The sequence below is a fragment of the Coffea arabica genome, chromosome 3e, assembly GCF_036785885.1.
Source record: "Coffea arabica cultivar ET-39 chromosome 3e, Coffea Arabica ET-39 HiFi, whole genome shotgun sequence".
Classification (NCBI taxonomy): domain Eukaryota; kingdom Viridiplantae; phylum Streptophyta; class Magnoliopsida; order Gentianales; family Rubiaceae; genus Coffea; species Coffea arabica.
Genome location: NC_092315.1, coordinates 42,986,351 through 43,058,439, shown reverse-complemented (window position 1 = coordinate 43,058,439; position 72,089 = coordinate 42,986,351). Strand labels below are relative to the sequence as shown.

Below are 72,089 nucleotides of genomic sequence, written 5' to 3'. Positions count from 1 at the left end.
ACAGACAATAACAAAATCATTTTAACCTCACAGAGGCAGAGCCATAGTTCTGAAATGGAGCTTGCACTCTCTCATCGAGTGGAGGAGACCAGTTATTCAATGGCATGCTCTGCTTCACCGGCGGTTCTTGAAGTACTTGCTCCAGGTTAGAAAATTGGTCCGTCAACGGCACCTCCCTGGAATGCAAATGTGACAATCACTTACCTAGCAAAAACCTAATTATAAGCTTATGAGGGGTAGAAGGTTATAGGAAAATTACAAGGCAACGTTTTCTTCAAAATTATTTGCATTTGCTTCTAAAGGCTCCCCAGTCTGCAGAATAGCACTTTTATCCTTTAGAGTTTCAGTTCCCTTCCCTTTATCCTTCACGCTTGCCAGATAATTTGCACCAGATACCCCACCTCTATACCGGCCCTGAAAATATGGAAGTGCCTGAGCATCAACATTCTAATCATTACATATGTGTTGTAAAACAAACAACATGTTGGACCAGCCTCAAGCTGAACCGTCTCAAACAGAGGGGGAGAATGGGGAGTGGATACAGAGCGTTAGGCAAAGCAAAGATATTGCCAATGGATGATTTTCGGTTTCCGACAGTGACATAAAATTATGCTAATGATACGACATATGTCCTGACATGAATTTTCATCTTTTGCAAATTGCTACACACCTTCAATCGATAGAAAACATAATATGATTAGGTTTCTCTTCTTATAATTATTTTATAAAGGATGACGGTGCACAGGGTCGACTTCTTCAAACAATGTGGACGTCAAAATCATAAAGAACATTGAGATACACAATTTCATCTTGTCAGTGTTCTGCTTCTTCCATTAATGCTGATCATACAAATGTAGGATACTTAGAAGCACAAGGGGACCCACATGATTGTTTGGTATCTAACTGATTGATTAGTATTTACAAATATTTGATATTTTCAATTAATTAGTCAGTATATTAGATCACTTCCCCTCACAATTAATGTTCTCTGGCAATCTGGAAAGCCAGAAATGACATAGAATTGAATCACAAAAACAATGAGCCCCAGAAAATCATTGGGAAAACATGTACATAATGGATGGAGTTTGATGATGCAATCAAAGGAAGGAAAGAAAAGAGGAGCACTCAGGAAACAGCAACACAAAAGAGAACAAATCTAAATCACTAAGTGGATCACAGGTGTGTCAGTATTAAACTTCATGTACAGCAGCTAGAGAACTGTCAAATATCTGGAATGGGAATCATTGCAAGGGATCAATCAGGCCAAGTCAAAACAGGCTAGGCAATGAAGGAAAGGAAGCAAGGGAAGCTGGTGCAAGATCATGCAGAGGCAGTGAAGCTAGTAATCATTAAAACAGCTGAGCAAGGATGAAGAAGCATACGAATAGAAGTGAAGACATCAAGTCCCTCGGATTACTATTTTCACAGTGCTTTTGTTTGTTTTGTACGCAGATAAAAATGATATTATTACATCTCTTAGCAATTATGCTCTAAGCATATATCAGGATGAAGAATGGGTTATTCCTGCTTCTGTGCTAGTACAGGCACTTCTGTATAGTTTTTTGGACCTTTGTCCATTGCTCATTGGACCATTGTCCATATATTGTATATTTTGGCTTTACTAATGCAACTGCCGTTTCGACCACGAAAAAAAAGTCAATATACTAGACTTTTGAAGGGCATTTTGAACCTTAAAGACATAATTGCTCTGGTAAGTTATGCTCAATGTTCGGATGGGGCACACAACAATCGCCAGCCTTATTATCCTCACAGTTACTGGTCACAGAATAAGATTCGATTTTTAGCTTTTTACAACTAATGGAAAATAAAGACTTTAGGCCAAGTAAAATTATCGTGAAGGTTCCAAACTTTTACGCAAGATTCCAGTTAGACATCAAATTATTCTAAAGTTTTATCAAAATTTCAGTTTCTCTTAAACAAATATCTGATGTCAATCCAATATTTTCCAGTTTCTACTCTAAATATTTTATGTCAATTTAAGGTCAAATAGCAATCATTTCAACACGTATTTGAAACAAAATTCATGAATTTGTTGCTGATAGTTTGTCGTTACTAAATTAAGAGTTTGTTTATTATGTCATGTAGATTCTGTTTCTTTAAAAAGAGCCAAATATAATTGATAGCTTGTAGTTTATTGAATTAATCTTTCCTACACACTATTAGTTTTGGATGAATAATAGCTATATAAAATTTGAATTTGAAATTTAACTTTGCATATGTGTCACGAATTCAACTATGATAATATATACACTATTAGTGTATATAAGATTTACTCTAATTTGTTACCATTGTATTTGTCTTGTAACTTAGGTGCACTGGAATATTCTTTTGTTTCATACCATGATGTCTTTGTTTTTTAATAATGCTTGGTGAATGTGGTAAATGTATGAAAGTCAAGAATAGGATAACAGTCATGACTTTGCTAAAAGTGCCTACTTGATTTGTGAAAATTCAAAGAATAAATTTGGGTTGACAGTAAAAGATTAAGGATTAAATTGACGAAATAATAATTATCGGAAAATTATACAAAAGTAATATTAGGGTGCAAAACAATGTTCCTATCCATGCCTAAAGTGAATCTCTTATACCTACCCAAAAAACGGGGGAAACCATTAGTTTGAATATCATCAGCATTAGAAAAGGTGATTAATGAGTCCACCTATAAAAAACGATTATAAATCAACCACATTTTTAAGCAATAGACATAATTATAAGAATTTCTAAAATCAATAAAATGGGTCATATCTTAGTTTGATTCTATTATTTAAGTCATAAGTCGTTTAATATATGATTTTTTTGATTAATTTATATGAAAAAAAAAAGATCATGTGGACTCTATTCTAGTAGGTAAACAAAATGGTAAATAATAATAGCCTCGCTTTAGTTTTAAGAAACGTTAGATAGCACCCCTTAAGTTTCATAATAACAAAGACCTCCTTTCCTTGTGTTCTTTCTATCATTATCATTAGCAAGTGCATGTGAACAAATTTATTACTTTCCTTTTGCATTCCTCAGTTTTTTTTTTTTCCTTTGTCATCTTTCCGTTTTTTCTTTTTTGGTGTTTCCCAAAACATCCATGCTTCTTATGCACTTGTAATGCATTCTAGAATCCGACTGAAGTCATAGTTGATTATATCTGGAAAAAGCATGGCCAAACACGGGACAGAGTTGACCAAAATAGTTCTCAAGGCTAAAATATAATTCAAAAGGTAAATGAAATAATACAAAAGTTTTCTCTTACTAATTAAAGTAATTGTTTTCTTTAGATTGTAAAAAGACCTAACACCACTTTTCTACAATAAATAATATTAGAAGGAGGTGGCCTTGGGTAAGTTTAACATAGTACTTGCTCATCCATAAATCTTCAAGTATATGCATGAGCTTAGAATAATGGGTAATTTAAGACAAAATACATTGGTAATCCGATAAATACTTAAACATTAAATGCTAGTGTTTTAGGTTTTAACCAATTTAATCCCTTATCTATAATCACCACTATTTTAGTCCCTTATTTTAAAAATTAAAATCTTGAAGCTCTAATGAGAATATGAAAACTTCTAACGGCATTAGTTATATGCATGGCATGTATACCATAAAAATGACTGTTTTGATCCATTATCATTAGGGTAGTGTTCAATTTTGTCATTTTAGTAACTTAAACCCCCATTTTTCAAAATGATGTCAATGTAAGACTTTTACTGGGAAATAAGACAACTTTAATGGAGCCAAATCTGTACACTACAAGTCTATCTTTGAGAAAAAAAAAAAGAAAAGAAAAGGACAAAACATGCAAAGGTAAAACATGTAGTTGAAGGTAGGTCAGATGTTGTTAACTCCCATTGATGAAACGTTAGACAACCTCAATGTAGGACTTTTATTGGGAAATTATCAAATGTTGTTAGCTTCCATTGATAAATTTACACTAGGGAAGGTTGGTAAATTTGTCTAACTACAAATTACAAACCAGGATGGAGGTTTTTTATTATTTTTAAATCTTCAAGGGAGGTCTTCATTTTTTTTTTTTTAACAAACTAGAGGGGAGACTGTTGTGATTTACCCTATACAGAATTTAAGGAGGCATTTTCAACATGGAAGGACATAAACCTTTTTCAATAAACCATATCAAAATTGAAGAAACAATTTATAGTCATTTTTGTTTTGGGAAATAAGAAATAATTTAGTTAATTTAACATTGTACTATAAGATGGAATTAAACACTAAGTAAAAACTCATCTTTGAAAGGAATTAAGTTTTTAAAGAATATTTAGGGAGGGGGTAATATATAAGCAGGTTTTCAAATATGAAACCAATTTAAAAAATCAGAAAAAGAATCATAGTCAGACAAGCAATTTGCCTTCCCTTTTGGTTTTTGAAAAGGAGCAACTGATCAGGTAGTGAACGTTACCTCGTTGTCTGGTCGCGGCCACTCGATTCCTGTCATTGCATCATGACCATGAGTTACAGGAACAGTTGAATTCGAAAAGTTTACTTCCCCTCCCCGCGGTGGTTGATATTGCCTCTGAAGAAGTAACTCAATCCGATTATTTACATTCTCAAATTGAGTTACATTTTCAAATTTAGAGAACCCTGCTTTTATTCGATTAACAAAGTAGTCAATGCTTCCGTTGTTGATTTCTAAGACAATAGTCAACTCCTCGAGCTTGTTAAGGTGTTTAGCTGTGGAAAATGTCTCCGATGTTTGCCTTTCAAGAGAATCTCGGTCCGGACTGGGATTGCACGCTCCAGGGCCCAATGAAAACCTCAAGCAGATCAGATTAACCAAACTGCTAATTTCTTCTGGTAAACAGCGGATTAAAGTGCCTCGAATATCAAGAACTTCGAGCTTCCTGAGTTTCCGTATTCCAGGTGGGAGCTGTTGTAATTTACCACAATTGTTGAGGTATAAACTCTGAAGCGCTGTCAGGGAAGAGAGACAGGTGGGCAGCAATTTCATTCCCAAGCTATTCAGTGCCAAAACTCGAAGTGTCTTCATATATCTGAAGAATGATTCCTGAATGATTTCCAATTCTGGATTGAGTAGCAGAAATAGCGTTGACATGCGCTTAGATTCTGGGTTGACAGGTAACTTTACTGATTTACTTTGCATCAAAGAAACCCTTCTAGCCTTCTTCCATTCGGCCTCTTCTAGGTGTCCCGGGACTCCTGACTTGACAAATGATGTTTCACGTTCCTCCCCAGGGAAAGGTGTTTCAAGTGCAACTCTCCTGCAGTTTATTGGCATCTTGACATGCCGTTTAGAGCATTTCTGCAAGAGATGATGCATTGTCAGCTCGTTGAGTACAGTGCGTCCTTCGCTGCGTGCAGCAGCAAATGAAGAACCAGGACACCATAGAAATCCTTCAGCTTTCCAACATTCGACCAAAATATCTATGGGAATTGGGAACACTTTCGGAAACAATGCTGCATAAAGTACGCATTTTCGATCATTCTCTTTCAAGTTATCATAGGCTATATGAAAAGCCAGTTTTACTCCTCCTAATTCCGGAAGGTCAATGACATTAACATCTGCTTTCAATCTTTGATTCAAACCTTCCCAGCAATCTTCTTGTTCGCATTTCAGCGATCGTGCTATGGATATGATGACTCCTGGAAGCCCACCAAGCTCCTCAACGATCATGTCACCTAGATCTCTATTTTCTTCACAAAGTTTTTCATCAGCAATGATCTTATCAAACAATATCCTTGAATCTTGGGGTGATAGCTTCTCTAATTCGATTTTTTTGTGGCATTTAAAATTCTTCAGGAGATATGGGTCTTTAGCTTCAATGATGACTTTCCCGTGCTCGTGTTCTTCAGAGATTCCAATGTCCTCAAGCTCAATTGATGGAGAGAACCCGTCAAAAAGCAGCAAATATGATTTCTCACGTAGTGCTCTAGATATTGCTTCTTTTTTTCCACTTCCACCTTTCTGCCCAGCTAAGTCCAGACGCTGAAGAATTTTGTCTTGTATGTCAGTGGTGATGTCCTCTGGCTCGGGCAGACGAGTCGGAAAGGTCACCCAAATGACGCAGTCCAATTCCAGGCCGGGAGGGCATTGAACCAACCGGTTATTTAAGTTTCTCAAAATATTTGTTTTTCCAACTTGTGGTTCTCCGTGGATGATAATCCTCTTGCAGTCTGCGTCACATAAACAAACCACCAGGCTATCAAGGACCGCTTGATGTGAAGGCACATGAGTTAGTTCTTTAGCACTCTGTCTTACAACAATTTCTGGATTTATCCGACTAGTAACATGCTCAAGTGTAATCTTATTTTCGAGTTCAGTGACTTCAGTCATAAACTTGCGAACGTTTTTATCGAGCCTTGCAAGTCTGTAGAATGTTCGGATATAAAATCTGTTGTTCCAACGTTTGGAAGCGGCTGACAATTCACCAACCGGGATTTGGTTTCCAGCTTCTCCGTTTGCACCTGATTCAAGTCCAACTAGCTTTTTGTATCGGTTGACGATTCTCTCTTGGTAATGTTTCAATATCCGATCTTTCTCTTTAAGACAAGCTTCGTAGTTATCGTTTTTCTGTCTGGTCACCGATTGACGATTTATATCGTCATTGAGCACCTTCCAACTTGAACAGAGACTAACCACTCGATTATTTAGAATTTCAAAATTGTGGGGTAAATCTATGACATGCCTTCTTGCGCGCTTTGCGTACAGAAAGAAGCCTTTAGCATCATCGTGTGCAGCTGCAACGGCTTGCCCAACTGGCGGCGGAACTGACATCCTGCAAACTGCAAATTTATCTTGAGCAATCCTAGGCTGCAACTTTTCAATGATTCCAAACACGGCGCCAAGCACGGGTATATTGCTGTTATATACGTGCAGAACATATTTCGTTGTTGTAGATTGTTGGTATTTTTGTTTTGCCGGGTACTTATTTAAGTCGTTATTCCTAATTAAAGCTACATTTCTTATCTAATTTTGTTGGACAATACAGCATCGAAGTATTAACAAATCCATTGTTGTGTGGAAATTTGAAAATTTACCTATACACTAAGCTATTAGGGGGAGGGAATTCAGGTGACAATCAGAGTCTTATTCTTTTAAATAAATTTTAGAATTGGATGTTATTCGTCAATGAGTTTTTAAAATATGACACTCAAATGTGGATTTTAGAGAAGTTAGAATGTATTGAATCATTGAACTTGATAATCAAGTGACAATTTAATCCATTAATTCTTTTCAATTAGTTTACATGACCTTAGCTAGAAAATCTACTTCCACATATATAGATTTTACATATATGATTGCACATTGATTTTGCCAACAAATACATTTTTACGAGCACAAACACATACACTTGCTTTTGCCCTAGCATTCATGTCACTTTTCCTTTTATTGTTTATAAGAGAAATATTTTGTAGTGTCATTATTTTATCTTAAGCTCTTGAATTAGTTACTTGTACATTACCTTCTTGAATCCACTTTAGTTACATTTAGCCCCTAACCTATGTTTTTAAATTCGGACCGGACTGCCGTGCTGACCAGTCGAATCGGGAACCAGCCAACCATCCAATTCGACTCTCTTTAATAAACAGCTAATTAAAGACACGGTCAAAGATCGGATTTAACCAGAAACCAATAAAACCGGTTAAAATCAGGTTTTTTCAAATTTCCATTTTTTTTTTGAATAACAACCACCACCAAATAGCAAAGTAGAATCAAGTCAATAAGAAAGCATTGTGCTTTTGTCAGAATCTCATGCGACATCCTTTATACTAAATTGAGGAAATTTTTCTTAAAAAGGTCGTGTAACTTCAAAACATCCAAACTTTAAAAAAAAAAAAGAAAAGAAAAAAAGAAACCCGATTCACTACCATCCTGATGGCTTCTTCTTCTTCTTCCCTTTTTCCAAACTCCTTTGATCTTTGAATAGCACCAAGAATTAGTGTTGAACGAAGTTAGAAATTCAAATTAGGAGAGAATTTTCATTCTCTAAATTCACTAAACCCCATTTCATGCAACTAAGTTTTTAAAGATTTGAAATCAAATTGGAGAGAAAAAACGAAAAGAGCAAAGAAGGGAAGAGAACAAATAAGAGGGAAAAAGGAAAATAATGAAGAAAAAGAGAGTTTTCACGTGTGTTTGATGTGTTTGGTTTGTGTGGGATAAAATAAAAGGAGAGAACTACTGACCTTATGGTGAAGAGAAAAGAAGGAACAAAAAAGAAGAAACAAAGACAAGATGAAAAGGAAAGGAAGAAGGAAGAGGCGGCTGCTGACAAAAAGGAAGCATTAGGTTTAGCAGTTATTAGCTTTAGATACTCTCAAATGTTTATATAGGTTCATTTTGACCCCATATTGTTTTAGTAAAGTATAAAATCAACCTATTATATTTTTTAAATTACACTTTTTACCTATAACTTTTAAATTTTTTAAGTGAAATCCTTTTGGGTTAAATCTAAATTCATCAAATATGTATGTAAAGTTATAAAGCATCAATTTCAAGAAATTTTTTAAATATTATATTGATTATATATTATTTATATATATTTATGACGTATTTATGATATCATCCGATTTGACCTCCAGGCTAACCGATCGAATCCATCGACCCCTGATCCCCAAGATTTGTCGAGTCACTACCCAATTCGAGTTTTAAAACATAGCTCCTAATCAATATAATAGGCATTTTGACCAGGTAAAAATTTCTTTGAATACATATAAAAAACAAAAATGACATCGACACTTTTAGACATGAGATTTGTGAAATAAAACTACTCCCTTATTTCATTTCTAATGTCTTTATATACTCCTCTGAATTTTATTTTATTTTATTTTATTTTGGTTTGAGTCGATTAGAGTATTACAAAGATCATTCTATTTTCCTTAATCAAACTATACATCAACAATGTTGGTTTCTAGAACTACATTCCAATGAAAGGAAAGGAACGTTCCCAAAACCCAATATAGTTGGTAGAGATATTAGATAAGTGATCATTAAATCCCTAATTCGACTCTTAACTTCTCCTCTTTTCTTTTTTCATTTTGTAGACTTGAAGTCCTCGATGATTATGAAAAAAAAAAATTTAAAAGAAAAAATTAATGGGATACTTTCCAGTCCATGCTCCATATATATGCACCCTGCTGCTCCCTCTCCGATCCCCATCCATTTCAGCCTATGGTTGCTTCGCGGCTCCTTGCTTCCCTATTCAACTTATCTTCCAGTCTGAAATACTTTTGCTGTGTCTAAGTCTCGCGGCTTCGGATCCTCTGTCCAGTTTTCTGTGTCTAGGTCCCCGTCTAAGTACGATTTCATTTCTTATCAAACAACAGATAATGAAGCCCTCAAAGTATGCTACAAAGCTTTTCTACTTCAGAATCGATGATTATACGATACCATAAAGAACAATTTCACCATTGCTCTATAATTGCTGGTCTAAGATAAATCAAGGAGCAAAAGAAGTGAATTAGAAGCCATCATCAACCAGTCTCGACTTACTTATTCTACGGTGGGGATTCTCGTAGAATCAAACAGAAATTAATCCGACAACAAAAGAAAGGCAACATCTATATACCTTCACACCATATATTTTGATCTTTCCTCTCTACGATCCCCACTTTATACCCTACGTACTCGTTTGACTGGTCTTTCAACACTTACAGCTTTAATTACCAAACAAATTTTCAACCAAAAAACAATTGATTAGATGGAGAAACTTTTGTTTACCATTGAAGAAAGAGATTGCAAATTTGCCTCAATGGAAACGATCGATTTGCACTCCTTATCCATCCCGACCAGAACAGTACACTGACAAAAAGAAATTGAAACAATTGCTGTTCCACTTTACCGTCTCCTTAATTTCTGGATTTGAAGGCTTTGAGGTTTACCAATTTCCACCATAAGAAGGTAAGTATATGTACATGAACTGGACTGAGTACAGTCAGCGGTTCAACTGCAAATAGGACTGAGTACAGATCTGGCTGCTAGTAATAGGACTCAATCTAAACTGCTCCTTTCAAATTTTAGTATTTTCTTTTTATTTTGTAAGATAAATTTGAACAACTACTGATTAAGTCGATGCTACGATTAGATTTGTAACTACAATTAGAGTCCCGAATCCCTCATAATTGCTTAACCAGCAATCTGAGGTAGACCAAGAAGACAGGCAGTTGACTCCACAGCTAAAGATAATTAAAAGCTCCCAGCAGGAGTTAAAGCTACAATATATGAGATCTTTTAAAGTACTAATTATACTCTATGCTACGGAATCAAAGAATCAAGCAACAGTATTTGGAAAGATAGAAGGAAAAAATGCTAAGCTGAATCTCAAAAAGCTTGCACACACACCTGGACTTGAAGCAAATTGCCGGACTATTGTGCTGAACCAATATTGCGCAGCAGATTGCTCACCGAGGATTCCAATCCAAAATCCTTTGCAGAAAACTGCTAAGCGGCTAAGACTTGGTGAAATGATTTGAGTCTCGGAGTCAACGCTCTAAGGCTAGAGAGATTAAGGTCCATCATCGGCAATTCTGATTTAAAAAAGATTAGTGCTGCACAGGTTGGATAGTGACTTATTTGCTATTTTTTTATAGGCATACATCATTTAACATATTTTTTAATTATTTTTTTTATTTTACATACATCACATAAAAAAATATTTTAATATTTTTTTTAAAAAAATTATCTCAAATAATCTCCAAACACAAATGTTTTCATTCCTTTGGTGGACATATCATCTACTACAAGTATTTTGGCTTTCCCCCCTAATTGAGGATCACTTGTGTCCAAATCGGTAAGTTGCTACCCCCAAAAGGTTTCAATGTAGTTAAAACAATAGATTGTGGGGATTTGTGGCACTTTGCTCTTTCTTCGTAGGACACTACGGTAAAATGCATATATCTAAAGTATAAGAGATCAAATGTGACTATCAACAAATTACAAGGTATATAGTATAATTAACCCCTTTTTTCTTTAATTGGTCGGGTGTTAGTTGTCATTTGCTTTTCGTGGATAAGCTTCATATTCAATTTTGTCTGCATGACCATATTTTCTCCTTTACAAGAAATGCAACTTGATTTACTGATGCTTTTTTTTTTTTTTTTTAAATTTCCCCAATCACCATTGACTTCAAGTCGTTTTGTATCTACCCATTAGATTTTGTTGTTTTCTCTGACTTACTGCATGTGCGATTAATAGCTTTTTTATTTTAAAATATTGAAATTGATTTTACTTTGAAACGGACATCAATTTGATGCTGATGAGTCAAGAGATGCAATTTGTTCAAATTTTCAAAAACTCAAAATTTCAATTTTACCAATTGTTTTGTATCGTATTTTACTATACTCTGATCTATTCTTACCTCGACCCTAACGTATTTTGGTTTGGTTTATGTGATCTCTTTTGTTTAGTTACAAAGAACATGATTCTCGAAATTAAAGTTTTTTTGGTATTTATTAGACTTCATATTTAACTCTGACCTTGGGGGGTGGGGCGGTGCTACTACCTGCTGGTGGTGGCTATGGGAGGGGGTTGGATAGAGGGTTGCAGGAGGTTTGGGGTAGGGAGGGAAAAAAAAAAACCTGTGCAATAAACAGTACTGTTTCATTTCATTACCGTAATTGATTTTATTTTGAAGTAGTAAACAAGTGGACGTTGATGATTCCAGAATTGAATTTGTTTCAAATTTTCAAATCTCAAAATGTCAAATTTTACCAATCTCAATATGTAGAGTACTTTTCTTCGGGCTTATTATTTGTAAGATTGAACTATAGAATTATTGAATTCGTTAAGTCTATAAATTATAGTTCAGCATAGGCAACTTGTAAATAACACAAGGGTTAACTATTTTTCTCAAAATAATCTTTTGTTTAATTAGCATAAGCATGTTATTGGTTTAATTTGACAATTCACCAATGGTTGTTATAGCCTTTATAAATTTGATTAGAACGAACATCTCATTCTTGGCATGGACTAAATTATAGATTATCTCTCTTCCAGTTTATTATTAGTCAATAATTGAACTAAAAAAATCATTTAATACGTTAAGTCTATAGATGATGACCCACCTTTGGCAACCTGGGGAGAAAACAAAATGAGGGTTGATTATGTTTCCAATATAATGTCATTTTCACCGGTATAAAACTGTTAATTTCTTAGTTTGCATTTTAGTCCCTAACATTATTGTTTTGCCACTTTATCCCTTCGTTTTACACACGTTTATTGCTACTGCCAAACCAAATGGTTTACTTATATTGAACCCCTTGAAAGGTATTGCAAAACTCCCAAAAAGTAAGGACATTTCACTTTAATTTCTAAGCTTTAAGTTTGTGCACTTTTCATATAGTAATGAAGATAATTATGTTGCCGAAGCATTTGAAACGACAAAGATACTCCTTGCACTATCGTGGTTTCTATTTTCTTTTATACTTGTGTTGTTAAAACAATGTAAAAGAAAAACATGTCCTTATGCATCAATACTTTTTTATTGTTTTCTTTTTTCAATACCTTAGTTCATGCAAGAGCATATGATTGTGAAAGGAAAGAAAATCACATCAGACATGTTTTAGAGTTTATTTTAAATGAAAGAGACCCCTAGCTATTTATTATTCATCCATCTTTCCCTTTTTTTTTATTTTCTTTTCTTTTTTTCCTTTGTTTCTATATGTCTTCATCGTTGATCTTTCTTCTTTCTCCTTTTTTTTTTTTCAAATTTCTGACATAGTCATCACTTCAATGCTACATGTTAATAACTTCACAAATACAAACTTAAATTTAAAATTAAATAGCTTAAATGTGCTCGTGATAGTAACTTGTCAAAAATAGAAATTAGTTATTTCACTATGTTTCTTGAATCTCAGAAAGTTGAAGAATGTATAAACCGGGAACATAATGTTGCTTTTGGAGTATACTTTGCCTTTTAACAATATTGATAGCAGTGTTGTCTTTTATTGTCTATCCAAGGTATTAAATTGCACAAAATTTATTTCAAAAATAACCTTTTTTTTCGGGTAGAAAAAGAAAAATTACACAAACATTTACCCGAAAAAAAAAAAACATAAAGCCAAATTTGCGCACAAACTTCAAAACATAATCAAAGATGCCTTTTCATGACTAAATTAACCTGACATCAAGGAAACTTTCCTACCTCTTCTATAATCTTCTGAGCTTTCACGCATACTTTTTCTTCAGTAGAAAGAGGTGATTTTGTACACCACAACAATCAACAGTCTGCCCACATCCATCCTGTCCTTGGGCGTGCTCCATTCATATTTGGGCTAAAATAATTACATGCATTTGTTATTTTCCCTTTTTCAATAACTTGTGTTTCAGAAATGGACCTTTTTGTGTATGTGCTGTGAAAGGGTCACCTTTTAGATTTTACATTGACAGTGCAAAAGATTTTAAGAAGGACACAAGTTAGTGATGTCATAATTAGTGTTTAAATCTTTTTGTTATTCCTCTTGGTATACACTTAAAAAAATAAATATATCAGACTCTATATTAAAATCATAAAATTTTGGAAAAGGGATATTAAAAATGAAATATATCTTGCAAAATATGTCTTGTCACTACCTTCTTTTTTATAGAAAAAATCTTGGAGAAAAGGGTTTTTATGTTTCCAAGTGGTAAAATCATTCGTTTAGTGGGCGCAGAAAAAAGAAATAATGATTAACTGACTCATTAGTCAAGGATTAACCTAAATGATGAATTTATAAAACCACTATAGTTCACCTTATTTTAAAGTATATTTATTTAGTCTGTACTGAAATAAATTAAATTGTTCTTGATCAAAATGATGATAAGCGCACTAATATTGGGTTAAAGGTCCAACGTCCATCTGTGTTGTGGCAGCTAAAACAATTCATAATAACCCAATTTCGGTAGCCCATCTACGAGACTAGCTCTTTGAATAGCAATCAACCCAAGTTCCACGGGAGCTTGCGGAGTTTTTGTTTAAGCCCATAGAATCTAAACTAGTTGGTCATACCCTGCTCTTTGCGCAGGTTTACCATGATTTGTACATAATTAATTTTTTTAGTTTTTTTTTTTTGGGCATTTGCTTTGGGCTAATAAGTGTGAAGTGAGGAAATGAGTTAAATAATAGTAAAATTTACCAAAATCAATTATCAATAAAAAAATGAGCGAGTCTATGAAAAATTTAATTGCTAATGAAATTTTGTATTTAAAATAATGGAAACGACATCGTCATCAATATATGTATGCAAGGAAAAAAAATATGAAGAATAAAAATATCGAATATTTCTATAACCCATTGTTATACAAAAGTAGATAGGTATATATGTATACAAAGCACATCCAAATAGAAAAGCAAAACATTTTCCTGCTCTCAGTTTTGATTCCATGCAAAATAATATATTTTCTCATGTTATGTTCCACAAAATGTTAAAAAGATTTTTTATTTGTTTTTTCTATTGAATATCTTCTTACATCTTATAATAATTATAAATGGAAGATGATATGTAGAGCCCAGCAGTGTAAGAAAATATACAATGTGATATGTAAAAACATAGCAAAAAAATTGTAAATAAAGATCAAAAATAAATTTACAAGATCAAAATGGGAAACAGAAAGCAAGTAATTATCAATGAAACAATGAAGAAATTGTTGCAAGGTTTTGTAAGTCATTGTATATTAGCATGATGTAGAAGGAGAATAAAGATTTTCTAAGTCCTACAAGATTTTGTTGTGATAGAAGTAGTGATATTAGAGACATGAACGTAGAAATACTAATCATGATAAAAAAAAAAGGGAAATTAGTCAACCAGAGGTAATTGTAAATCAATCATATTTATTGCAAAAAGCATCTCTCTTTTTTAATCATATTCATCAATATAAAATGGAAACCAAAAAATAAATAAATGGTATACAAAAATAGCAAGACTAAACCTATACAAATACCCCCAAAGAAATTACAGACCAATATCTGTGCAAAACTTATAATGCGTGCAACAATTGGGACAAAAATTGAACGGACAGTAAAACCCACAGGATACCCAAACAATTGCCAAAGAAGCGACAAAAAATGCAACAAAAGCATTGGATAAAACTGAAATAAATGGTCCCTCAAAGGGTTACTATCATTGGGAACCAAAGACCAAAGTAAGAAAGGACAAACGCAAAAAGTCAAAGAAGAAAGAGTTTAGAAGCAAAAAAAAAAAAAAAAAAGAGTTTAGAAGCAATACAACTGAACCAAAACGGAACCCATATAAATTGATGAAACCACAAAAAAAAAAAAAAACAGCAAAACATGTGGAAGGGACGACACTTCTACTGTTCATAATGCCTTTGAGTCTTTTACACAGTAGAGATTTTGACTACAAATCAAACTCTGCCCTCGTAAATCAAGAGACATTTAAATTCTCAATATTTGAAAGATACTGTTGAACTAACTCAAGAGCTCTCTTAAATCCTTGAACTCAAGTTTAAATGAAAACAAGTTGATTTCAAGCTCAAGTCAAATCCAAATCTCCACATTTGCACTGAAGGCTTGAAACTTAAGTATTCATGTTTTCCAACAAAAAAAAAAAAATGGTCATAAGATCAATGTTTTTCACATGCCGAAATCGTAAATACACCCTTTTTTAATTGAAGAATAAGCCCTTTGGCCGTTCGGTGAAAATCATTTGAAGAGAACAATCAAAGGACTATTTTCTTTTAATAAGAAAATCATTCAGATATTAGTTTGTTTGGATAGGGTATTATTTGAAATATTATTTGGAATAATTACTGTAGCACTTTTTGTGATGTGATGTATGTGAGATAAAAAGATGATTGGGAATATAAAAATGTACGTTGGAAAATGTGTTTATGATGCAAGCGAAATATTATTTGGGAAAAGTTTTGTATCCAAATTGTAACTTTTTGTTCTTAAACTGATAAATTTAATATTTGTGCAATTTTTCTTAAGTTGTAGTTTTACGCTCACAATTAATGCATATGAAAATTTTGGCAGACCCACTAGGAGGATATTTGCCTCTCATCTCTTCTTTTCATACACAATTTCTGTTTCAAAAATTCAATCACAGATATCAAGAAAGTAAGTTATGGTAATGTTCAAAAGATTTCGCACATGAAGATTTACTGTTTGTTACTCCTGCAAATCAACAGGAAGGCGTAAAATGTTGGTCTCATAACGAGAAGCAAGACTTGGCCTCAAAAGGTGGAGAAAGGTATTACGACTCCATAGGCGGACTCAAAAGCTTTGCGAACAAGGAGGATGCCATGAAGCATCACTTGATGGTTGAAGTGATTCAACAAAACCTTTTGTGATGCCTATGATGACGACAAACACCACCTTATTTGGATTAGTTTAAGTTGTGTTTGGATTGCATTTTCCGTGATTTTTTATGAAAAAATTACTGTAGCGATTTGATGTATGCGAGGAAAAAAGCTAATAGGGAAATGTGATAACGGAAAACGACGTAATTTTTCGACGGAAACCGGCAATCCAAACAAAGTTCGTGAACTATTTTTATATGTGAAGCCTAAAATAATATGTTTGAAAAATATTCTCAAAAAACATCTAATCTATACAGAGTCAAAAGTTGTAGCTGTTGAAGGACTTGGGCCTAATCTGGATCATCTATAGCAAGTGGGAGTGTTGAGAGAGTTGAATATTTGTTATGCAGTCTAGACATCGAATGAAATTTTTTATTCTTTCAATGCCAATTCTTATATGCAATCTGGAGGCCTAGACAAGCTACGAGTATGTTGTTTATGGACTACCAATTTCATTGCAGATTACTCAAAATAAAGTGATGTGATAAATTTGTCCTAATTAAATGACCAACTATTCAAATTGCCCACATCTCTCCTCTTTCTTTCTCCTCTAAACTCACCAGTAACTCTCCTCGTCCTCCTTTTCTAAACTATACCACCAAGTTAGTATCCATCCCATCCTCCACATCAAACTTCCTAATATGATCTCTCTCCATCTTTCTTACTCATCAACCTCTTCAAACTCCTGAGCTCACAATCTCATTATTATCACCTGCCTCTCTTGAGTGTCTTCTCTTTGAATCTTCCTCATTACTCAAGTTATTAAATTACAACCCGTTTCAAATTTACCAACCCTCATTACTACTAGCCAATCCCCCAGCATTTTTTTAATTCAAGAGACCCAAATCTCATCATTTCCTATCCTTCTAATTTCTATAATTGTCCATGTTATTGGGTGTATTTATTTTCTTTGCTGCATATTGAAAGCCATAGTGTGTGAGTGGTTCTATATATGATAAGATTATGTTATGGGTTTTTCTATTTAAAAATATATTATAGATTTATGAGGCTTCAATTTTTTGCTTGGGTTGCTTCTATGTTTCTAGCCTTGATACAAAGCTTTGATTTTGCTCTAGTTTTATGTAATCTAGTCTTGACTTTTCTTCTTCTATTATGGTGATTCAATGCAAGGAATTTTAGTGTAGTGGTAATGGCGGAAGGTGTAAGATTGTTCATGATTGAAATAAATATGAACAAAAAAAGAAAAAATAAATTAAAGAAACGGGTATTCTAGGTAATACACTATTCATGTGGTTATTGTTGTCCTTTCAATAAAAAATTACCTGTCACATTAATTTAGTTGAAGCAATGTGCCGAAAATTCATAGTATAAGATAGTAAATTGCTATAATTAATATTGTAAGGGGCAAGTTGCTAATTGAACATAGTTTGAGGTGCATTTTGCATTTAACCCTTCTTTTTCCTTGTAATTGCTTTTGCTTTGTTATTTTTGCTAATGATCACATAACTTTTGCCTTTTACTTCGTTGAATTTTAGGGTTAATTATAGTTTTCCTCTCTGAACTTGAGCCATTGTAATACTTTGCCTCCCTAAACTTTATATATATATATATATATATACTTTACCCCTTCATTGATTACTCAGACATTAATGATGAATTCTCCATCCAAAATTTTAACAAAATGACATTAATGCCCTTACACAATAGTTCTAGAATTCTATATTTTTAATTGGAATATGAAACATCTTATTAGGAAAAAAACACAAAGTCACATGATTTAAAAAATTAAAAAATAAAAGATGGTATAATACCGAAGAATTGAAAAATTGTATTGTGGAGAAAAAAGAATTTAAAAAGTCTTAAAACATCTGCATAAGTTTTCTATCGCTTATCTTTTTTCCTCTAAATTGTAGATGGATTGATTTTAATAATTTTTATTTAGCTTGCACCTTTCACAAGATTTTTACGAGTCAATAAGATGCTATTCAGTAATTTTATACCGCATTCATACCTTGTTTTGTATTTTGTTTGAGTTGTAAAAAAATAAAAATTTTCTAAATATGTTTTTCAGTACATATTTATTTTTAATCATGTTTTTATCTTATAAAAAACACATTAAAAAGTGCTACAATAAAAAATATAACCGAATAACTTTTATCTCAAACGCACTAATTAATTTTATTTCATTTCAAATAAGCACTACTATCGGATTTGAAACAAATACATTGAATTGCTTATACATTTTTTTGTGAATTATCTAATTCATTTTAGGATTAAAAGTTTGAAATGCATAGAGTAATTGTCTTTAGATGCATTTAGCAACTATTAAAGAAATATGTATTTATTATGTTACAATTATTATGTGTGTTTGAGAATTAGTCAGGGATATTTTGGTCATGAAAAATTTAACTTCATTTTCACCCCATCAAAAAGTTGACCAAAAGGTGTAGAGTGCATATATTTGGAGTTTATGGGAGCAAAGTGTTACAAGGTCCCAAGTTCAAGGGGGCAAAGTGTAATTACCCTAAATTTTATCTAAAATCTGATATTTTAAGGGCTAACTAGAATTTTACCCATGCCTTAGCACGGTCTTTTTTTTATTTATTGTGAATTTATACAAATATCAATAATTTAAATGTAAAAATTGACAATAGTTCTACATGTTCATTCATATTAATTTTAAAAAATTAATATATTTTAAATATTCAATTATTTACTAAATTTTAAAAATTTGTTTACATACTTTCACTATAATATGATAGTATACATTAAATAATGTACCCCATATCCAAAACTTGGTAGATATTCTTATTTAAAAATATTCTTTTAAATAATTTAAATTTTTATAATGACCATAAATTTATAATTATATATTCATACTTAATTAAGTAGAAAATGATCCATTAATCCATTTTTCTTCATCAATAAATATTCAAATTTTAATAATATTGATAAATCTATCAGTGTAACAGTTAATTCTCTTTTTTACACTAAATTAATTCAAAAATAAGAAGAGATGATGGACAAATTGAATACTAATTAATCATATGGTAGTGAAAGGAAATAATTCATGAGATATGTAAGATTTCAATAAGATTTTAATAATTGTGATTTGAAAAGGTATTATTATACTTCTATGTAATAATTTGGTAGAAAGCAGATATCATTAAGATAAGATTAGTTAATTTTTAAAGTTATTTTAAAATTAAAGATAATTTTTAAACATATAATATAATTATTGTAATTATTTGATAGAAAACAGATATTGTTAAGATAAGATTAGTTATTTTTAAAATTATTTTAAAATTAGAGATAATTTTTAAACACATAATATAATCCAAATAGGATTCAGAATGGAAAAAATTCAAGTGATCCATAACCCGTTAATTCTCTTCAATTAAGCATACCACATAGGAGTGAGAAACACTGTGATTAAAATAGTTACTTTCATATATATATATATACTAGTATAAATACCCGTGCTAAACACAATAAATTACATTTTTAAAAAAATTACAATCTATGAAGGAATTTAAAAAGAGTAAAAAATTATAATCAATGGCACATGAAAGTATATTTAAAAAAATGAAACTTTGTAACAATAGTTCAATATATGATAAAAATATCTCTATTATTTATAAACTATCACTTTGATGAAGGTTGGATCCTGAAAAAAAAAAGTAGAAATCTTTATCATAAATTGACCGACATAAGGGTCCAATTAAATATAATTGAATATTTAATTTGTTAAGTAAATGAAATACTTACAAACATTTTGCCTTTGATTTGATAATCTTCTACGAAGGTGTGAACATTCTTCACACCAATCAACTTTGAATACAAATGCCAGTATTGGGGGTTTAATTAATTCTTTTAAATTTTGTGGAGTTCGTACTATAAATGAGAATGCACCATTTTTTCATGAATTAATGTGTTGGTCGAACAATGTACCTCCATTTTCCTGACAATTAAAAGCATACATAATTCAAAATTATCTTTTGTTTTAGAAAGTTTGTAAATAATATTGTATAATATATATATATATAAATAATATATACCTTCTTTTTTAAATCTCTAAGATAAGAAACATCACAACTAAACATGAATCATGCATGCCTGTCTTGAAGAGTGAGGTATAGGTTACCACTGGAATCTCTAATTTGTATGTTAACATTGTATCTGTTAAGAAAAAATTGTGATGTACGATACAAAAAATTATATTAAAATTAAAAATATATGAAAATAATAGGGGGGAGAGTTGGGTTGGGTTGGGTGGTACGGGGGGAGAAAGTGTAAGTGAGAGGTCTCGTGTTCGAGTCCTCCTGCTTGCACTAAAAAAATAGTAATAATAATTACCTGACAATAGTGTTGACTACGTCATTAAAATGGATACATACCATTTTTGCAAAAGGAGATTGGCATGGTTGTCCACAATTTTTGCATAATTCATGGAACATATTGTCTATGTTGATGCTCTGAATGCAAGCAAGTATCTGAAAATATTTAACCTAAAACCATCCAAAGAATGTATAGATTACAATTATTAATTGGAAACTACATGTAGATACTTGTTCATTACTTAATTAATTGAGAGGAATTGTATTGTAGGTGTAACTACATATTCGTATATCCGTATTCTCTTAGCATTTGATATCAACAATGCCTGGAACATTATAAAATTGCATGACTGCAACCACGCCACTAATTTCTGAGCACATTTATCATTCTCAAACCTGCAAATTTTTCAAATACATATTCGTAAGGGTATGAAATATCATTAATAATTTAATATTTTGGTATTTGTAAAACTTACCGACTGTGTAGGTATTGAGCAAAATCCAAGTAGTGATTGACATGAAATTTGCTTGCTCGAATAGTATAAAGTGACAGTCCTGCACAATGTGCTATATTTATTGATAAACTATAAAAATTAAATAAAATAAAGTGAAAAGAAATTGAATTACCTTTATAATTTCTCACACAAATACCACAGGCTAGTAAAACATTATTTTTTGTAACAGTTTGATGCAAGTGTTCACCATCATCAGTTGCAAATTTATCACATAAAGTCAACTGAACTACAATCAAGCTTCATTTAGAGAATTTTGGTAAGTATAAATCAAAATTTGTAGAATATAAAATGTTTTGAAGATATTGAATAACTAACCTTTTGTCAAGTAAAAGAATGTCACACCTAGTTTTATCATTGATAGATGTTTGATAGCGTGAACCTACAGATACAACTAAACCAATTATATCTACAAAAGATCAAAAAGTATAAGTAATACTAGTTCAAATATACAACTTAAATAGAAGTATGGTTAATTATGAATGAAATACCTATCAATTGCAAATCATTGTCCATGTACTGTTCTGTATCTCTTAGTTTGACTAGATTAAACTTGAAACGGAGTATGGTTCCACAATCATCTAAAATATTCACTATCTTCATATAGTTTCCAAATGATAATTGGTACTGATGTGGTGCAAGCCGATATTTAAGATCTGCCGAAATTACATGGATATTTTGAAACTAGTATACCTTGTCTTCATGAAGATGATCTGTGAAAATGTTTATCATATCACTACCTCTTATAACTCCCTGCATGACAAGTTTCTGATAGTTTTCAAGAGATTAGTAAATATTCAATATTCAATATAATAAATAACATACGCTCTTAATTATTACCTGATCATCTACAAAAAGCATCTTGATACATCCCGAACGTTGGAGCACTCCAGATATGGTCATATCTATTAATCGAAACAATCTAACCTTTACATTCCAACTGTATCCATAAGGGTCCAAATAGAGTAAAGGTGTATATCGGATATCTGTAAATTATTATGATATAGCATGAAAGTTAATTATTTAAACACTATAGTTGAGACAGTAAGTAACACAAATTGAAAGAAGTACAAAAAAAATGTCAAATTGTGTATAGTACATATACTTTATATATATATATATATTTTTTAAACAAAGTGATGTCCACAATTTATCAAAGGGAGTCAAAAATCTCATGATACACAATATTTTTTGTGTAATCCCATGGATCATTATCTCTATTAACAATGAGTATTTTCAATCCAACTGGTGAAGTAGCACAAGAAAGAGCAACATAAAGTTGACCATGTGAAAACACAGGTTTAGGAAGGTAAACGCCAACATTTTTCAATGTTTGGCCTTGACTTTTGTTGATAGTCATTGCAAATGCCACTTTCATAGGAAATTGTCTCCTTTTAATTGGAAAAGGAGTCCGTGCGCTCTGTGACATTAAAGAGATCCGAGGTATGAGCACTAAATCTCCACTATTAGATCCTGTTTTGACTTCTGCCTTGAGAACTTTATCCCCCATTCTGGTGACAACAAGTCGTGTTCCATTGCAATGACCTTCTGATTGATTGAGATTTCTGAAAAGAATAATAGGAGTTCCTTCTTTAAGTTCCAAAAAATGATTTGAAAGTTCAGGAAAATTCAAAGAGTGCAACATTTTAGGAGGATTCATATTTTCAACATTGTCACCTTCAGTATTGCAAAAAGTATCAACACTCATGTAAGCATGTGATTGATCAGGAAGCATTGATAGCATCTTATTATTCAATTTGTGAACATCACCCATTTTTGGAGCCAAAATAGCATGTTCCTTGAGGTAAGTACTATTTTTGTATGAATTTCTCAAATTTAGATAGACAGAATCTATTAACCGCATCAAAAATTAACTTTCATTTTTTATGAGAAATTGCGATGGCATCCGAATCCAATTTGATTCCCCGAATTCAGTAAGTGAAATTGTTGAAACCTTTCCTTCACCAACAGATAGCAACCAATTTGCAGAATCTGTCAATTGCTAACGCGTATTTTCAGAAAGATGCAAATTCATTACGTGCATATTTATTTTAAGATGCAGTACTCTACAGTGATCCAAAATCGTTGATTCTTTTATTGTAACCGATACTATTGCTTCTCTCCTACCTTTAGAAACAATCGGTAATGTTTGTCGAAAATTACCGCCCAAAACAACTAATTTTCCTCCGAAAATACGATCCTCAGAATCATTTTCACTAAACTTTAAGATATCCTTTAAAGTTCTATCCACCGCTTCAAATCCATGCCGATGTGCCATTGGAGTTTCGTCCCAAATTATCAAAGATGTCTCTCTAATTAATTTGGCTAAGTCAGAATTTTTATTGATTGAACAACTTGATGACTCATCCAAATTAATAGGAATTTGCGATCCAATTCGAGCAATCAATGTTCTCCATAAATAAGTTTTACCCGTCCCATCACTTCCATACACAAAAAATAGTCCTCCACAATTATGTGTGTATATTTTTTTTAGTGTAAGTTGGAGGACTCGAACCCGAGACCTCTTACTTACACTCCCTCCCCCCGTACCACCCAACCCAACCCTACCCCCTCATGTGTGTATGATTCCATAATAAGATCATGTGCTTTCAATTGATCCTCATTCAAATTAGCATATAAATTATCAAATAATTGTTGTTCTAATGTAAAATCGTAATCAAGCTCTTCTCTTATAAGTCTATTCATAGAAAATTGAGCATTTTCAAAGGACGACAATGGCATCGGTGGAAAATCTCGCAAAGAGCGACCATTTTTATTCAAAATGTGTTCAAATTCAACTAATCCCAAAATTTGTAACTCATCATCATCAATGCATATTTGAGGGTTTCCCATATCCCTTCTAATCTGATATTGCAAATCATTTGTTATACTTTTCCAGTGACGCTGCCATATATCAAAAGGGTTAGTTACCTTAGAATGTATAAGTAGTGTACAATACATGCTTCATAATTTTTTGCAAATGCCCATGTAGATGCTTCAGCTAAAGCTTCATTCCACTCATTATCATCATTTAGAAGACCAAGTGCTGCATATGCAGCTTTGATTGTTGGATGTACAATTCCATTAATAGTTTTCAAATGTTCATAACTTTGTGCACCACGAATTTTATGCAGGAACGTTCTCAAATAGTATCGCTCACCAGAGTGAGCATGTGCATATGGTAGCCTTCCAATACACCTACCTTGCAATCTGAACTCCCATTGTTGTCTATTTTGCTTCCAAGTCCACTTACTCGGAAACTCCACAAAAGTCAAGTTTCTAACTGAAACATTACTCTGATTTATTTCAAACCATTTCGTCAGCATTGTGTCATGTATGTGATCACAATCAAGAATGTCATAAAGATGATTATCATCATTAAATATCACAAATTGATGATCAGGAAGATGATACTTGTGAGGGTTCTAAAATTTTTACTATTTTTGAAATAATGATGAAAATATTGATATTATATGATTTAGTCAAATTTTTGGCATTCTCATCTATTAAAATGTCATTTTACAACTTAGTTTAAATTTTTATTATTATTGTCCGATTATCGTTTGGCTAGCATTAAGTGTGAAACTTTGGAGTGGTGACGTAGAATTTAGTCTTAAGATTATGTCTAGAGCATGTAGAGACTTTAAAGAAATAGAAAAATGATAGGATGTTGGTTGAGAGACATCTAGTTAAGGATAAAATGTCGCATGAGGGCGCGACAAATAAGCGAGTAGGTGAGGTGGTTCACCTACTACACTTTAAAGGAAGAAACTAGACTTGAGAGCTCATTTTCTTTCTTCCTCCTTGAGCCATCCGAAATTAGAGAGAGAGAGAGAGAGACTTAGGAGCTCTCCATTTTCTCCTTCATCTTGCTCTTGAAAATCACTTGAAAAGCCATCACCGAAAAATGAACTACTACTAAGGCTAATTCTAATGACATGAAGAACTGGCAAGAGACTAATGCAAATGGACCACAATAACCTAAACATTTCAACCAATATCGAAATAACCAACGGAGACAGTGGGTTTGTTTGGATATGAATTTATTTGGATGATTTATTTGAAATAATTACCATAGCACTTTTTATGATGTAATATATGTGAGATAAAAAAATGATTAGAAGATAAAAAGGTGATTGAAATTTGTGAAAAAAATTATTTTATTTCAAAACATTTCAATCCAAACACACCCACTCTCTTACTATTCATTCACGCAACTCTCGCTTCTCAATTGTTAGATAGATAGATAGATAGATAGATGTTAGACATATAGATTAGGCCATTAGGCCACCTCTTCAAACATTAAAGTCCAGAACGGTAATTTGGGCCAACCCAAAAACTCAACACTTTTCGCGGTTCAATTGTCATCACTCGGCCCACTCAATTATGTTCTTCCATTTCCCTCGTCTCCATAATTTCTTCAGAACGGCGACGTACGTATAGGCCATCGCTTCCGCCTCCGCCTCCTCCTCCGCCTTCGCATCCGCACCGTATTCTTCAGTCATGGATTTTGAAAATTATTACGAAATTTCCCTCGTCGCCGACTTCATTAACGCCCATAACTTCTCCAGAGTCGCCTTACAGGTTTATTAACAATAAAAATGGTAAAAAAACTAATGAATAATTCCTAAAATTATTAATTGAGATTTTATGTATTTATTTTATTTGTAGTTTCCAGATGAGCTCCTGAAAGATTCAAGGAAAGTCGTGAGTGCTCTCCGGCAAGAGCTCCACCGTCTTCTTCAGAATTCCGACGAGTCACGTGCAACCGCTAAGTTGTACGTGATGGCCGATACCACCTACGGCAGCTGCTGCGTGGACGAGGTCGGAGCTGCTCATGTGAAAGCTGATTGCGTTATTCATTACGGCCACAGTTGCCTCAGCCCGTGAGTTTGTTGATTATGTGTTTAATAGTAACTATGTTTGTAATTTTGATTAAGGAGCTGTTTAGTGTTAATTAATTTGGTTTAGTTTGAGGAAATGGTCGGAAGGGTACAACCTTTAGTGTATGAGGTACTAATTAATTTGAAGATAGTGTATAAAGGGTTATTGTTACTTGTTATTGCTGCTTTTGAAAGTTTTGGAAATTTGGCCTTTTCGGTTTTGGAGTTGGTTGCTATATGAACTAGTAGAATTTGGTAAAAGTGTACTCTCTGTATTTTTTTTTTCTTTTGGTTTATTGAAGTTGTAGGGAGTCAATTGGTCCTAGCTTCCATGGTGAAACGCTCTTATTGCTTCTTTCGCATGTATTATGTTGTTGAATGTGAAGAAACAGGCCTCAACCAGTGCTGAAATGGAAGTCGGGGAGTATCTTGGTGTGTCAGTTTTTCTGTTAACGTGCATTTGAACAGTAAATGTTACACAATATGTCTTGTAGTATTTACCTCCTTTTTTTCCTTGGTCCCAATTACTCTCAGGCTTAAAAATGGAGCAATCACATTTGCAAATGTGTTGGAAACTTGCTTTTTGATGAACCCTTGAGGCCTCATTTCCATTTTTTTTTGCAATTTATGTACCTATAGATTTATTTCAAGTACAGAATATCCCAAGTGGTTCCTGATTCTTTGAGGCTGCTATGTACTTGATTCAAGGAAACAAGTATCAACGATGATGCATACATACTGTCATGTATAAGTTTGAACATGTTTTGGTATCAAGTTTTCTGGTTTTAAATTGCCTTGTTGAGTTTGCAAGTAGAAAATTTGGTGGGAAACAAAATTTTTCTTCCATTTGTTTCTAATTTTTGGGTTTCTATAATATGTTTTGGCAGGACAACCACAATTCCAGCTTTTTGTGTTTTCGGCAAGGCTCCTCTTAAGGCATCTAATTGTGCTGAAAGTTTATACAATTATGGCGTAAAAAGTGGCAAGCCTGTTCTGGTAAGTTGGAAAGTACTGCATATACTATCATGTGGTTGTTTTTGCCTTTTTTTACACAAATTTTTGTTTGCAATTTTCTCACTCCAGGGCTCTAGGTGATAGTTTTATTTTGGCTTGTAACACATATTGTCTAAGTTACATAATTGCTGACTTGAATATCGCTGATATTGCAGGTACTTTTTGGGTTAGAATATGCTCATGGAATGCCGGATATAAAAGAGGCACTAAATGTTGAAGCAATGAGGTTTCATGACTCCAACTCAGGATTTCAGATACATTTTGCTAATGTTACTAATTCAGTTATAACTCCATCCGCATCTATGAAATTGGAAAATCAACATTTAATGTTGAATGGCGAGCAGGATAACAATGAAGATTCTTCTCAGAAGATTGATACAAAATTTAGACTAGGTGGTTTGGGTTGGAGTTTACCTGAGGGACACAGGATGGAGGATTATTTGCTGTTCTGGATTGGTTTAGACAACTCGGCTTTCACAAACTTCATATTAACATTTAATAGTTGTGAAATAGGTAAGTGCAGGGGTGCAATTTTTGGCATTGCCGTTCTCTTCTGTGTTGCTCGTTGTCTTAGTTTTGTTATAAGCATGAAGCTCGCCAATTCAAATTGGTTTGACATTGTCAATTGATTTTCCTTGTTTTGTTCTTTTCAGCTACCCGCTTTTGCTTTCTCATGCTCTTTCACTTGGCTATGCAATAATGTTTGTTGATTTCTCACCTGTTGTTTCTAGTCAGATATGATGCAATTGAAGGTTGCTTGAAGACTGATGTATCTCAGCAGGCAAAAATTCTTAAGCGCAGGTATTATACTTGTCAAGCACATAATGATGCTAATTTATTTCAGCAAATTAGTAACTTTTATATATAAGATGTGATATGCATTGACGTATTAAAATCATTCTTTTGTCCCATGTGCAACCAACTGCATGAATAATTAGGTATTATCTAGTTGAAAAAGCGAAGGATGCAAACATGGTTGGGATCTTGGTTGGAACTCTTGGAGTTGGTAAGTTCTTGTGCAACAGTTTTATTAATATGCACTTGCCCTCTTCCATCACGGATCAATGCTTTTCTGACTTTTGCCGTAGTTAGACTTTTTTGTTCTAAATATGTAGAATTATAATTCATATGCAATAGTGTTATCTGCTCTGAGTAAAGACCACAAATGTTGCTCCTTAATTCATAGTGAAAGCCAATTTGGTCTTATGCATTTGCAAATCAATTGAAATCTTCTGAAAATTTATTGAACATTTGCTGAGCTTATGGTTAGATAATAAATATTCTCTTCAGGCTTGATAGAATGTATTGCCAATGCACATCATTTTGTTTGACCTTTTTAGTTTGTCGTCATGTTTAAGATACAGACTGAAGTTTTTCTGGTAAAATTATTGATGCAGCTGGTTATCTAGATATGATTCATCAAATGACAGAACTCGTGACTAGAGCTGGGAAAAAGGCATATACCTTTCTTATGGGAAAGCCAAATCCTGCAAAATTAGCTAATTTTCCTGAGGTAAACATTGTTTCTGTGGACAGATTTTCTTTACAACTTTTAACTTTTGAAATTTTTTCAAATCTCTGGTGCATATGCAGTGTGATGTTTTCATCTATGTATCCTGCGCTCAAACGGCTCTTTTGGATAGCAAGGAGTTTTTAGCTCCTATAATCACTCCTTTTGAAGCTTTGATAGCTTTCAACAGGTAAATACCATTTTAACTATGAGTGTAAAGTTTTTTATGTGGTTGAAATTTGTGGATGCTCTATAATTTCCTGATTGTACCTAAAGCACATCTAAGTGGATATCTTATATAAATTGCATGGCATTATCAATTTCGTTTGATGACTATTCACTAATGGGTGGTTTTGCATTTCATGGAAATAATGCAGGTTGCAGAAATGGATTTTGTCTTTATACTTTTTTTTTATTACATTTTCTTTTGCTGAGCAATTAGGAATTGTGCTGCATGTTAGAGGTTCAACAACTTTGCTGGAATAAATTCATGCAGGGATCAATAGTGATTATAGGCTTCATTTTAATTCCTTTAGTGGTATACTGTTATAATCAGTAGTACTATGCAATTTGATGTCCAAGAGGTATGCAAGGTAGCTAAATAAATGAAGGGAAGTCATTTTTCGAAAACTGTGTGTGATATTACTCCTTTATCATAATAATTATAGTGTCTAACCTCGTCTGAGGTTCGGAAATTAGTTATCAGGAAAATTTTGAACTAGCTTTAAGTTTTACATTGATTTCTGGTTGCACAAAGTGTCCATGTTGCGTAAAAGATTTGGTAAAGTTCTTTTTGTAGTGATAAAGTACCTGGTAATGTCCTGATAAAAGTGTTTATATTAAAAAGATTTTTGGCTAATGGTAACTCTACCTGAAGCTCAAACTTGGAGCTTTTCAAAAAGTGCCTTGCTTTTACTTAGAAGCAATTGGACTCCCTTAGACCTACTTAGAAGTTCAGATGTGTTTGGTTCACATGCATTGAAGATTTTATGGTTCTAATGCTGCTTTTGTTATCCATGCTTACCTTGCTACATTTCATCAGCCTAGTTTTGGTTCTAATGCTGCTTTTATTACCCACATTATTCATGAATCTTCAAGTTTCTAATGTTATTGTCATGGATTTTGTTGAGCTTTGCAATTATCTGTTTTCAGATATTGAGTTTGGGGCTATAAGATCATCAAGTTTCATTTCTCTGTTACAATATATGCTGAAAGGCAATATTGAATTGAATTAGCTTTGTCATAGGAGCAGAAAACCTGAAAAATAACTAGTAGTACTTTGTAAGAGGAATACACGTAAACCTGTTGATGAAATGTGGTTGTATTTTTCAGATCCTTGATTGGTTGATCTATAACCTCTTTGCAAGCTAGAGTTCCCTTGTGTTTCTATTTTAGTCCTTGTCTCTTGCCATCCACTTTGTCTTTTTTTTTTTTTCCTCTTCTTAAGTTTAGATTATTCAGTGCCTGAACTGTGAATATTGTATCGACTCATCTTAATTCTGTCCTCATTTGTCTGCAGACGTTGTTAAGATTATATGTTGATTCACATTCAGTTGTCATGGTTTTGATACACTGCTATATGATTCGAAGTTTATTTAATTTTTGAATAAAGTAAATTTATCCAGACCTCAGGGCAGGAGATAGTAATAGATCATTCGGCTGAGGTCTGGAAGTCTTCCTTTACACTATAAATAGTCCTGCTGTAAGTAAATAAAATGCCTTTTTGGTATTGGATTTGGTGATTATTCGAGCCTAGACTCTACCAATTCGACAGGCTTGGGAATTGATAATGATAATATTATCCTTTGAACTTGTTATAAATACTAGATGATCAATTCTCGTTAAACCGCTATTGCAGGGGCAGTCAGTGGACCGGAGCTTACTCAATGGAATTTCAGGATGTGATTGCTTCCCAGCCTGCCGAAGTAGAAGATGAGACAGAATCACGTTTTTCTTTCTTTCAGGGTGGATATGTTGAAGATTTTAAATTGCAAGGTATCTTCCGTTATCTTGAGGTCTCAAAAAATCTCCTTTAAAAACATTGGAACCAGGTATTTGTTTTAGGCTATAGAGCTCTTCTAAATTCATACTTAAACAATGACAAGTGAGGCAATTTCTTGTTCAGCTGACCTTATGACCTTATGTGCACCATTATATAGAATTTATGCAACTTGATTAGCTCTGAGCTCATTGAATATTCTACTGGTACCAATCAGAGGAATTAGCCCTCTTGGTGAAGCTAGACAACCAAATAAGAATTTGATTTACTTGTATTGCAATTCCAATTTAGAGAATAGGTGTCTCTCTTTCTTGCATAGTTCCATGATATAATATTGCACTGATGAACCCAGTTTTATCCCCATTCTAGGGTGATGTTCAAGACATCTTTTGAGGCTCATTTAATTAACAATAAAAACAAGGTCCTTGTGTTTTGCATGGATGCTTGATGGGAGATGACACAGAATTAAGGCTTGTGTTATCATATAGGTCACATAAGCCAATTGGTGAACTACCTAAAGTCTTTAAGGCTATGCTTCTATTTCCATGCTTGTGTGTTGATAGTTATTGATGATGTACTTGAGTAATCATCAATGTGCTTGCGATGTTGTGTGTGTATATATATGTGTACACACACAAACATATATAATTCTCTTTGTCGTCATGTTTGCTTTTTTGTTTCCTGTTCAGCATTGTTTTTTAAATCTCATCATTCATGATGGGTTATTTTCTAAAGTATACGATTTGGATCGAATAAGTCTATTAGCCCTCTTTGTGTGACTGTTCATAACTTAAAGTCATGTAATGGTTCATAATATGATAAGTCGTTCCTATAAAGTTGAGCTGATATGTTTATTCTGGAAACCAGATTTTTTTTTCCTCATTTGATCCGTCAATGGACAAATGTAGCTTTATTCTGTTGACTGTTAATTTGAAATGTCTCGCTTCTTTCTTGGCTGTGCTCATTTAATGGTCCCTTTGAATTTTTGGTCCTATCAGAGGGGAAGGAGGAAAAGGATGCAGTTCTCTCCCTGGTAAATGTCACAGAGAAGGCTTTGCTGCTGCAAAACAAGGACTCTGAGCTGTTGTCCAGAAGAGATGCTAAATCTGGAGCTGAGTTTTTTGCAGCTCGATCATATCAAGGTCTTGAAATCCATAGCAGTGACTCTTTTCCAGAGCCGTTTTTAATTGGTAGAACAGGGAAGGCATCTGGATATGAGGATGAACAAAGCAAATGACACGATATGTGATTTTATTCTACTGCTCTGAAAATAAGCAAAGAGAAAGGAAGAGAGTATCCAAGTGATGGTGCACTAAGCTAGATCGTTTGGGGAAACATTTGCAATAGAAAGTCAGCACAGAAATACAGCGAAATCTGTGTAATGTTTGGACAGTAGACATAAAGCAGAATTCCCATTAGTTCTTCCATTGAAACCAATTGGGGGTATTTTGGCAGAACGCAGTAGTTGTGCAGCAGCTTTGGCACACATAGAAGTGTCGTGGAAGGTTATGATGTGGTGATATAATGATTCTCTATTTGGCTAAATTTGGGAATCTCTGGCTATTATTGCTACTGTGGTGCTGCCATTTTTGGCCAGTTGGGGTCGTCTCTGCATTTTTGGCCTCTTTGAACTCGATCAGATTCCATTTATGTCTTGTAGTAGTAAGGCATATTCATAGGGTAGGAGAGAGCATATTTGTAAGTTGTTGTAACGTTTCATTGGCATAACTTGGAAACTTGTTATTACATTCCTTCCCTTGTAACGCAAGTTCTTGTAAATATGGCTAGTGGTAATGAAATAGTTACGTATTGCTGATTGATTTAGGTTTCTTAATTCTTGCATTGAGCTTGATTATTTTGTTGAGCAGGGATATTTGCACAAATTTATTTACTTGCATTATAAATATATTTTTAAATTATTTTTTTATTTCACATATATCACAAAAAAAAATTGTTATAGTATTATTTAAAAAAAAATAATTTCAAATAATTTATTATCCGAATACATCCGTTGCTGTTAGCCTGGTAGCGAGCAACATAAAAAAAAAAATTCTCACATTTGTAAGCAAGAGAAGGAAATTATGTGTCAGATAATATTTGTGCGTTTTTTTTCATCCATAATCTAATCTAAGAAATTAGCCGGACTACCTAGTACTAAACATAAACACAACTTATTTTATCAAAATTGACAGGTCACTTCATAGTAAAAAAACTTGATTTTGAGTATTTGAAAAGAAAAGAAATTCCCCAATATCACCAAGTGCTTCATAATTTTCCTCATGAATTTCTTATCCAGAAAGCCCATTTTAATAGAAAACCTTCAGCCTCGGTACCGTCACCCAAAATAATAACAATCACAATAATAATAATAATAACAATAACAAAAGTAATCATCGTAATTTCAAAGTGGGATTACTAGCCGCTTCTTATAACAGCCACTGCCGGCGCTCTTTCTTCTGAGTTACTACGACCCTTTCCCAGGAAGAGGCCTCCGTCGCCGGTAAAACCCCTCTAGCAAAATTTCATTGTTTTCTTTGTTTCCTTCTCAAGTTCATATGGTTTGTTTGTGTGGTCCGAGAAAAACAACTTTTTTTTTCTTGTAAAGTAGAGAACTGAAGTGAATGATAGCTGCTGGATAACTATCTCTATTGGGTTTTTTTCCTTCTCTCTGGTCACAGAAGCAGAGTAGTATGAAACTGGGTTCTTTGTAATTGTTTATGCCTAAATTTCCATTGGGTTTATTCTTTTTCTTTTGTATTTTGTTTCATTGGATTTTTTTTTTCGGTATTGTATATTGGTAGTGGAATTTAGGAAGTGATATACTGCAAAAATTGTTCTTTAGATTAAGGGGGTTGTTTTTTTCAATGTGATTAGTTCTGTATTTACCTGAATTTGGATAATATCCAAAGGTCATGCCTTAGTGGGCTTGGTTTGTTGGAAATGTACACAAAACAGGGGGGAAAGAGCAAAAACAGAAAGGAAATTGTCTTGTGATCGCGTTTGGTTTTTATGATTTTTGTTTTCCTTAATGGATTTCCTCTAAGTTTCATGTATTTTACAAGCAATTTACGAATTTTTTTTTTTTTATATCTGCTGGGCTTTTTGTGGTGTCGATAACTTGTAGGGTCCTTCTTGTTATATGCTGTTAACTATCTTCTTTTTTTTTTTTGTCTGAATCTGGATTTAGTGTAGCCATTTCTGGAAGCTGTAACATTTGCAAATAAAGGATGCCAAATCGCGTTTCAGGAGGTCACCAAGAATGCACATATCGGTTGCTTCATTGTGGAAATCAAGGCCTTATGAGGTCCAATGCTACCATAGATTTGTGATGTTTTGCTATTGGCTGGAAGGAGTAGAGTTACCTAACTATTGAATCTTTTAGCTATTGAGCCTGCAGCCCTTATAATGCAAGTGATTCATGGCTGTGCGCTTGCCAAGCATTTCATCAGTTTCAAGACTCCCCAGCTGTTTTTCAAAGATCAAGAACTTAGCAGCTACTGGGAGATGGCAAGAGGTCCTTTCCTGTCACCGTGAATTGAGGGAGGCGGGAGTTCAATTGACTGATCCTTCTGTCTTCCCTCCCATTCTCAAAGCATGTTCTGCGATATCTTTTGATTATGGCAAGTCCATTCATGCATCTTTGCTTAAACAGGGACTTGATTCATTCACTTCCTTGGGCAATTCTATTATTGACTTTTACGTGAAATCTGGAACCCTGGGTTGTGCAAATGATGTTTTTGATTGCATGAGGAACAGAGATTCAGTTTCTTGGAACATAATCATTCATGGACACCTTGATCAATGTGCTTTTGGGCAGGGGTTAGGCTTGTTTTTCCAGGCCAAAATTACAGGATTCAAACCTAATATATCCACTTTGGTGCTTGTGATTTGTGCATGTCGTGAGCGCCAGTTGTTTGATGATGGGCAAATACTTCATGGGTATACTATTCGTAGCGGGTTTTGGGCCATCTCTTCAGTTCAGAACTCCCTTTTATGTATGTATGCAGACATCGGGATGGAGTTTGCTCGGAAGCTTTTCAATGAAATGCATCATAGAGATGTAATCTCTTGGAGCGTAATAATTGGCTGGTATGTGCAAAACAGTGAAGCCAGAGTTGCTTTAGAGTTGTTCCGGCAAATGGTATCTGAGTTTCAGATTGAAGTGGATGGGCCTATAACTGTAACTATACTCAAAGCATGCACCAATTTACAGAACATTGAAATGGGAAATTTGGTCCACGGCTTTGTGATTCCGAGAGGCCTGAAATGTGACTTGTTTGTAGGAAACTCGTTGGTTGATTTCTATTCCAAGTGTGATGATGTTGAATCTGCTTTTAAAGCCTTCAGCGAGATGAGTCAAAAGAATGTGGTATCATGGAATTCTCTACTATCTGGATATGTTCAAAGTGAGAAGCATTCTGAAGCCCTGTTGTTATTTGATTCAATGAGAAGGGCAGGAGTTGAAGCTGATGAAGTAACCCTTGTCAATCTGCTTCAAGTATGCAAATATCTTATGTTACCATATCAATGCAAGTTGATTCATTCCAAAGTACTTAGACAAGGTTATGAATCAAATGAGTTGGTCAAAAATTCTTTAATTGATACATATGCAAAATGCAATTGCATTAGTCTTGCATGGAAGCAGTTTAGTCAGATGAAGCACCGAGATGCGGTCACTTGGAGCACAATGATTGCAGCATTCACTTACTGGGACATGCCTGGTGAAGCAATTGCTGTTTTCCGAGAGATGAAGCTGATTGAAGAAAATCTTAACACAGTTACCATGTTGAATCTTATTGAAGCCTGCTCTCTTTTTGCAGATCTGAACATATCAAAGTCTGCTCATGGTATTGCTATTCGACATGGCTTAGCTTTTGAGGTTGTAGTTGGAACTGCTGTTTTGGATATGTATTCCAAATGTGGGGCGATACAGGCTTCGAGAAAAGCTTTTGAATACATGCCCCAAAAAAACATTGTGTCATGGGGCGCTATGATTGCAGCATATGGTATGAATGGCCTTCCTCGTGATGCTTTAGCTTTACATGCCAAAATGGAATCTCAGGGTCTCAAGCCCAACTTAGTAACAAGCCTTTCTCTGTTATCTGCATGTAGCCATGGGGGATTGGTTGATGAGGGCTTGTTTGTCTTTGAGAACGTGATACAAGAATATGGTGTTGAAATTGGGGTGGAACATTATTCGTGTCTTGTGGACTTGTTGGCTCGATCTGGAAAGTTTGATAGTGCAATGGATTTTATCAACAAAATACCTTGTACAGTAAAGCCTAGCGCTAGTGCATGGAGTGCAATCTTGAGCGGTTGTAGGAACTCTGGTAATAGGGAGGTTGGGGCTGGTGCTTTAGCTCATATTCTTGAATTGGAGCCATCTAGTAGTGCTGGATATTTGCTGGCATCTAACATGTATGCGTCTGGTGGTTTATGGTCTGATGCTGCCAATATGAGATTGTTGGGCAAGAAAAGTGGGGCAAAGGTACTCGCTGGGTACAGTTTGGTTCATGTGAACAATAGGGCATACAGGTTTGTTGCAGGAGATAAACATGATCCATTATCTGATGAGCTATGCATTTTTATTGAACAATTACATTCGTGGATGAAGATTGAGAATACAGATCACGATAATATATTGGGAACAAAAAGGAAGGAAGTTAAATCCTGTTCTTCCAGTTTTTGCCTACAACAACAGCTAGAACAGTTTCTGGATGCTGGTACCTGATTTCTAAGAGTAGATTCATTCTTTTTTGTATCTAACTGCATGATGTAGCATTGCAACCTTTAATCTGTCTACCGGTTCTTTTTTACAGAGGCATTATGTAAGCATCATTTATCTGTAGCTAGTTTTAGTTGATAGGACAATGTAATTCAATAAGATTTTGTGCATTGATACTGAGGACAGATGACACTAAACAATGGTGACCTTATCCTGCCAGATAGTTTAAACAAGCATTTGGAGAGTTGTTAATGTTGATCTCATGTTTATGTTGTATGCTTACTGTTGAAGAGTGTAGTTATTGGTGATTGAACTTTTTCAGTTGTCTATAACATGTGAAAACTATGATATTCAATACTTGCTCCTTAGAAGAAAGAAGCTACTTTCACATTGTTTTGTCTTCCCCTCCAAACAATCTTCCTTAAAATATACCCTTCTGTTCTGGTAGATGGTGGAAATATCAGAAACCAATGCCTTTTGGTGGTTTGCTTTCCCTCATGGATTATCTTCTACTTGAATATGTGGAATTCTTTAGTAAAAGGGTAAAATAAAAAAGAATATGTGAAATTATTGCAGTTGCTGATATATTGTGCCCTTGAAGTTGACTAATTGTGTGACAGTATTGTGTACTCGACGGTGAACCTGTTGTTTTCTTCAGTTTGTATTACAGAACAAATGGAATTTGATATTTTGCTGAAAATTTAACTTGAATTGGATGCCTGATGTTGTCATTTAATATCTCAATTGCCCTTTTACACTGCGGTTCTTTTGTTATAGCCTAGTGGTCTTCAGGTGCTTTTGTCAATTATATCTGAAAAGAGGGTAGGGGATCAATTTAAACAGGTCTTTAAAGATATGGTGTTCTCTGTAACTTGCTATCTTCATGGGGCAATACAGGAGTTTTGAGATATGTAGTCTCTTTTACCTTTATTGGCGTAAAAGGAAAACTGTTATTTGTAGTTTGTATTTGAATATATATTCTTTGAACTTGGGGTTGCATATCTGTGCTTGCTGTCCAAATAATATCAGATGATTTTGTGCTGAGTTAAGCTGGATACATTATTTCAGGTGATTTTCTTCCAGGGAAACTATTTAGCTATTAAGATAGTTTCGTTTGTTTATGAGGAACAGAAAAAATGGGAAGAAATCTATTGCTTATGTAATACTTCTGGTGATTTTGCTTGTATCAAAATTCTGCGTTCTCTTATTTTTCACCAGTTAACTCTGGACAAATAAGTAGATATTTTTATACAGCTGCAAGGGATTTAAGGAAAGCATTTTTTTTGGGTAAAAAGGCATTGTCAACCAAGAAAGCTACTGATGCTTTTATACTGTTCTGCCAACATTCAAAAATGGCTACAACGCTATATGGCTGTACTGTAATGATCTAAGTAAAGAACAAGAACCAGAAAAGGGGAAGGAAAGAGAAGGGAAAGAAAGGAACAAGAGAAAGGATCAGAAAGAAATTAGGGAGAATTGAGCCGATTGAATTGATGGGAGAAATGAGAAATTACAACAAATCACCAATTGCCTGAGTTGGTTAAGCTATTGTTCCTAACTAAATTTACAGGTTGCAGCAACTAACAGAATTTGCCCAACTGTCACTGTATTAATCGCCTCCTAACTAACTTCTCATTCCCGAATCATCTTTACCCAATTGACCCTTGTTCAGTCATTGCATATACCTCCTTGGGTACATTTCCAAAACTATGTTTACATCTATAAGCATATGTGTGTGTGCATTTACGTTTTTGAATGTGCAGAAAGAGCAGCGGGGATATTTAGTTGTTGATGTGATATTAGTTCACAGTTTTGTTAACAATGTATGTGTAGTTTTCAGATGGTCTTTTCCTTTCTCGTTTCTTCCCTTACTTGTCTCATTTTTTTATGCTTGGTGTCGCTCAGATTTTCAATCTTGATATACAAGACAATAATGAGTCAGACGCAGGAACTAATGAAAACAGAGTTTCCTTATCCAATCCTCTTCGATGCGATGCAAGTTAAGACTTTCTTTGATATTCTAGGCCTTTTCTAACCCAATCCTACGCTCGGTGTCCATACCTGAAATCTTGTATCCTTGGAATGTGGTAATTACTTGACTTGTAGGACTGATTCAAAGTGTTGATCACCTCCTGATTGATATGAATATGTGATTGTTATAGTTATCTTGAATTATTTGCTTAAGTTTTCGCTGCATTTTCTTATGATCCCCACAATTGGGGTTAGCCTCGTATGTTCACTTGCTATCATGGAGGGATGTGAGCCCTTTGAGACCAAGGCTTGATGTACCTATTACTTGCTATTAGACGACCAATGTGAGCCCTTTAAGGGACACAGGCGCATGTTGTTTTTACTTGCTTTATCAGAGTAAATGTTAGCCCTTTAACTCGGAACATGGGTTCAATGTATGTTGTAACTAGTGTTTGTGTTCTTTATTTCACTTATTTTCTTTCCTTGGACACGAATATCCTCATGGCATGCTTTCTAGTTTACATGTTTTATGTGTTTTGTGAGTGTTGTCAGTTATACAAGTTCGCTTTAATAACACATCGTATAGTATGCTCAATTCGAGTTTGATGCAAATAAAGGTTAGAGTTTATTGATTATTAAATGAGCACAAAGGATTGTTCGAACTCAATTGATTAACATTGTAAGAGTATTCGACTTTTAAAGTTTAAAAAGGCTAAACTTTTTTTTTTTTTTTGAAGAATAAAGGACTGAACTTATTTGAAGAAAATTTAAGAGTGATAGTTAGGAAACTTATAAGAATGGAGGCGGAAGGGTGGGGAAGGGGGGGGGGGAATATAGCCTTGTTGCCTCCATATGGCACGATAGAGATAACAAGAAAATAAAGGCTAAAGATTGGGATGTTAAGAAGAATGAGCAGGAAAAAAGGGTAAACATCCACCAACCTGCGGTGCAAGGATCTAAGGGAGTTTAAGAGAGTAGAAAGGTTTTGAGGATGAGAATGAGGGTTTTGAGGCGTGGGGATGTGAATGTACTCGAGTGGAAGACTGAGCCACAGGATGACAACAAAGGGCTTTTGAGGTTTGAGCGGCGGCTAGATAATCAGAGGTTTAAGGATCTAATTTTCTGTAGCATATATATGCATAGGATAGATGGACACACACATATATATATATATGTATGTATGCATGTATGTGTGTGTATCAAATGCATATGTTTACTAATATATTAGATCTGTTCACAGGCAAATTCGAGTTCCACTTGATTACTAAACAAATTTAATCTTATAGTTAAACTTGATTTGTTTACTGTGCGATCAATTTTTTTTCCAACTATAGTGAGTTGTACATGAATATATTTGTGATACAGAGCATTGGGCACCTCAATTGATTTTTAAAAGTGGAGAGAGTCTTCGATGTTTTGACAAATTGAGGGGTAGGTCTATATATTTACCAATACAAGAACATTATAAAACAAAGATAATATTCATATAAGATGAAGTATAATGTGAAATAACTTAAACTTGGAGGTAAATGACCCTAGACACTATATTCAGGACACACACACATATCTATATATATATATTCAATAGCCAAAAGATCATTTTATTCAGGAATGCATTCGAAGTTGAATATTTGCCAGAATTTTTAGGTTGGCAGAATGATAATCTATATCATTGGATTTTCTAAATGGCCCGTGCAATTTGACCTTATGATCTACATCCACATTAAAAATACAAACCACCTTGTCGCTTTTCTTTCTAAATCTCTATCTTAAACCAGTTTTTCGAAATTTGACCTATTATTCGACCGAACTTAGGGGTTAGAGATTAAGAATTTCAACTAGTTGGCTCAGTAGGCGTGGGCAACAATTTGATTAACTAAAATTGAATACGACAACTTGAGCTATTTGGTTAATAATGGTTCGAGCTATTTGACATTATGACCTACATGCAAATTAAATATACAAACTGCCTTGCCACCTTTCTTTCTCTCTCTTCCCTAACTTAAACCAATGTTTGAAAATTAAAGCCGTGATTAGCCTGATCTTAGCAGTCAGGGATCATGAGTTTTAACTGGTTGCCTCATGAATGGTAAACAACAATTTGATTAACTAAATGAATTAAAGAATCCAATAAATCGAGCGATTTGGCTAACAATAGTTAGAGCTATTTGGCATTATGATCTCCAATGTGACCTTTCTTTCTCTCTTGTCCCTACCTGAAACCAATGTTTCAAGATTTGAACCGTGATTTGACCGAAGTTAGGAGTTAGAATCCAAGAGTTTCAACCTGTTGGCTTGCTATGGGTGAGCAACAATTTGATTAACTAAATGAATTAAATTGAATTTGGTAAATCGAGCTATTTGGTTCACAATGGTTTGAGCTATTCGGCATATGACCTATACCACATTAAATATAGAAATTACCATGTCACATTTCTTTCTCTCTCGATTTTTGTCCCTACCCTAAACCAATGTTTCAAAATTTGAATTGCGATTCGGTTAAAGTTAGGGATCAGGGGTCAAGAATTCAACTGGTTGGCTCGCTATAGGTGAACAACAATGTAGTTAATTGATTGAATTAAATTTAATTCAATGGATTCAATTTCAATTTGATTTCTAGTAAAACCAAGTTCATAATTTGATAATTCAATTCAAATTTAGATTTCATATCTTCGATTTCTATGATAACCCAAAACTGATTGTATATTATTGTATAAAATTTATTCTTATGCCTAAAGTTTTACATGCTTGTTTGAGTTAACTTTTTTAATCTATAGTTATATCCGTAATTTAGTACTTTTATGATGCATACATACATGTTTATATGCACGTACATATATGTGCATATAGACACACACCTTAATGATTGACTATTGATTATTGACTATGTTATGGCTCAGTTCAACACATTGATATATTTGGCTCACTGAAGTTCATAATTCAATTTCAATATGATTCTAAGTTATTAACATGTTTCTCCTTCTCTTTAGAACTATTTTCTCCTTATTCTTTCTAGAATTCCTCCTATAAAAATCTTCTTCAGCATTCCCATAGGAGAGAGACCAGACAATTCTGATCTTTCCTCAAGGGAGGGAGCCTCTCTCTAGTTTTCAGCTTTTCTTATTTTAAATAAATTTTCTTTTAGGATTTTCTTGTGAGAAATTCTTCACTCCTAGGATCTTCTAGTGTGAGTTTTTCCTCTGTTAGTTTATTCAAGTGAGAGTTTTATTCTCTCTTAAATTTTGCCTTTGTGAGAGTTTTATTTGTTGTTTCATTTTTTTTTAGTGAAATCTTAGATTTTGTACATTTGGTTTCTCAATCTATAATTTCTCTCTTAATTATTATCAGATCTAAATTTTCTTTTACACTTGAATTAATTTTTAATCAAATCTAACTATTAGAAGGCATGCACAGATCTAATAGTTTAAAATAATTCATCTAGATGGAAGATATATTGAAGTATTAATGTTATCTTCATTCGTATTAATTGTTCATATTTGTTGCATCTATTGACTTTTAGATTTGCATGTATCAATGTCAGATTTGATTTGATGTATTTTCTGCTCGAAGTGCAGATTTATTGAATGAAATTATCCTTTCTATAAGTTCCTTGATTTCATTTTTCAATTAACCACAAATCAATATTTGAATTTGTTTGATATGGACATGAATAAAATCAATTAAGTGATTAACTGAATTGTCGTTCAATTTTAATTCAATTCAATTTGGTTGCTTTTATTTCAATTTCAAGCTAAAACCAATCCACATGTAAAAGTCGATTTTAATTGATTTGATTTAACTAATTATCCAATAAATTGATCATTCTCACCCCTATGGCTTGATGAGCAAAAATTGGAAAATTAGACGATGTTATGATAATGAGGTAAAGAGATCTATATATATATATATATAAGATTTCTCAATTTTTAATTTTTTTACTAAGTTTAAGTTTACATAACTTATTTGATTTTCATGGCAGAACAAGTTTTATAGATACAAAACAAATGCAAACTTGAAAGAGAAAGAATACCATAAAATTGCATAGAAAAATACATATAAAAGGGAAAAAAAACCTATTGTATTTTTAACTTCAAATGAAAATTTGAGCTTAAAACTAAATTCAAAAAATGTCTTTGACAAAATATAGAAATTAAAATTTGAAAAAAATTTACAAGAGTACTTTTAGTTGTCCAAAAGGTCAAAAAATGCTGTAAAAGATTTGAGAATCAAATTAGTAAGCAAAATTTAAGGAAAACTTAAAAAAAGTGCATAAAAAAGAAAAAGAACAAGCAGTTTTTTTCATTTTCCTCAATTTTTTTATGAATATTTTGTTTGCTTTGTAATCCATGTTGCTAGACATATAAGAAAAGTCCAATGTTAAGTAAGTAAAATTTATTACAAAGACAAAATGATATAGCATCATCTAATATATTTTATTTCAAAGTTTACTATCAAAATTCAAGGGGGCAAGAGTGGAGGAAATACAAAAACAAACTAAATTTTTCATAGGCTATTCTATGGCTTCAAAAAAATTGAGGGCCCTAACATATACATGGCTCCGTCACTGTTCCCCTTCATCGTCCAATAACCCTCTTCCCTTCCCTCCTCCCAAGTTTTGAAAAATCCTTTTTGACCCTTGAATAGTTTTAAGAATTTTCATTCAAAATCATAATTTTGCCCCCTCCCACACCCCCCCCTCCCAAACTTAGAATTTCAAAAAAAAAAAATTCCATTTCCATCCCCCAATCTAATTTTTGCTTCATGAGAATAGCTATTAAATACTTTTAGATTACTGTTAGTTAGTTCATATACATAATTTAACTTCAAAATGCATGCTTTTTTAGCATTTTATGTATTATCTCTAGAAAGGTCTCTGCATGAACATTTATAACTAAAAGGATATATCGTACGTGCATTGTGAACGTAATCATTAGTAGTATATATTTATTTCTTGAAATTTGGTACTAATACAAAGAATAGTTATTTTTTTCTATTTCATTTTTCTACGTAAGAAATAAGAAGGTAGAGACATGAATAGTTATATGAATTGGATATATTAATGTGTATCTTGATCCACTATTGGGAACATAGCTTTCTTTTTATGGTTTGTCGACTTGCCTTTTATTATTACTCTATTAAAAATCATCTTGAGATCATAAAAAACTTCTTCATATATTTAAAATATTTTAAATTGACTTGGGATTAAATATCAAGACCAAATCATTAAGTGATATAATAAAAAATCTAAGATATATTTTTATAATTTTCAAACTTACACTCGTAAAGTAAAATTTTGCTATTTTTGTAACTTTGCCCCTTCCCCCCTCCCCAAAATCGTGTCTTCGCCACTATCTCCACAAACTAGCTTCCCTGTTAACATAATCATGCACAAACGAGAGAGAGAGAGAGAGAGAGATTTTGACTTCCAAAAACCGTGAATTTTATCCCGAATCAGATTTCACTTTAAAGATGAGTAGAACAAAGAATTTGACATTTTAAAAGCAAATAATATCATATTATTTTGTTAGGTAATAGTGTTTTAACCAGTATTGATATGCAAGCCACTTAAAGGATTATGGGATTGTTGTCGGTAGTCATAGATTTAAAAAAAAAAAAGGATTAATCAGAATTAGCAAAAACTACTTTTGACTATACTCTAGATCTTAACTTTTTTACCTATTAAAAAATATAATATACAAATTTAAAAGCAAAAGAGAGATTTGAAATTAAAAAAGAAAAGCTAACTTTTCAAAATTAGAATCTAAAATTAGGTGAAATAATACAATTAGAACACCTAGAATAAACTGATCAAATTCAGGTTGGAATTGATAAATTCAAACCTAGAATAATTCTTCCGAATCTAGGTCCGTTTACCGATTGAGTCTTGTTTTAATATGTAAAACTGGATCCGGTTTCAATTTAATATATCCAATCCGTAAAATCAATTCTTGTTTTTTTTTTTTTTGTGTAAGTGAGAGGTTTGAGATCTCTCACTTACATTCCCTTTCCCTATACAATCTAACCTATCTCTCCCCACTGAAAAATTAATTCAATATAATAAAGTTATAATAAGTTTAATATTCAATTTTTCACATATTTTATTAATAAAATAGTAACAAATCAATAAGAAAAATTTCGAGAATTACTTGATTCATTGGACAAATCTTTTCTTTTTTTAACAGAAAACATGTAGATTTACAACAAAAGTATATTGAATATATGTTATTTATTACATATATTTATGTAAATTAGATCCAGGTCAAAAATGGGTTTGAATATGTAATTCCATATCCGATTCAATTAGAATGTATATAATTTGGACCTGCGTCGTTTGGATTAACAGCCGGAGAAGGATGTTTTGATCTAGAAGTATGGAATGGATACAAGATATATTGACAACCTACGAACACCTTTTAAACTTATTCTTGTCCCAAAACAACATTTTATTATGGTATTGGTTCTTCAATTTGGGAAGGAAAAGGGGATAAAGCAAGATAATCGAGGTTGATAAGTAGGCAAAAATATGTTGATTGGCTTTGCAAACAAGGGGTGGAGTAAGTTGTGGTGGTGGTCTTTTGATGTGAAGGGAGGAAGGGGCAAGAAGGAAGAGAGGCTATAGAATAATTCTTACTGTATAAGAATTATTATCATTATCTACAATTCCACTAGTATATGTATAATTAATGGGTCCAATAGGGTCGAGCTGATGTGATTTATATCTATGCCATCAATTTTGATAATAAAAAGTTTTTCTTAAAAAAAGAATTAGATTGGATGACCCAAATTAGCCCTTGCTGATATGGCCAAGGTCTGGGGTATCAATTGGACCTGCAACTATCAAGGCTTTGGTCCATTTTTGTCCCATACATTGTGTCGACCGGAATTTCATTTTCCATTCTCTTAATTCTGATATCAATAGGAAATATTTTCATGCCAAAATTCCCCTTGTGTTATCCTACTATTTTTCTAAAAGTAAACATACATTGCTAAAAGCCTGAAAATGAAGACAAAGAGTATGAAAGCATACTATTTAAGAGTGTCTTTATGTTGCTTCATGACAGAAAAAAAAATTATTTGATTCATTGTAAGGTGTTTCACTAATTTGAGAATTTTATAAATTTAAGGATTCTGAACCTTCTAAATTTTATTGTATAGATCGATGACTTGAATATTGAAAATAGACAGAATATTTAAAATTAGGGTCTGTTTGGAACTTGAATTTTTTGGAAATTTGTCTAAAATTTTATTGTAGTGCACTGTAGAAGTTTTTTAAAACATTTTGTAGAAGTTTTTGTAAGGTGAAAAAATTTTTTGTAGAAGTTTTTGGAATGTGAAAATTTTGTAGAAGTTTTTATAAGGTGAAAAACTTTTTTTTTCCTTTTCTTTTTTTTCTTTCTTTTTCTCTTTCTCTTTCTTTTTCTTTTTCTTTCTTTCCTTTTTCTTTTCTTTCCTCTCCTCTTCTTCTTCTTCTTCCTTCCCCCTCCCCGTTACCTCTCCTCTGCCTCCCACCTCCAGCACCTCCGCCAGCACCACCTCTGTTCTTCTTTTTTTTTTTTTTTTTTGCTTTTCTCCTCTCCCCCCTCCCTCTCCCTCTCCCACCACCCCTTTCCTCCCCTCTCCCCCACCACCCCCAAACTTTTCCACCATTCCTTTCCTCTCCCCTCTGCCCGCCACCCCCTAGGCCCCGCCACCCCCTAGGCCCCGCCACCCCTCTCTCTCTCTCCCCCACCACCCGCTCTGCCCACTCTCCCCCTTTCCTCCCCTCTTCCCTCTCCCTTTCCTCTCCCTTCTCTCTCGCACTCCGACGCCCGAGGAGCAAATTGGCCTGCAGCTGTGCATTTATTTTGCTTTTTCTCTCCCTCCCTCCCCTCCCCTCTTTCCCTCTCCCTCCTTTGCCACCCTCCCCCTCTTTGCTCTGCAATCTGGGACTAGACAGCGACCAGATCGCAGCCCCCTCCCCCTCCTCTTTTGCGATCTGCTCGCGCGACTAGATCGCACCTAGCAGGAGGGGGAGGGTGGCGGGGGAGGGAGAGGGGAAGAGGGGAGGGGAGGAGAGGGGGTGAGGGTGAGGGACTCAAAATTTTTTTTGAGGTTACCGGCTCCGGAATAGGTGATCGGCGCCGGGAGAGGTGGTGGAGGTGGTGGCTGGTGTGGTGGGTTGGGTGGGGGAGGAAGAAAAGTTTTTGGGAAATTTTTTGTGTATAGATTTTTGAAGTGTGTAGATAAAAAACTTTGGAAAGTTTTTTGGGGTTCCTGTAGCAAAAATTGTTAAAAAACTAGTAACTAAAAAACTTGGTAAAAAACTAGGGTGCCAAACAGGCTGTTTACAAAATAATTTGGGGTGTTTTTGAAAACCTAAAAGTAACTTTCTTTATTACAACGTATTTTTGGACAAATTTAGAATGTTTTATTCAAATCAATGGCTTGAAAACAAGAGCAAGATAAATTATTAAAAATATATTTAGAAATTTATTTGAGATATTATCAAGGCACAAAATGTTATTTTTTCTAATAATAATAATTTTTTTTTTGCATTTCTTTTCTAGACCAATGATTTCAAAAATTGCAAAAGGTCTTTCAACCTTATTATTAAGGATTTATCTTGGTTTGTTATGAAAATTAAAAGTTCTCAAGAAAAGGGTAATTTTGGACTAAAAACGTTCTATCTCTTCCAAGGTGTTTTTAAATCATATCTTTTGAAATGAGTTGATAAAGTTACAAAAAATTAAAAATACGAGAAGTAGGTGAGATTTCTCAAAAGTTAGGAGTATCAAATGATATTGTTGGAAACCTCAATGGAGGTTTCTGAAATTAAGAAACGACATTACAACTAATAATGGATTTCAGACTGCGGGGCAAACTTCACAGCCAGACAAGTCATTTTACATTTGTTATCTATTTTTCATTGAGATCTTCTTCAATCTCCCAACAATTAGTGATAGGGCATTATTTGATAGTAATTCTATTATTAATTTTCCCTTTTATCCCTGCCAAATATTGTGTTAATTGGTGATATCTACTTATATTTGGTATCTGGACTTAATTTCAGGAATGAAATAGAAAACTACCAAAAAGGAGGGACTTTATAGAGAAAATGGAGACTTCTAAGGGCTTCAACCCTTGGGCCCTTGAATTGGTGGGGGGACCACAAAGCTAGTAAAAGATATTTAGTCATTTGGGGCTCCTCAAAGAAAGCAACGTAGAGAGACTTGGAACAAGAAGCAATTTGGAGACTTTGTCCACATGTGTGGGGACCACCTAGATAGCTTTAGTCATTTCCTTTTGGCTATATAAGGACAACCGGAAGAAAGGCTACAGAGAGTTTTTTTTTAGCATAGTTTTCCTAGTCAAAGGTCAATTTGAGGACTCGGTTTCGAACATCTGTGAGATCTAATTATTTTATTTATTTCTTTTATTTATTGGTATTTGTGTGTTTCCTGATTTAATTGCTTATGCTTGTTATGTTATTTGAATGTCAAGGGCCCGATATTCGAATTAACCTAATGATCTAATGCCAAATTAATTGATTGAATCCGTAATTGTTCAATTGATTAATACCAGTGGCGACTAGCGTGATTGGTTTCATGTTAGGGAAACGTATGATCTAACTTAAACAAACCCTCGTAGCGTGTTTGTTGGTTAGGATTGGGCTTTTCTAATTATTAATGCAATCGAGTAATTAAATCCTATGGTCGTACCTAGGGTTATTTCTTGGTTAGAGAAATAGTTAATGATCGTACCTTAACTATCGAGAAATTAAGGAAAGGCTGGTTGTTCATCGCGTGTATGGCAACTATAACCAATCTATTAATAAGTAATTGAATTATCTTTGCGTCGATGATCAGTTGCATGGACCGTGTCGGAAAAGTTGTACCTTTGGCTAGAGTCATAGGTTATTGATTAATTTCTATTAGTTATTTTATTAGTTAGTTAATTAGTTATTTTATATTCTCCAAAACCCTCCCATATTTCGGACTCTAAAAGAAATAAATTATCTCCAGTCCCTGTGGATTCGACCCTACTTATCACTATCTACAGAAATTATATTTTGTTTGAGCAGATATTTATTATTGCACAGGCTTGACACCCTGTCAATTTTTGGCGCCGTTGCCGGGGACTGGCGTTATTTATTTGTTCTTTTTTAAATCTAATTTGTTTTTGCTTGCTTTCTTTCTTTCTGGTATTTTTCTAGTTTATGCCTCGTTCTTCTCGTACAGGCGACTTAATTTTTGACCCTGAAGTAGAGAAGACTGCACGCCGAACTAGGAAAGAGACTAGACAGCTCAGAGAGGAGCAACCCAGTGGTGCACCTCAAGGACTGGATCCGGAAGGGGAGTCGTTAAATCTGCATAGTGAGCACTCGAGTGATTCGGACCAGGAGGAAGTCACCATGGCAAATGCACGAACAATACGGGAGTTGGCTGCTCCAAACTTGACCCAACAACCTCTCTGCATAACTTTCCCTCGCCTTAGTGAGAATGCAGCTTTTGAATTAAAACCTGGTCTAATATATTTGTTGCCTACTTTTCATGGTCTGTTAGGTGAGAAACCCCACAAACACATGCAGGAATTTGATGTGGTGTGTTCGAGTATGAAGCCTTCGGGAGTAACTGATGAATAAATTAAGTTAAGGGCCTTCCCTTTTTCTCTCAAGGATGCGGCAAAGGACTGGTTATACTGTCTACCTGCAGGCATAATCACCACGTGGCCAGAGATGCAGAAAAAAATTTTTGAAAAATATTTTCCTGCGTCCAGAGCTGCTAGTTTGCGAAAGGAAATATGTGGCATCAAACAATTTCACGGGGAATCCTTGTATGAATATTGGGAGAGGTTCACCAGGCTGCGCACCCGATGCCCTCAACACCAAATAAGTGATCAACTGCTGATTCAGTACTTCTACGAGGGGCTACTGATGAACGATAGAAATATCATTGATGCAGCAAGTGGAGGTGCACTGGTGAATAAGACTACACAAGAGGCTTGGGAACTAATCGAGCAAATGGCAGAAAACTGCCAGCAGTTTGGTACAAGAGAAGATGTTCCTACGAGAAAGGTCAACGAGGTAAGCTCATCTTCCATTCAACAGCAGTTATCTGAATTAACCTCATTTGTTCGACAGATAGCTGTAGGAAATGCACAGCAGGCCAAAGTGTGTGGGATTTGTACGAACATTGGTCATACCACTGACTCGTGCCCACAGTTACAAGAGGAGGGAATTGAGCAAGCAAACATGGCTAGTAACATGCCCATGCCACGTAGACAGTATGACCCCTATTCCAACTCATACAATCCGGGTTGGAGGGATCATCCAAATCTGAGCTATGGGGGAAATAAGCAACAGAATTTCAACCCCAATAGACAACAGGGCTTCCAGCAACAATATCAAACAAAGAATCAACCCTCCTCTAACCCAGGTATGTCCTTAGAAGACATGGTTAAAACCATAGCCTCTAACACTATGAAATTTCAGCAGGACACTGAGGCCAACAATCAAGAGATGAGGGCACGTATGCAAAACTTGGAAAATCAGATGAGTCAATTGGCCTCAATTGTCAACCGGCTGGACTCCCAGGGAAAGGGAAAACTTCCATCCCAACCTGAGGTGAATCCCAAGAATGTAGGTGCAATGACCCTCAGGAGTGGGAAAGAGGTTGAAGGACCAGCACCAGTGGCTCCGAAGGACAAGAATGAGGACCGCATTGAGAAGGAGCTTGAGGAAGAAGGAACGCTCGGCATAAACAAAGAGGTAATACGTATCCCAATGGTTCCAGTTAAGCCTAAACCACCACCTTTTCCTAGCAGGTTGGAAAGGCCTAAAAAGTAAGATAAGGAAAAGGAAATTCTGGAGATGTTTAGAAAGGTGGAAATAAATATTCCCTTACTTGACGCAATTAAGCAAGTGCCCCGGTATGCCAAATTTTTGAAGGACCTATGCATCAATAGGAAGAAATTGAGGGGAGATGAAAGGATAATTGTGGGAGAAAACGTATCCGCAGTGCTTCAAAGGAAATTTCCACCCAAGTGTGGAGACCCAGGTATGTTCACTATCCCTTGTAAAATAGGGGACACTAGCATTAGGAATGCCATGTTAGATCTAGGGGCCTCTATAAATGTGATGCCCAAAGCTATTTACGCTTCGCTAAATTTGGGTCCCTTAAAGGAAACATGCATTATAATACAATTGGCTGATAGAACTAATGCTTATCCCGATGGGGTGATAGAAGATGTGTTAGTGCAAGTGAACAGCTTAGTATTCCCTGCTAATTTTTACATTCTTGATATGGGTGATGAACGTTTTCCAAATCCATCACCTATTTTGTTGGGGAGGCCCTTCTTGAGCACGGCTCGTACAAAAATAGATGTTAGTGAGGCACCCTAACGATGGAATTTGATGGAGAAATAGTTCATTTTAATATATTTGAGGCCATGAGATATCCTTGTCATTCTAATGCTATCTTTGCTGTGAGTGCAATTGACCATTTGGTGCAAAAAGTATTTGAGATCAATGGCAGGGATGAATTGGAGACAGCAATCACCAAACATTTGGATCTGGAAGCAACTTATGAAATGGAGTTAGATGTCAGTTTGCAAAGAATGGTTGGAGCCTTGCATTCACTAGGCCGAAGTTCTCCAAGGTATGATGTCGCTCCTATATTCGTGGCTGAACCACACCTAAAGCTATTACCTTCTATCGTGCAGGCACCTGAAGTGGAGTTAAAACCTCTGCCCGAGCATTTAAAGTATGCCTATCTAGGTGAGAAAGAGACGTTACCAGTGATTATCTCATCCAAATTATCACCCAGGGAGGAGGATAAGCTGCTACGGGTTTTAAGGGAGCATAAGGAAGCTATAGGTTGGTCAATTGCGGACATAAAGGGTATAAGCCCGTCCGTGTGCATGCATCGAATTCGCCTGGAAGAGAATGTTAGGCCGATAAGACAACCACAAAGGAGATTGAACCCCATCATGATGGAAGTGGTCAATAAAGAAGTAATCAAGCTCCTGGACGTGGGAATTATTTTTTCTATCTCAGATAGCCCATGGGTGAGTCCAGTGCAAGTGGTGCCAAAGAAAGCAGGGGTAACTGTGGAAGAAAATCAAGAAGGGGACCTCGTTCCAATTCGAAAGCCTACGGGTTAGCGCCAGTGCATTGATTACCGCAAATTGAACGTGGTGACCAAGAAGGATCATTTTCCCCTTCCATTCATCGATCAAATGGTTGAAAGGTTAGCTTGTCGTGCCTATTATTGTTTTTTAGATGGTTTCTCTGGTTATTTTCAGATAGCAATTGCGCCAGAGGATCAAGAGAAAACAACTTTCACTTGCCCCTTTGGCACTTTTGCCTATCGAAGGATGCCCTTTGGATTGTGCAATGCCCCCGCAACATTCCAGAGATGCATGATTAGCATTTTTTCTGAGTGTGTGGAGAGAATAATTGGGGTATTCATGGATGACTTCAGTGTCTATGGCGATAGTTTTGACGATTGCTTAGATAACCTGACATTGATTTTAAAAAGATGCATTGAGACTAACCTAGTGCTCAATTGGAAAAAATGTCACTTCATGGTTGAGCACGGGATAGTTCTAGGACATGTAGTGTCGTCTAGAGGAATTGAGGTTGATAAAGCTAAAATAGATGTGATATCTGCTTTACCTTACCCCGTAACTGTACGGGAAGTTCGTTCTTTTCTAGGACATGTAGGTTTCTATCGCAGATTTATCAAGGATTTCTCAAAGATCGGGGCACCACTTTTCAGGCTTTTGCAAAAGGATGTTAGTTTTGAATTCAACGAGGAGTGCAAAGAAGCGTTCGAGAAGTTAAAAAAATTACTCACCTCTCCACCTGTCATCCAACCCCCTGATTGGAATCTCCCATTCGAAATTATGTGCGATGCCAGCGACTACTCTGTGGGAGCAGTCTTGGGACAAAGGGTGGAGAAAGCGGCGCACACAATATATTATGCCTCCAGAGCTTTAAATGGCGCCCAACTCAATTACTCTACCACGGAGAAAGAACTCTTAGCTGTTATTTTTGCTTTAGAAAAGTTTAGACCTTATTTGCTAGGTGCTAAAGTAATTGTGTATTCTGACCATGCAGCTTTGAGGTACCTACTGACCAAGAAGGACGCTAAACCCCGCTTGATAAGATGGATTTTACTCCTGCAGGAATTTGACTTGGAAATCAGAGATAAAAAAAGGAGCAGAGAATCTGGTAGCTGACCACCTAAGTCGAATACTGGTAGCAGAGGAGGAATTACCATTAAGGGAGTCTTTTCCTGAAGAGCATTTACTTTCTATTAATTCATCCCCTCCTTGGTTTGCAAATATTGTGAATTATTTGGTTACTGACAAATTGCCCGCAGGTTGGCCCAAGGCAAAAAGGGACAAACTAAAAAGCGATGCAAAGTGCTATGTTTGGGATGATCCCTATCTTTGAAAATAAGGTGCTGACCAAATAATGAGGCGATGTGTAAGTGAAAGTGAATTCCCATCTATATTGACTTTCTGTCACTCTTTTGCATGTGGGGGTCATTTTGGACCTAAACGGACTGCTAGAAAAGTGTTGGAAAGTGGATTTTATTGGCCTACCTTATTTAAGGATGCTTACTTGTTTTGTAAGACATGTGATAAATGTCAGAGGGTAGGAAATTTATCCCGAAAAGATCAACTGCCACAAGTGCACATGCTTTTTGACGGGTATTTTACATACGTACAAGTTAAAAAACCGAATTACACCCGTTCACTGCAAGTATACAGATCAACTAGTAGTTTAGGGTATATATCGGGTCGATCCCACAGGGAAGAGTGAACAATTACCGGTATTACTAAAACTTCTCTATTATTTAGACTATCAATGAATTATAACAAATTTAACCTACTGAAATTATACAAAATAACAAATGAAAGCTCCTTAGGTTGTGGTATCCCTAACTACTCATGCAAGTGCTATATTTGGATCATTAATTACTACATCTAGGCTAGTTATGGTGTAATTTCCTTATGCATTTGAATCATACTTTCGTAGTGAATCAATTATACTTATAACTAATCCATACCTATTCTCATGGTTATGAAATTAACTACAAGTTCATTTTTCTTCAATGAAATTACATGAAATGAATCACTAAAAACCACATAGATGCACCTCTACTTTCGTGAGTGTACTCCCTATGTTTAGCACTTCTTGAACTAGTGTTAAATCTCAATTTCCATTGCAGAAACAACACCTTAGATAATCACAATCAATGGTACTAGATTAATCATGATTTAAAGAGCCAAAGTACTAAATAACTTGCTCAAATCATAGCAATCAAATAACCAAATAATAAACACTAACAATTATAGAAAGTTCAACCAAACCCAAGGTATAAACTTTAGAAACACATATTAAACACAAAATCCAGAACTTGTATATTAACTAAACTTGGAATCAAGTACAAAAGATAAAGAGTTTGGAAGGAATACAACCCTTGTCACATGAGCTTTCTTCCTTTCCTTCTTCATCCTCCATCTTCATCCTAATCTAGATAATAAACAAGAATAGACAAACTATACTACTCTATACTAAGCTAAACTAATACTAGGGAGATGAAAGAGCTACATTTCTGCAACTTCAAGTTTCTCCCGTATGTCTCTCTATTCTATTGTTGGATCCCCCCCCATTCCATTCTTCTTGCAATGAATTTGGCTCTTTAATGATGAAAGGTGGTCAAGAAATGAGGATTACATCTCCCTTTTACAGCTGGGAATGTTTCTCACATGTATAGCATCACATGTGAGTTGGTGGGAGTGAAATTGAGTTTTACGCGTACAGAGCAGCCTTTTCTGACCGCAATCCGGCCAGAAATCCGGCCTTAAATCCGGCCAAATTCCGGCCGGATTGATACAGTGACCATTTGGTCACTTCTGGTTCAATTTCCAGCTCTGCTCCGATTTTGACTCCATTTCAACTGCATTTTTCTTGATGATAAAAGCTAATTTAGCTCTTGACCAAAACATGAAAATTGTAGCCCTTTGCGTTAGCTTTCCAATGCATCAAGAATCATCTCATTTGGATCTGTGTAGGCTGAGAAATGACCGAAATACCCTTGACTGCTCATTGCCCTGTTTCAGCTTCGACCAAATGAAATTGGCTACTGTACTTCGGCTTTTTGACTTGGAACACCTTCAAACTAGATTTAGATATCTTCACCAAAGTTATAGATCTATCTCTTATCTTCAAATTAGTTCAAGAATCATCTTAATCCGATCACTGTAGCTCAAGTTATAGCCGAAATACGAAAATGTGTCAAAACTGTCAAAATACACAAAATCCCACTAAAAAGTGATAAAAACCTCATTTAATCATTTAAAAGCATTTTTCACCAATTATAGCCAAAATGATTCATTTTCTTCCAATAATATAACTAAAGTGACTAAAAATAATATAAAATATCATACGATTATTACGTAAATTAGTCACTTATCACTTTTCATTGAAATTTTTGATACTTGGGGTATAGATTTCATGGGTCCCTTTCCAAATTCTTGTGAATTTTTTTTACATTTTACTAGCAGTGGATTATGTCTCGAAGTGGGTGGAAGCAAAAGCCACCCGCACTAATGATTCTAAGGTGGTTGCAGGTTTCATAAAATCTAACATTTTTGTGCGATTTGGAATGCCTAGGGGGACGCATTTTTGCAACAAGACAATTGCTGCTTTGTTCAGGAAATATGGTGTACTTCATAAGGTTTTCACTTCCTACCATCCACAGACCAATGGCCAGGCTGAAGTCTCGAATAAGGAAATAAAGTCTATTTTGGAAAAGATGGTCCGCCCTGATAGGAAGGACTGGAGTTCAAGGTTGGAAGATACTTTGTGGGCGTACAGGACCGCTTACAAGACACCTATAGGGATGTTTCCCTATAGGTTGGTATTTGGTAAGCCTTGCCATCTTCCAGTGGAGTTCGAGCATAGAGCATTTTGGGCGGTTAAGCAATGCAATATGGATATTGAGGAGGGCGGAATCCAAAGGAAGTTACAGTTACAGGAGTTGGAGGAGATTCGCAATGAAGCCTATGAGAATGCGGTAATCTATAAGGAGAAGAATAAGATTTTTCATGACCAACAGATTTCAAGGAAGACATTCGAATGTGGGCAAAAAGTTCTACTGTATCACTCCAAATTGAAGTTATTTCCAGGTAAATTACGTTCTCGTTGGATTGGTTCTTTTGTTGTGACTAATGTCTTTCATTATGGTGCAGTAGAGATCCAAAGTTTGAAGACTGAGAAGAAATTTGTAGTGAATGGTCATCGTCTCAAGCCGTATTATGAAGGGTTTCCAATTGAACGGGTGGAGATGATGCACTTGGAAGACCCTACTTGCTTAGTTTAAGCAAATTTTTGGGCTACGTCTAGCTAGAGACGTTAAAGAAAGGCGCTTTTTGGGAGGCAACCCAATTGTTAATTTTGTTGTTTTAGTGCTTAATTATCTAATTATGTCGTTTCTCACGTGGGTACTAGTCACTCTTGATGTTTTCTAACTCTGATCAGGATAGGTAATCTTGGTGTGCCCACGTGAGGAGGGCACGCGTTAAGCGTCTAAGTCCAAGTCCCATGGGCAGAGGACGTTTGTAAAACATGGCGTGCCCGCACCGTGTTGGTAAATTCTCAACATCTCGCGACGCTGGCAGAAAGTAGAATCTTGGCGTGCCCACGCGAGGAGGGCACGCGTTAAGGTGCGTAAGGTAACTCTCGAAGGCAGTGGATGCTCTCTAATCTTAGCGTACCCACGCCGTGTTTGACGATTCAAAAAAAAAAGGGGGGGGGGAAAGGAAATAAAGTATTTTAGCAATTACAATTTTGGAAATTTGAATTCAAAAAAAAAAAAATTAAGTAATTTCCAATTTGGACGATTTACGTTGGATCATTTAAAAAAAAAACATTTCCCTTTTCTCTTTTCTTCTTTTCTTTCTTTCTTTCTTTTCTTTCTTTCTTTCCCTTTTCTTCCCCTCTTCCCCTGCTTCTCCTTTTCCTTTTTTTCTTTCGGCCACAACTCCTCCAACACCCGCCGCCACCAATGTCGTGTGCCGCCTCCCTTGCACACGTCCACCGCGGCTTCCCCCTTTTTGAATACGTCGCTGCCCGCTGCTCTCTCCACCACCACTGCAAGCCGCGAGCCACGACGGCACTCCCCTCGCATTTCTTCTTCTCCAGCCGCGATCTGCAGTCACCAGCTCCAGCCGCCATCCGCCGCTGACCACCACGCCACAGCCCCGCACGCAGCTCCAAGCGCGCGCGACTCCAACCTCGGCTCGCACCACCACCAGCTCACCCAAGGCGCGCTGCCCCTCTTTTCTCCCGCCGTGAGCTCATCACGCCGCCGCCTGCCCAGGCTCCACGGTCGCCGCACCTCCAGCTCCAGCTCAGCTTCACCTCGCGGCCAGGAACTCCCTCGCGCACCACCAGGCGCGACATCCTCACCCGCGCGCCGTCCTTACCAGCCACACTGTCACCACCTGTCGATTTCTAACAGGTGGAGGTATTGTAATTTTTATGTTTTTATGTTTTTATTTTATTCTATTTTATCCTCCCTAATTAGCTTCAATTTCTGTATTTTGTGTCTGGGTTTCGGGAGAGATTAAAGAAGGTGGTGTTTTGGGCAATTTCTGAGGTTATTTTTGGGGTTGAATTGAGTTAAATTGCGGCTATATTTGGGGGTGCATTGGACGTGAGTTGCCAATTGCTTCTCGTTTTGATTTTTGCTCATTTGTGGCACTGCTTGGTGAGTTAGCATTTATCTTGATTCACTGGGTTGGTTCTTTGATTTAATTCTTCCCTGTGCCTGCACCAGTGGTACTGGTTGGAGTGTTTTGATTATATTCGTTGATTTTATGTGGTTGCCTGTCTGTTTGCGAGCTAATAACCTTGACATTCGGTTGTTGTTCACATTTTGACCTGTGATTGCTGAACTTGCCAATTTTTGGGTCATTTGCTACTTTTCACAGGTTTGATTGGGTAATTGGCTGTCCAATTGGGGACAGTTGTTGAGATCTTAGTTGGAGTTGTGTCCAATTGTTGCGATTTGTTGTTTTGAGTAGACACTGACATCACTCTGGGTTTGTTTGAGTAGTTGTTTTGGTGCATTAGTAGGTTGGTGTCCAATTGTGGGTGAATTGCTGCAATTGTTGGTTCAATTTGGGGGCGCCCGTGACGCTTATATCTGCTTATTGGGGGCACCCGTGACGCTTATAATTGCTACTCAGTTGGGTATACTGGACTTGCTTGGGGTCATTTTCTAGCTCTTGGATTCCTATATTGTGCTTTCTATTGTTTTGGTTTGCCTGTTGGTCGCCATGGTGCGGCCTCGATCTTCTTCTAAGTCTAGAACACCTAGGCAATCACAGCCTCCACCACCCCAACCCACTATTTCCGCCTCTGACTCCTCGCACGAACCTTCCTCCTCTGGGAGGAGAGCTCGCCTTGGGAGACAGAGGGGCGTCCATATTTCTGACCCTGCACATTTTGGGGGAAATTTGCACTTCACTAGGGCCGCCGACAAGCAGCGATATGCTGTTTGTTGTGAGCGGCAAATCACTCCCTGCCGATATCTGGACGCCGCCACGTTGGGCCTTCTAAATATTAGTGACCCCTTCCACCATTTGATCAATGGCATTGGGTGGCGCCCATATTCCCGTATTGTTGATCTCCCAGCCTTTGTTGAGTTGGTTAGGGAGTTCTATGCCACTTTTGAGTTCACCATTACTACTGGTTATTTTGTGTCTACCCCCGATGTCATTCACTTTCGATTGATGGGTCAGGAGTTCCACCAGTCGATTACTGATTTTAATTTAGCTTTTGTCTTTATTGATCCGGCCTATGCCGCCTCTCGGGAGTATGCCGAGAGTGCGTGCGACTACATAGAGCCTTTCTTCTTTCGTTATCGCAGTATGTGGGAGGCGTTGTCCATCGACCCTGCCCCTTATGATCCTCGCCAGTCCAAGAGCTCTTACATCAAGGATCCGGCTTCTCGCTACATCCAGCGCTTCCTAGCGTATAGTTTCTCGGGTAGGCGAGATAGCTCGGGTATATTGTCCAAGCCAGAATTCTTTTTCATATGGTGCATGCATAATAATATTAAGGTTAATTTGGGGTGCTGGCTCGCTTCTCAATTTAAGTTTGTTTTGACAAAAAAGAAGCGCCTTTGATTTTTGGGTCGTATACCACCCATTTGGCTGTTAACTTGCAGTTGCTTGATCTCTCTAACCATGATTTACATGTTGCTTGTCAAATGGAGGCTTTGGACATCCCGTGCTTGGAGCGAATGGGTTTGGTACGGGAGGGTGACAACGGGTGGGAGATTGTTCCCCCGGGACCGATTAGACCTCCTTCTCGTTCATCCTTTGCCAGTGCATCCACGACGGGCGGTGACCCCGGTCCTTCTTCTTCCGCTCCCCCCTCCGCCCCTACGGCCGAGGAATGGCACCATCTCCGAAACACGGTCGAGCAGCTTGAGACGCGACAGAAACACATGGACGTTAACATTCATAATATGGCGCAGAATCTCGCGGCATTTATGCAGCAAGCTGGGTTCCCTCCTCAGTTCCCGCCTAACCCTCCCATGTTCTGACGACTCTGGGGAAGTACCGTTGCCCTTCTCTTTACTTTTGTTGCTGGTTTATCACATTGGGGGCAATGTGTCCTTTAAGTGTGGGAGGGGTCTCTGTTTGAGTGCTAGTATTCCCTGATTGGTGTTTTTCCTTTGCTCTTAGTTTGATGGTTATCTCATTTTCGTTTAGCTTCTCTTCCTTTCTCTAGTGGTCAGTTCTAATTTGGATACCAAGTCGGATGTTGGTTTTTGTCTCTAATTCTGACATTGCCGAGTTTTAGTAAAAAAAAAAAAAAAAGGGATATCAAGCTAAGGGGGTTAAGTCAGGAATATCTCTCTGGTGAATATCAGCAAGTGCTTGACTTTTCTAATTTTTAGTTAACTTTTCTAGGCATATGGGATGACTGTTGGCATTTTTCATGTGATTTGGTCCGGCTATTAATTTTAGTTCTCCATGTTTGGAAGTTTGCTGGCTACTGTTATTTTTTTTGCGTTGTTTTAGTTATTGTGCTATATGGTTAGCATTGGCTGTGCTCCGCTAGTTATCGCCACCGAGTAACCGGGGATCTTCACCTAAAGTGTTGATCCTCGCGTCAAAAGGTGGTGATGGCTATGAGCACTGAGTCACCTAGCAAGCGGAGTTGAGTAACCGGGCCCCTTCATCTGACAAATGTTGGAGTTCGCGTCAAAAGGCTCTAATGGCTAGAGGGACTAAGCCCTTTGAATAAAAACAATCAAAAAAAAAGAGAAAAAAAAAGAAAACAGGGAGAGAGAAAGAAATAAATAAAAAGTGTGTCGAATGTGAAAGGAGTCAGCTACCGATTCATGGGCTAATGTTGAGATTTTAGTTAATAATTGGACCAGTCGCTGATGAATGTGAGTAATTATCCTTTCTCCCTATATTAGTTTGCTTTAAATTGGAAGAGTCGATGGTTAGGAGGCTAACCGGGGCGATTTTTCTGTGATCTTGACCTGTGATGCTTGATATATATTTCTTTGAGTATTGTGGCAATACGGTAAGTGGAGAATAGCCATTGTCCAATTTTGGTGTCCAATACCGGTTCTCATGCTTGAGGGCAAGCATGATTCAGGTGTGGGGGGAATTGATAGGGCATTATTTGATAGTAATTCTATTATTAATTTCCCCTTTTATCCCTGCCAAATATTGTGTTAATTGGTGATATCTACTTATATTTGGTATCTGGACTTAATTTCAGGAATGAAATAGAAAACTACCAAAAATGAGGGATTTTATAGAGAAAATGAAGACTTCTAAGGGCTTCAACCCTTGGGCCCTTGAATTGGTGGGGGGACCACAAAGCTAGTAAAAGATATTTAGTCATTTGGGGCTCCTCAAAGAAAGCAACGTAGAGAGACTTGGAACAAGAAGCAATTTGGAGACTTTGTCCACATGTGTGGGGACCACCTAGATAGCTTTAGTCATTTCCTTTTGGCTATATAAGGACAACCGGAAGAAAGGCTACATAGAGTTTTTTTTAGCATAGTTTAGTTTTATTCTTTCTTGGTTCCTTTGATGGCCTGAACCTCAGTTAAATTACTTGGAGATTTTCTCATGAGGCGTGGCTAAGTTTTCCTAGTCGAAGGTCAATTTGAGGACTCGGTTTCGAACATCTGTGAGATCTAATTATTTTATTTATTTCTTTTATTTATTGGTATTTGTGCGTTTCCTGATTTAATTGCTTATGCTTGTTATGTTATTTGAATGTCAAGGGCCCGATATTCGAATTAATCTAATGATCTAATGCCAAATTAATTGATTGAATCCGTAATTGTTCAATTGATTAATACCGGTGGCGACTAGCGTGATTGGTTTCATGTTAGGGAAACGTATGATCTAACTTAAACAAACCCTCGTAGCGTGTTTGTTGGTTAGGATTGGGCTTTTCTAATTATTAATGCAATCGAGTAATTAAATCCTATGATCGTACTTAGGGTTATTTCTTGGTTAGAGAAATAGTTAATGGTCGTACCTTAACTATCGAGAAATTAAGGAAAGACTGGTTGTTCATCGCGTGTATGGCAACTATAACCAATCTATTAATAAGTAATTGAATTATCTTTGCGTCGATGATCAGTTGCATGGACCGTGTCTGAAAAGTTGTACCTTTGGCTAGAGTCATATTGGTTATTGATTAATTTCTATTAGTTAGTTAATTAGTTATTTTATATTCTCCAAAAACCCCCCATACTTCGGACTCTAAAAGAAATAAATTATCCCCAGTCCCTGTGGATTCGACCCTACTTATCATTATCTACAAAAATTATATTTTGTTTGAGCAGGTATTTATTATTGCACAGGCTTGACACCCTGTCAATTAGGACCGATGACCAAACAGACAACGCCGGGCCTTCGTCTCCATGCGTCCATTTCTCTTTCTCATTCTGTTTCTTTGGCTGGCTATTGCAGGAGCAAACATGATAAGAAGGAGATAAGCCATCAAAAACCCCACCGGTGAAAATAACTTACCCATGAGTGGCCTTAGTCCAAGAACAGTTACCCAGAATACAAGTGATACTCCATCCTCGCGGCCACTTGAATACAAGCTAAATGCCTGCCACCAACTTCACGTGCCAATGTTTTATGTACTTTTCCTTAAAAAAAAATTTTGGAGGAAATATGCCAAATTTGAAGAACAAAGATAAAAAATTAAATAACATTCAAATGAAATTGAAAATTAAAGGAGGTTGAGTTTTACAATCTAAAAGAAGAAAAATGATTAACTATATGACTAAAATGTAAATATAAAACTAGAAAATGGCCTCACTCCTTGTTGTTCCTTTTTTTTTTTCTTCTCTATTTTCTATCTGATAAATTTACGTCCTCATTTTGTAGAAAAGAAGTATGACAATATTTACTTGCATTGGTTAGCAATGCTGGTAAGGAGAATAAGGGGGCAAAGTGGGGTAACAATATAATTTTTTGAGGGGGTTCACTAATATATTCAATCCGCTTGCACACTAATTTGTCTATTGGCAAACAATTTCAATCTTGTTTCAAGTTTATTTGTTTATTAGGGTAAAAAAAAGTTTCATTTTTTTATTCTGTGATCAAAATTTTTCAAATTCAAATGAGTTGAACATGAATAATAGCATTGCTATTGCTAATTCTCTATTCTGGAAACGAATGTATTTAGCTCATAATTTTGAGGGAAAAGGAAGCATAAATCCCTAGGTACAAAACGTATTGAAGCAAAAAGATAAGTGAAAGAAAGAAATGTTGGTTTAGATAGATTTAAAAAAAATTGTTGACGAAGAAGTGTTAAAAATACAACACTTCATCTAAGTTGATTAAAAGCGTTGTGATTTTTTTCTTTTTTTTTTAAAATTTTAATTTTTTTTTTATATTTATACAAAATGGTTACTGGGTTTTTGCTTAGGTAAAAGCATTGTGGAGATCTTTTTATTAAATTTACGACAACAGGTATTTTTTTCATATTCGATGGGGTAATTTTGGAAATTACTACCATTTAACAGTCAAATGTTAAGTTTGACTAACACAAGTACTAAAATGGCACCCCAAAAAAAAAAAAAAGCGACTATAGTGCAAAGCATTCCAAACGTTTTGGGGCTTACTGCTTTTGACCCTGAAAAAATTTGAGTAGACCATCATTTTTTTTTTCGGAAGACTTTTGTCTATAAACCTTAATCCCAGAAGACACCTCAAAAGCCGGCAACTCTTGAGGAGCTCCCAGGGACTTATAAACCCAACCCAACCCTCCCAGAGAACCGATGTGAGATGGAAACTATAACTCCCCTGTGTGTACCCATTGTTTTGTCTTTTTTCCGAAACGGAAGACTTTTGTCTATAAACCTTAATCCCAGAAGACACCTCAAAAGCCGGCAACTCTTGAAGAGCTCCTAGGGACTTATAAACCCAACCCAACCCCCCTAGAGAACGGATGTGGGATGGAAACCCCACAGGGGCAGAGTAGACCATCATAGTTGTCCAAATTATCCATAGATCAAGACAAAGCACAATAAATGTTTTTTGAGTATCAAACTTGGATTATTTATAAGATTCCCCCCATGAATATAGTGAGTTTTGCATTTTACCTTCTAATATATTGTCTTTTTCTCACTTTGTTCCCCTATTAGTTAAATTCACCAATATATAAAAAAAATACCCTATGATAAATCATTGAAATTTGAAGAAAGTACCTCTCAGCATTACAAATTGATTGTAGAAGCTTTGGAAGCCAAATCCATCATGTTTTTCCATTTTTGAGTATTACTAATAGGAAAAAGTGTATATTTTTATATAAACCAAAAATCTAGCCATTAAATGAAAATTAAACCTATATGCACAATCAAAAAGAGAGATTAATAGTTATTAAGCAGTTTTTAGAAATTTAGTAATATGTCACATTTTAATTTTTAAATAAGACTTTGTTATTTTGCAATTTATGGCATGAGATGTGCAAGATATGTCCCTCTATATAAAAAAAGTGTAATTAAAAGATAAAATTTAACTAGACTCATACCCATAAAGGTATTATTTTGTTCACTATCATGTCAACGATATAAATGTTTTTAGACATTGTTTTTCTTGGGTATTATAAAACATTGGAGTTAAATAATGGTCTTGGGACAAAACTACAAATTGAGAAAAAGATAATTTTATAGGGTAAAATATAAAACCTGTAATACCTTGAGGGCATTTACTAGGTATGAATGTCTTTTTGACATTACCGGAATATAATGCTTGAGTTGATTAATGGAGTAACGGTGGAGTAAAGTCAATAGACATAATTTTAGTGGGGGATTTGCTATAACTAAGGGGTATGTTTTGCAATTGAACCATCAAACTATAATGGATATAATGGATATAATGGATATAACTAAGGCACGCAAGAATATAATGGATGTTTCAAAAGATGGTGGACAGCAATCACCGAGGCAAGGTATAGAGCATCAGGAGCACAACATCTGGCCCTCACTGTCAACATTCTGTGGCAGATATGGAAGGCCAGAAATGATTGGGAATTCAAGGGGGAATATCATCAGCCGTGGAAGACAATTAAGAAGGCTCAGGAGGAATGGCTAGAATTTGAAGAAGCAACAAACAAGGAAACTAGGATGAGTACAGGAGAAACATCACTTGACAACCATGATGACCAGCAATTAGAGCCGGAAGGAGGAACAGTGATCATGAGAGTTGCGGCAACAAGTTACACAGACAAACCTGTCTTAGGCATTGGAATCACTTTAGCTGAGGGGAACCAAGAGCCAAAGATAGGATGGGCATTAAGAGAAAGAAGTTCAGGGGTACAACTAGTGGACGAAGCAGTAGCACTTAAACTGGCTATGTGCAAAGCAACCACCTTGCAACAAAGGAAGGTACAATTCCAGGTTCTGAACAAGCAACTTCTCAATCTCATACGATCTCAAAAGGCAAGTGATATTAGAGTAGCTACTATGGTGGAGGATATTGTACAATTGAAAGGGATGTTTCATATGTGCTCCTTTTGTCTAGTTAATAGTGGTAACAATCATCTAAGTTCTAGGATTAGTCAATATGCCTTAGGCATCACAATCGATGAGGAACTTTGGTTTCCTCAGTGTTAAACACACTGATTGTAAAGTTATCTCGAGCCTTTGCTCGCACTTGTACATGTTTTGGAAGTAATATAATCAAATATCGTTTCGGAAAAAAAAAAAAAGAACCATCAAACTATGGTAGACATATTTTATGGAAAACTTTAAAAGAATAGAAAAAAGAAAAGGGTGCACAAAACAAATGAATAACTTTTCTATTTTTCCTTGCTTTTCATGATTAAACTGGATTTTTTACCAGGTCATTGCTGTTCAAAATAATTTGTAAACTCAGGCTGAGCAGGTGAGGGATTTTTTGATTCAATGACCAATCTAGTTCGAGTTTCAAAACACTTCCCCAAACAACACCGTTTCTTGTTTCTTCTTTTCTTACTTGGCTTCTCTCATTCATCTTCCAACATCTTTCTTCCCCCACGGACTAGCCCTTCCATAGACCCGCAGGCACAAACTCAAAAAAAAAAAAAAAAGCAAAAGAATAAGCCAATTTACTTTAAGGACAAATAAAATTGAGATTTTATTTCTTAAAATCAATTAATATCATCTTATTTCCTTATGGAATAGTGTTTGAACACTAATAAGCTAATTAAGGATCTCTATTACTCTGATGCAGTTGTATTAGCTGTAGACTTTACAGAAAGCAGATTGATCAAAATCAACAAAATTACTACTCTTGGGTAGATTTTAGATTTTGACTTTTTTAACCTTTAAAAAAATCTAAAATTTAGAAGCAAAAGCAAATGAGAACTAAAAAAAAACTGATTTTGTTTCAAAATCAAAATCTAAAATTAGGTGATATTATATAATGAGGACGCCTCATATATGATATGAACTTGTTCTTATCCCAAAAGAATATTTCATGGGTACTGCTTCCCTGATTTGAGTGGAAGGAGATTGCGTGAAGGGAAGGAAAAAATGATAGATTTGTCGGCAAAGTTAAGATTGGAAAGGGAGAAGTAAGGGTTGATTTTATGTTGGTGGTCTTCTGATGCAGAATAACAAACAAGGAGGAGCAAGACCGTGGGGATGGTTGCTACTTTCTGAGAAGATAAGGGCATAGTTTACAAGTAACGGTCAAAATCAGGCCGAAATAATGTCGACCAAGTATGGGCTTTCAAGTTTCAACTATAAAAGAAATTTTTTTTAAGCAAATTAAATTTGAATGGCCTAGATAATCAGTTGGAACTCTGTAATTGCCAAGGGCCTTTGATCCTTTCTTATAATCTTGTCCAAATTGATCGAGCAGACTATTATTTTTGAAAGCGACTTATGGTTTTAAAACATGTTTTGCTTTATAGACGCAATCAAATTGAAACCATCCATACTTTATTGGTTGGGAATAAAAAAAAGGAATTTTCCCAAATTTTCCAGGTGGCGACCACGACTAGTCCCCATATCTCATAGATTCATGAACTCGTGTGGGAACTCTTTCTTCATGTCAATTTCATAACTATTTCGCCTTGCAAAATAATTGACCAGCTGGTCCTATGATGTGATATTGAATTTTCGTCCTTTCCAATAAGGAGTGCTCCAATAATCCAAAAAATCCAATCTTTTGCGACTTGCTTTACATCTTTTATCTTGTATTGAAATAGTTTTTCTTCATATAAATATTTCGCAGCTTAAACTTTTTGAATAAGTTGGGTGAATTTTGCTTGAAACAGGCTTAGAAAAAAAGTTAACCCAATTCAAAGTGGGGAGGTATAACTTATTGTATGATTATTACTTTGTATTTTTTTCTACAAATTGTCATTTACATAATTTGGTAGTAATTAAATTTTGTGGCGTACCATCTTTCTTATTAGCATGGAAATCTTTTTTTTTAAAAAACTTTCAGTTTCTGAGCCTCCACAGTTGGCATTGACCAAGTAAATAGTTAACTTATACAATTTGTACCGTGAGGCCTTGGTCTAGTAAATCAAGGTTAAGATTCAATAATCATAGGCCATTGATTCAAGTCTCATTAAATGTGAATTTATTCTGTTTATGCGTGTTATTAGTTGTAATGTACACAGTTAGTCTCTATATGTATTGACTCCACCCATATTGGTTACTTTTTTATTTTTATTTTTATTAACTTTTATAAGTAGAAGGTTTTTAATTCAAAATTTCTTATTTACAATCCCTCCCATCTTGCCACCCAATCCAATCCTCTTCTCACCAATATTGGTTATTTGTAAATTGACACAGTTACATTTGTTTTCTTCTTTTCTTTTAGATTTTTCAAATTCCCTATTTATTGGTCCCGACGATGAAACAGGATCAGCCTTGCCTTCCTCTCGATGCGACATCTCTCTGTCTCCATTTACTTTCGTTGGCTGGCTGTATTGTAATAGCAACCATGATAAGAAAGGATATAGGCCATCAAATGCCCCACGGGAGAAAACAACTTATTCATGAGCGGTCATACTCCAAGAACTTCTACCCAGAAAACAAAAGGAACAAATTATACCGCACCTTCAGAGCCACGTATCAATGTTTTATTTTTGTTTAAAAGAAAAAAGTAGTAGGAAATGTGTCATGTTTAAGGCACGAAAAAAAACTTAAAGAGAAACTTTGAACGAAATTGAAGTTAAAGGAGGTTGAGTATTGTAAGTTAAAAGAAAGAAAAATGATTAATTAAAGTGTGAGTAGAAGATAAAATAAATTTCTTGTTCTCCTGTTTGTTTTCTACGTCCTCTATTTCGTGAATCTCATGTCCCTAATTTGTATTTCGCAATCATCATTCGTGTTGTTTAGTAATGCTGTAAGACAATAATGGGGCAAAGTGGGTAGAAATATAATTTTATGGGTTTACCGTACTGAAACCAAAAAAAAAAGAAAGAGGAGGAAGAAGTTGAAGATAAGAAGAAGTCGAAGTGAGTGGCCAACTAATAATGCATAGATATTTTCAGCATGGCTGCATTTTAAGTACAACAGCAAGATTGAATTCCAGTAGATTGAGAACCAGTTCTTGTTTCGTTTTGTTTTTTTTTTTTTTTCAAGTTTTCTAAACATAAGGGTGTAAAGGAAGCTAATCATGCCAAATTTTCTAGTATTCAAATTTGTATGATTATTTTAACGAGTTTGAAATTGTATTTAAATTAGCTTGTTTATTTACCAAGTCGAGCTCAAACGAGCTTTCACCAAGTCAGACATAAGTTGAGTTGGAGTAATTTGAATGTTTTACCTATAAAATCAAGTTTTATACTAATCAAGCTAAGATCAAACTGAATTTAAAATTTTACCAAACACAAAATGATGTTTAAGTTTGGCTTGATCAGTTTGCAAATCAAATTTGAGCAAGTTTTTATCGAGTCAAACTTGATTCAAGTATCGAGTAGTTTGGTTCATCTTTTATCTTAATTAAACAATGCAAATTTAAAACAAGTGGAGCTGCTAGTAAGTTTCAAAGTAAAATATTAGGAAATTGGCTTAATACTTTTTAGGCACTGTTTCTTATTTTGTATAGAAATAATTAGTTTTCTTATTGTTTAGTTATATGAAGTAGTAGTTCAGGAATTTCCTATTTTTTTGTTTTGAAGAATTAGAAATTATTTCCTATTTTGTATAAGTCTAGAAAATAGTAATTATTTCCTATTACTACTTGGGTGTTGGCCAAGTAATATGGCTTTTAACTAGGTGAGGGTTAGCAAACTACAAAATGACACACCAAGGGCAATATGTAGCCTTATACATGGGGTGAGACAGAATTCTTGGGAGGTGAGAGAAATTATACAATGGCTAAGTTTGGATTCAAGTTGTATTCTTGTATGAAATTTTTCTTTATTAATAAAGAAAGGATGTTTTCTCCATAGATGTAAGTTTGGTAATGGAGCTGACTTACATTAAATCTTGTGTATCTATATTTTCATACTTGTGGCTTATTTGTCATTAAATTGTTGTGTATTTGAGGTCTTGATAGTTATTTTTTCTGTGACAAGATCCTAACAAACTAGTATCAGAGCGAAGTTTGTAATTGGGTCCTAATTGATTATTGAGATCAAGTGTGTTCGTGACGATTTCCAATTCAACAATTTAATTGTTGAAGACATCCTTGTTTCAAATGCTTGCAAAGAAGTATTGATGGAGAAGGATGGGAAATCAGAATGCATGGAGGATACTTTACGATGAATTTAGACAGTGATTCAAGGGTCAAGAAAAAACTTGAGTCCAATATTGATTTTAGATGTGAACTGGTGGAGATGTTTTAACAACTCCAATAGTTGATACTTTATCCCAAATAGTGTTTTAGATTCTGATTATGTTCTTTGGGTGGCATAATCTATGTCCTAAAGAACAAAAGAATCTAATTTTCATATGCTAAAAGACTCTGATGGCTATGAATTTTTTGTTGTAGATAGAGTTTTGGAAACCACATGGCTAGATAGTCTTGATGATGGGAAGATGTGGGTGATTTTATTATTTGATTGCCTCAATAGTTACAAATAGAGAGGGGGATTCTAAGTTGCAAGTGGTAGCAAGAAGGAAAATCTTACAAAAAGAACTAGTGAATGGAGGCATTCTCTCTGGTGAGGTTTATACTTGCGTTCTAATTTTAAACCTAATTTCCTCGTTAATCGCAAGTGTATGAGTCGTGTATTGTGCGGTACAAAGAAAATAGGGTCGAATCCCATCAGAACCACTTTTGAAGTAGTAAGGCTTAATTACACTCTCTATTATCTAAACTACTCAATAAACAACCAAATTTAAGCAACAATAATGATAAGACAATTCAAAGGTTAATCATAGAATAATGATAAGACAATTCAAAGCAACAAATTTGGAGTAACTCAAATAACATGTGTCCTAGGGAATAGTGACAAGAGTCTATTTTACGTGTTTTTTAGTGTGTTTTATTAATTAGTTTTGATGTGTTTTAATTACTTTTATAGCTAATGAACTAAGTTTTCTAGTGAAAATATGCATTTTATGATTTAAGTGGTAAAAATAGCATTTCTATAGATTTTTATGGTGAAAACTTTATGTTTTTGTAGGTTTAAGGATTCAATCATCAAATGGAGTGACTTAAGAAGATAATTGAATGATTGATGATGATTTGAAGTGATTAAAAGAGAATATGAAATGCAAAAGAGGAAATGCAATCAAGAATGAAAGGAAGCAAGTTTCACAGCTTTGACATCTTGTGGTATTTTGGCTATATCTTGAGTTACAAGTATCAGATTGGGGTGATTCTTGAACCATTTTTGAAGCTAAGAGAAGATCTACATTTGGTATGAAGACATCAAAATCCAGTTCAGTTGTCTTCCTTGTCAAAAAGTCAAAATACAGAAGTGCATTTTCAGGGTCGAAAGCTGAAACAAGGTTCTGACTAGTCAAGGGTATTTTGGTCATTGCTCAATCCACAGATCTCCAAATTGGATGATTCTTGATGCATTGGAAATCTAACTCAAAGAGTTACAACTTTCATGTTTTAAACAAGAGCTAGTTCAGCCTCTAACATCAAGAAAATATCAGTTGAACTTGGACTAAATTTTCACGAGAGTAGAGGTGCACCTTTGTGGCTTTAGTGACTTGTTTCATGTAATTTTATAGAAGAAATGAGCTTGTAGTTAATTTCATAACCACGAGAGTAGGTATGGTTTAGTTACAAGTATAGTTGATTCACTACGAGAGTAAGTTTCACATACATTGGGAAATTACGCCATAACTAGCCAAGATAATAGCATTTACTTAACTGATAACTTCATTTGCAAGAGTAGTAAGGAATTCCATATCTCTAGGAGCTTTCTAGTGTTATTTTCATTAATTTCATGTTTATGGTAGTCTAGATAATAAAGGAGTTCAAAAAACACCGGTAATTGGAATCTTCCCTGTGCGATCGATCCTTAATGCCCTATACTCGCTCACGATTCGTATACTTGCGATAAATCGCGTGTGGAGTATTTAGGAGTTTATAAATGCAAAATTTGATTGTGGATAAGTTAAATTGATATGCATACCCTGCGCTCGTCAAATAAAATCCACTAATCATACTCAATCATAGAAGAAATAATCAACTAATGCTAGGTTTCTTGTCTTGCTAGGGATGCATTTCACTAAGGCAATCGCAATTCGTTTTCGCCGATGAACCGGAATTAATTAATACATAAGTTTACCTACTATAGTGGTAAAATCTCAAGTGTCGACTAGATCAAGCACAAGAAATGTCATACAAATCCACCTAAATGCATCACTACTTTTGTGTGTTTACTACTTAAGTTCCACTCACTCATTTACCATCATTATAATCAATTTTTTGTATAGATTAATAACAACTGAATGGCTTGCTAATGGTGATTAAACATTCACAAGTATTAAAGCATAAATAAGTGAACAAGCAAGTACAATATATAATAATAATCAACTAGATCTAACCATAATCAAAGTATAAATAATTTCATCTACCCCTAGAACAAGAAAATCTAGTTACACTTAGTGTATTTCACAATAAAGCTCATAACTTCTATGAAACCAAACATCTTTCAAGCAAATAAAGAGAAAAAAGAGGAAGAGTTGCTCATTTAAGTGAAGAAACAAGATCTCCAAGCTTCATTAACTTCATAGCCATCCCAATATTTGATTACATCAAGTGTTCTTCAAGTTTCTCCAAAGAAATAAGAAAAGTAGACTAAAAACTAAAACTAGAGAGAAAATTGGAAAAGAACCCTCTTTTTTTTCTTCTCTTCTCCTTTTTCTTCTTTGATTCCCCTTTTTAACTTATTCTTCCTGTTTCTTTTACTTTTCCTTCCCAAAAATGCCTCCCTTTGGAATCTCCAATATTCCTTTTTTAAGTGTACAAGATGCTTTGCTAGCTTTCTAGCCGAAATTTGTTGTGAAAGAAAAGTCAAAATGTAAGTGTGAAATGTGCACAAGTTGTTCTACAAAATTGCAGAAGAGAGAGGTAGATTCGAGCCTTGGGATCCGAAGGGTACCATACTGATCCGAGCTCTGATATGAAGTTCTTCAATTTCTTTCACTTGTTTTGCAAGCAAGATCCGAGGCCTCTCTCATAGGGATCCGAGCTCGGATCCTTTGCCCTTGGATCTGCTCCTTCAGATTTTTAGACAAGGTCTCGGATTTAAGGAGAGTGGGATAGATCTGAACTCGGATCCAGCTCCCTTGTTTCTAGTTTCAATTTTCTTCCTTTTTTACGCAACTTTCTCTTCTTGTTTCACTTATGTGATATCCTCCAAGAAGTATATTGCATCTTCTTCAACTCAAACAAGTGTTTCATGTGCCAATAACCTACAAATACCATATATTTATGCATTGATCCACTCATTTTGCACATTTAGTTCACTATGAAGAAATTTTCACCAAAAGAAACTTAAAAATGGCTATGAACCTCTAAAAACACAACAAAAACCTGCATGTAATCATATGAAATACATGTAAAATATTGACTTATCACTCTCACGAGTCAACTGGAGGTTGGACTCGAAGTAATTACATATGTTCATTTGCCAATTGAATCAATTGTGTTAGGACTATAGTAATTCGATTTGTGTAGTTTAGTACCATATTATTTGATAGTTGAAGGCAAATGGTTAGTAAAATAAATATTCATCAAGATGAAAATTTGTTAAGAAATTGGTTTAATTTTTTTTAGGTAGATTCCTAATTTTGTATGAAAGTAACTAGTTTTTAGTTACTTAAAGTAATATCTTCGAAATTTTCTATTTATATGAGTTTAGAAATTAGAAATCATTTCTTGTCCTATATAAGTTAGAAATTAGCTGTTATTTCCTATTATT

General features: G+C 35.0%; 5 protein-coding genes across 8 annotated transcripts in view; 3 read left to right on the top strand and 2 right to left on the bottom strand.

The window, feature by feature from the left end:
• The window catches only part of LOC140038282 (probable disease resistance protein At1g61300), a 10,781-nt gene extending 239 nt beyond the window's left edge, over positions 1-10,542 (bottom strand). The window contains exons 1-4 of one of the 2 annotated variants that reach the window (XM_072083473.1): positions 10,328-10,542; positions 4,427-6,768; positions 260-414; positions 1-176 (exon numbers count right to left, since the gene is read on the bottom strand). The exon at positions 1-176 is cut by the window's left edge and continues 239 nt beyond it. In XM_072083473.1, coding sequence (XP_071939574.1) covers positions 17-176; positions 260-414; positions 4,427-6,760 — 2,649 coding nt within the window. In that variant the 5' untranslated portion in view covers positions 6,761-6,768; positions 10,328-10,542 and the 3' untranslated portion in view covers positions 1-16. The remainder of the gene's footprint in view (positions 177-259; positions 415-4,426; positions 6,769-10,327) is intronic. The other variant, XM_072083474.1, reaches the window with a different exon arrangement.
• An 11,703-nt stretch (positions 10,543-22,245) lies between these two features.
• LOC140038534 (uncharacterized) lies at positions 22,246-24,418 on the bottom strand. Its single transcript, XM_072083916.1, has 2 exons — positions 24,052-24,418; positions 22,246-22,943 (listed from the first exon to the last, which is right to left on the bottom strand). The coding sequence occupies exons 1-2, from the start codon at positions 24,416-24,418 to the stop codon at positions 22,246-22,248; spliced, it is 1,065 nt and encodes a 354-aa protein (XP_071940017.1).
• Positions 24,419-25,430: 1,012 nt separating this feature from the next.
• Positions 25,431-32,332, top strand: LOC140038281 (uncharacterized). Its single transcript, XM_072083472.1, has 10 exons — positions 25,431-25,676; positions 25,764-25,978; positions 26,863-26,971; positions 27,145-27,502; positions 27,721-27,790; positions 27,928-27,995; positions 28,387-28,502; positions 28,583-28,689; positions 30,358-30,494; positions 31,497-32,332. The coding sequence occupies exons 1-10, from the start codon at positions 25,596-25,598 to the stop codon at positions 31,733-31,735; spliced, it is 1,500 nt and encodes a 499-aa protein (XP_071939573.1). The 5' UTR covers positions 25,431-25,595; the 3' UTR covers positions 31,736-32,332.
• Positions 32,333-32,840: 508 nt separating this feature from the next.
• LOC140038280 (pentatricopeptide repeat-containing protein At2g17210-like) lies at positions 32,841-36,580 on the top strand. 3 transcript variants are annotated; one of them, XM_072083471.1, is made up of 3 exons: positions 32,841-32,998; positions 33,691-33,802; positions 33,881-36,580. In XM_072083471.1, exon 3 carries the CDS (start codon positions 33,917-33,919, stop codon positions 36,227-36,229), a length of 2,313 nt encoding a protein of 770 aa, XP_071939572.1. In that variant the 5' UTR covers positions 32,841-32,998; positions 33,691-33,802; positions 33,881-33,916; the 3' UTR covers positions 36,230-36,580. The 3 variants fall into 3 exon arrangements, with proteins under 3 accessions (XP_071939572.1, XP_071939570.1, XP_071939569.1); XM_072083469.1 differs by having other exon boundaries at positions 32,850-32,998; positions 33,686-33,802; XM_072083468.1 differs by having other exon boundaries at positions 32,858-32,998; positions 33,745-36,580.
• Positions 36,581-48,908: 12,328 nt separating this feature from the next.
• On the top strand, positions 48,909-50,018 carry LOC140038533 (uncharacterized). Its single transcript, XM_072083915.1, has one exon. The coding sequence runs from the start codon at positions 48,909-48,911 to the stop codon at positions 50,016-50,018; it is 1,110 nt and encodes a 369-aa protein (XP_071940016.1).
• The last annotated feature ends 22,071 nt before the right edge of the window (positions 50,019-72,089 follow it).

Excerpts from the sequence above, each read along its gene's own strand:
- LOC140038534 (XM_072083916.1), bottom strand. The coding sequence starts at position 24,418 with ATGCTGACGAAATGGTTTGAAATAAATCAGAGTAATGTTTCAGTTAGA. Across the intron at positions 22,944-24,051 it reads TGCAAAAAATTATGAAGCAT|ATTCTGTCTATCTAAATTTG; the intron begins GTATTGTACACT and ends TGCGGTTAATAG.
- LOC140038281 (XM_072083472.1), top strand. The coding sequence starts at position 25,596 with ATGGATTTTGAAAATTATTACGAAATTTCCCTCGTCGCCGACTTCATT. Across the intron at positions 25,677-25,763 it reads TCTCCAGAGTCGCCTTACAG|TTTCCAGATGAGCTCCTGAA; the intron begins GTTTATTAACAA and ends TTTTATTTGTAG. Across the intron at positions 28,503-28,582 it reads AATTAGCTAATTTTCCTGAG|TGTGATGTTTTCATCTATGT; the intron begins GTAAACATTGTT and ends GTGCATATGCAG.
- LOC140038280 (XM_072083471.1), top strand. The coding sequence starts at position 33,917 with ATGGCTGTGCGCTTGCCAAGCATTTCATCAGTTTCAAGACTCCCCAGC.
- LOC140038533 (XM_072083915.1), top strand. The coding sequence starts at position 48,909 with ATGCAGAAAAAAATTTTTGAAAAATATTTTCCTGCGTCCAGAGCTGCT.